Below are 72,089 nucleotides of genomic sequence, written 5' to 3' on the forward strand. Positions count from 1 at the left end.
TGAGTTGAATATGATTTCTTTCATATAAAATTTCAACTTCCACAATTTAACAATCCAAACCTCAAAAATTTATATATATATCTTTATCCATAAGAAAACAAAAGTAAAACTTGATTAAGATTTTTAAAAAAAATGTATATATTATAATATGATAAAACAATACAATCTGATAAACTTAATCTTAATTATCTTTAAGAGACGAAGTCAAATATAAAAAGAATAATTAGTAGTTTTCTTGTAATTTTGGAATGAAATCAATTAAATAAATTTTAAAGATTTCAATTTTAAATAACTAAAGAAAGAATCACTTTTTTTTTCTATCAATAACCTTTTTAAACTATATATTCATTCTTCATTTGTTTTTAAACTCTAAACTTATAAAAATATATCTTAGTTGGTTGAATATGGTACATGAATTAATATGAATTTCTTAACATGTGTTAATTTGTTATATTCTAAAAGTATACCGAGTTCAATTTCTTAAGTCTAAATCCATAAAATAGATTAAGACATAAATACTCTTATAAAATTCGTTAAGTTGTGTAAAACGAAAAAGACATGCATTGCTATCATAATAAATATCCACACGTTTTTTAGGCGATATCATAACAGAATTTTAGAGTTCTTACTACAAAAGATAAAAGTAGCATTTTTCATGCTTTATGCCATATGGTAAAAATAGAGTATTAGTACATAAAATAAAAATAATTTATATATTTTGTTTATAAAATTAAAGAACTGATTTATCACAAAAATAACATTTATTTTTTTATCAATAATTATGTTTTTTTTTCTTGTCACATATTTTTTTTAATCCATTAAATCATATACTAATCTCAATCATAATTTCTTTTTATCGAAAAAAAAAGAAGTCACAATTGATCCAACGAGTTTTCACACATGAAAAAAATAAACAAATATCATATTCTTATCATATATAGTTTCTACAACCTTCAAGAACAATATGTCTAATCAATACATCAATTTATTACATAATTAAATTAATATATTAGTTTTAAAAACCCTAATTTCAATTCAATAAGTTATAATTAATGTTTTTAAAATTATTTGCACTAATTTATAAATTAGAAAGGTATACTAGAATAATTTAAAAAAAAAACACTCAAAACATAAAGAAAAAAGAGACATAAAAGGTGAGAGAAAAGGAGTGAAAGAAAAAAAAAGTTTAGAAGAGAAAAGGGAACATGATGGAGGGAAATGGAAAGTGAAAAAGAAAATATTATTAACATTTATTAATAGAAAAGCACGTTATTAGTGAAGTAAAACAAGGATGGGACTAGTGATAGTGAAGGTCCTATTTGGAAAGATTGTCCTCAAACTAGAGGACATGCTTTTGTGTGAAGGAGGTTCATATGATTTGCTAGGCCACACGTACTTTGATTCATCCAATGCATGCTAAAGATATATCTCTTTGGCAGCTTGTGACCATAACCTAAAGCTTACGTGCAGCTTCTTAAGTATGCCCAGCCACTACTTCTTCATTCATTCCATAGTGAAAATAAATTATCATTATTAGTTAATATATGTGGTTGGGTAGTCACTAGTGAACAGTGAGGGTTTTTTTTTATAAGTGTGGATAACTTTTTTTTCTTTTATTATTTAAATATGATTTTTTTTTTAAAACTCGAAAATTGTATTAAGATGATACTTAAACTGATTAAAAAAAAACTGTATCAAATTGTAATTTTTTTTAAAAAACCTCATTTTGACAATAAAAAGAAAAAATTATTCAAATTTCATCAGAAATTCCAATAGAGATGCTTCATACGTAACTTTGCATTATTAAGAGAATAAAACTATGATAGATAAGAGTCATAGGAGACAAGGTAGTAGTTACATCCATTACCCACCCATATATGTCAAAGAAGGCTAGGTTATTTTCTTCATGTGGTGGGTATAATCTAACAAATCCATATTAAGTTTTCTTGAGTTAAAACATGAAAAAAAGAGTTACGAAAATTTCTATATTTAATGATAAAATTATAATATAAAATTAAATAAAAATTTCACTTTAGATTATTAATTTTGTAAAATTGAATTATACTTTAAATTTATATTTTAAGATTATTTACCATTGAGTTTTATGTATTTCCAAACTCATCTTCTAAAGAGATGTTACAATGTTAGTGGGATATGAGATATGCATGAGTGAGTCTATGTTTATGAAAAAAAAAAAGTAACTATATTGCTACATATTTATAATTGATTATGTATGTAGATGTAATGTAGATAGTTTTTTTCTCACTACTAATTGATATCACTTAATTTAATTTGTAGGCCTTTCTTTTGGTGAACCCAAAATATCTAATAAGAATCAAAACTAATTCTTTTGAAATGCTAATATATTTTTAGAAGAGTTAAAACCAACATTATTTTACTCCTTCCTTTTTTTTTAAATGTATTGGAAGTTATTTTAATTTAAAATTGGCTTGGTTCTAGGGGACAAAAGGCAGGCTTCCTCAGGCCCAACTTGCCTAATGTTTCTCCGAATAGACCAACACCACTCCAACGTAATATGAAAATTATTTCTAGAAATTTAATTTTGAATTTCAGAAAAATTAATTAAAGAGGGAATATTTAATATACTTTGTAAAATTTTCACAGAGGTGTTTAAAAGTTATTTCTAAACTTTAATTTTAAGAATGTATTAAATTCACATTTTAAATTTAAATTTCATAAGAAACAATGACATTCTTATTTAAATAGGTAACTTTCAAATAATAATTAAAAACCCAAGATGGTACAATTACTAAAAAAATGTAAAAGTGAAAGGAAACTATTGAAGAATAAAGAAAAATGTGCTCAAAAGAGTGTATTTCTAATATCATATAAAAAAATATTTCATCTTCTTTAAATGGACTGTCTTTAAGAAACTCAATTACGAATAAATTAGTGTATTAGTGATATTTCTCTAAAAAAATATTCCATCTACTTTAATAAAACTGAGCTAAAGAAACCAAATTACAAATTGACTTATAAATATAAAGAGTCAACTATAATTGAAAAAATAGAAGCTTATTATTTAAATTTTTTAAATAGTTGAAGCAATCTAAATACTAACTTATTCTGAAATTTGTGTTTTCATATTAGTCAAGAAAAAGAAAGTGATTTCATAATTCATTTAATTTTATTTCTCTTTGGTATGCTCTATTGAAAACTGCCCTTGCACAACTATCTCTAGAAGCATTGTGCAAAGGGTCAAAGGAACAAAAGAGGCCCATGTTACATAATTCCAAGTATACTATAGTAGTACTAATCATCTTACATATATCTTCCCTCACCCAAAAACAAGAATGAGAGGTATGTATGCCAAACCTAAACTAAAGCACTCCAAACAGCTCCATCCCCTTCACCACACTTTGAGTGCACATATTTGATCTTCTCCACTGACTTGCAGATTCCACTACAGCTCCAGTCAAAGGATGCAGCACATATGTTACCTGCTTCTGCCTTCCACTCACAGTCTACACAAACCTTTGGTTAGGAATGTCATGGAAAGACACCAAGGTGTCATAGTTCTAAGAATTTTAGTATGCCATACCTGGAGGAGTTCCACAGCACATGCTGCGGTCATCTATGTGCTCAACTTCTAGACCTATGAACCATGCTCCAAGTGACACATCTTCATTGGCATATTTGTGCAATATTGGCCTGCAAGCACAATTAGGATCATCCTTTAAACTTGGACTGATCCATGAACTAGAATAGAAAACTCTTTTAACTAACTCAATATTTTATTTTTTATAAAGTCTAGAATAGATGTTAACTCACATTGGAAAATGTTTGAAGTATATGGTGAATCTAGTGAGAGTGTCAAAGGTGAAAAAAGTTAATCTTAAACACAACCATGCATAAATAGTCATTTTTTGTTAAATCTATCACTGCTTGTCCATGTTGTATAGTCAAGATTAACCCCTAGCTTGGTGTTGCATGAAAAACCGTATCCATACTGGTTAATGGAAATGTAGGTGGCTAGATCCTTAGAGATTGCATATATCTGTCCAGTTGCATGTCGGAAGTATTTGTTACCCTCTTCTCCAAACTTCCAAAACTCAGGTTCATGATACTTCACATCCCTAAAAAAAGAAAACAAGATCAGATAACAGAAAGCCACAATAAGGAGAATTGAAAGGAAATGGCCTCATTCTAAAATATAAGTCCAGTGGAATTACTTTCGTGAAAGAACAGGTCCAGATTTCATACATCCGATGTAGACCCTGGGTTTTGAACGATGATGAGTAAGGGTTGTAGCAAGTACACCTACATGGCAGCAGTTGTTAGTACAACTTGCTTGGAAACACAAGAAAAATTTCAAGAGTATTGAGACAGCATATACCTAAATTGACATGGACATCATCATCCACTTTGACATAGAAATCAGCATCCCATTTTGCAACTGCAGTAGAAAAGAAAACTTTTGTCTTTGCAGACAATTCATGATACCCTTCAACATGTTCCTACAAAATGAATAAACAATATCATAATCCTGATAGATTGTCAGGATTTATCTCACAGAAACAGTTCCAACGATACGAGTTACCAGGCGAAGGAAATCTTTGTGCTGGGCTTCTTCTGAATCAATAGCTCGATCAAGAATGCTGTTTGAAGTTGCACTGCGATAACCATGACAATATCATTCATGTCAGTTCCATTAAGAGTAACTGTGCGTCCCTTTTAAACATGTATCTAATTTCAATCAGAGAAATAATAAGAACATTTCTATGGTAACTTCGGAATTTACTCTCGTGTGTGTATTTTCTATTTTTCTTGCCAAAGTATGCTATAAATAACTCCTTATATCTAGTCGATGCGGCTCCAATAAAATTGAAAACTCTTCTGTCTTTTAAAGAGTTGTCTTGGATTAAACAAAAAGATATTTGTCTCTCCACAATATTAACAACTAAAACCTCATAAGACAAACCATATCACAACTTGCCTTGTATTGTGAAGATTTTTCTAACTTCTAAGATTTCCAAGGAAAACTCTTGACATTGTATTCTAAGTATAAAATTGAGGAAGGATGTGCTCAGAATCAAGATATTAAGATGACAAGGGGCAAAAATGGAAACCCAGATTCAGTTACTTAGCGTGCGGATCATTGTAATAATGCAAAGAATTACACCATTACACTCTGAACCCATTATATACACACAAATATTCCATATACTCTGGCAACGAGATCAACACCGAGGAGAAATTTCATGAAAACTATAGTGCTACAGAGATTCTCAATTCTAGCTTACTTTTGCGAAATGATTTCCAATTAACACAAGATTTTGATATCACGATCCCTAACATTACTGAATGTTAATAGTAATGAAAATGAACATACGCAAAGACAATATGCAATCAAACTTCAAAGGAAAGGTTATCTTCAAAGAGATATGACGTCAAGAATCTTCGATGAGCTTGATCATTTACAATAATGGGATACAAGTAGACATCTCATCTCAACGTGAGCTTGATGATAAAGTAAAGGATTACAGAAGATTCTGCTACAATTTGTAATTGTCAACGGTAGCTCTTTTACAAGGTAAGGGTTAAAAATGAAGTTCTACGTGACAAATTTTGTGGCTCATTTCACGATCTAGCGCCAGATAAGGGTGTAATGGAGATAACTTTGTTACATAAAACAGGAAAAATCCTTCAGTGCTATCAAATCAACAAACAGTAAATAAATGTGTTTCACTGAACAAAGGAAACTTCAAATGACTTCACATTTTATGGAATTATGGATAAAGCCATTAATTCATTTGCTGACCTTAGTTACTTTAGACATTACTGTAACTCTCCCCTTGACTCACACCATACTTTATTTTGATGATAATTTCACCTTACTAGCCAATCAGAATCTTACAAGAAATAACCTGTGACCAATCATGAATCTGATGACAATTCCCTTCTCTTGTTCCAATTGAAGAAGCTGTTCCCCTGATCAAAAGGAGAAACCAAAACCACAACTTGTCAGAAATTAGTGCATCACCATTTAGATTAGATTAAAACAATTTCCATTTAAAACATAAGATACCTTGAGGCATCCAGGTCTCTCTAACCGAATCACGCCGCTTCCTGCTACTGAAAGCAGTGTTTATGCCAATCACTAGAAACACCTTCTTCTTTGGAGAGCCTTCAGTGGAGGATCTTGAGGCCAAGGTTTTACTTGAACCATCCGAGATCTCAGATTCTCTGGTACTCCTTGCTATTGCTTGCTCCATCTGACGTATGGAAACTTGCTTGTCTAGAGATCTGACACCCCTAAAAAAAAAAAGCAAACACCAATCATTCAACAAACACTTCAATTGCAACTTGCAAATGGAAACAAATCTAACAAAAACTAAAAACATGTTTCTCTTAATACTCACTGAATGGCCTCATGGGTTTTGTACACTTCACTCATTACATCCTTATCCTGCACACGTTGCGTGTGGCACATTCAAAACACCCCCACAAATTTAAAAAACATAGAACATAATTAAGAAAAACATGTGCAGATGGAACTGAAGAAATCACTGGAAGTGAAGAAAAAAAAAAAAAAACATGCCTTTTTAGTGGCACAATCCCCTGACACCACCTGCAGTTCTTGCTCGCGTCGATGATTTGACAGAAGCACCCCATTAGACTGAAGTGGCTCCCTCATCCTGCAAAGTTAATAACGTTGTTGTTGTTCAGTTCAGTCATTAACATGCGCTATAAAAAATTGCACATTCAAAACACACAGACCCAAGTTTCGAACTTTAGTTTCCGTACAACAAAATAAAACAAAGGAAGTAAACAGCAGAGAAGAATCGTAAAAAAATTGTGAAAGAGAGAAGTTAAGGAGATCAATATATAGTTACCTGGTTGTTATGAACATTCCAAGAATGAAGGAAAATACAGAGAAAATTGGAACCCATTTTGCAGGGATCCTGGTAGAACCACGAGTCTTCATATTGGTCTTCTGTGTCTCTGTATGTCTGAGTACTACAACTTCGAATGCACTCTTGTTGGTATTTATGAGAATTCATTAGTAACAAACAAATGAGAATAACATTAATCAACTATTTGAAATTTGAATGCAGCAAAATGGTAATACTTTATAAATAAACAATAGTTTAAATAATATTTTATGAAAATGTTAGAACTTCAGAAGAAATAGTTATCATTTTTAAAATCTTTTTTTTTTTCACTCCTCTCTCATTAAAGTTGTCTATTAATTCTATCTTTTTTAATCTCCTCTTGTAGTTTCACCAAATTTACCATAATATGCATAGTTTAAGCCTACAAGGTAATTCTCACTTAGTTTTTTAGTAATCATGTAATTTACTCTTCATCTACAATTCTTTTTATAACCAATGCAGTTTAAGATTATTTTTTTTATACAAAACACGAATAAAAGATATTGTATTACATAATAAAATTAAATTAAATTAAATTTATGAAAAATAAATAAAAAATAGATTTGATTAGTACTTATTATATAAACTCGTTTAAATGAAATGACTTATTTAAATAATAAAATAGAACCTTTAAAAAATTTAATTATTAAAAATATAAAATTATAATCATATAATAATATGCTTTTTGTTTAACAAATAAATTTTATTTGTATAATAAAACTTATATAATTTTTTACATTTACCAAATAGTTTACTAACTAGTTTTATTAAACACTTTAATCCAATAAATTAGTTAACCAAATACTTTAATCCAATAAGTTACTTATTAACTCAAAACTAATAAGTTAAAAGTTAATCTATTTTTTTTTTCTATATAAAAGTTTTCATGTGAGGCATCACTATACAACTTTTTGACATCTCAACTAAACTGACACTTTAAGTAACAACAATCATCTAGCATCACATGAAAAAAATATTATTATTAAAAAAGAAAAAAGAAAAAAAATACAAAATATGAGGGGACTAGATCAAAACTCATATGTTAACAAAAACGATACAAAAGTCGACTATATTATACCTATTCATAAAAATTCTAAGAACAGACTAGATGGAAGCCTATTATAGCAATGAAATTATTCTTTATGAATAAATCTTAAATTAGTCAACTTATCAACACAAACATCCTCTTCACGAAAAATATGAGTAACCCTAAACCTGATTTTCCCACAGTAATTAAGACAGGTATTTCATCAATTACGAAGCATCTACGAAACATTACTTCTAGTAGTAAACGCAGCACAAACCAAGGCAGAATCACATTCAAGTCAGACATTAATAATTCTCATCTTTTGAGCTTCCTCCATAGCATGTATAACTCCATAAAACTCAACAACCATAGCAGTCTGAACTTCAATAAATGCAGAGAAAACACTAATAAACTCCTCATACTCCTACGAAAAATACCTTCACAAGTAGCAAAACCAGGATACCTTAGCAACCCATCAATGTTAATTTTAACCCAACCAGCCTGGTGAAGGAAACTCCTATATTTAAGGAAAATGACGAAAAAAATTACCACTACGAATATTAATACCAAAAAACTTAATAACGTTAAAAAAGTTTATCTATTATTAACTAGCTAACTTATCAAATATTTCTGGCAAATAAACCCTTAAGATTTAATTAAAATACATTAATTCAATATGATCTATCATATATTATTTAGTTAAACGAATTGGTTCACTTAAAAAATAAAACCATTATTTTTACAATAAAAAAGTTATTTTAAATTTTCTATATGTTAAACAAATATAATACATAAAAAATAAATTTAATAATTAAACCTAAAATATTTAATATAATACATATTAAATTAAAGAACTAAAAATATTATGCCAACTCACTCTTTAATTCTCTCATGCTTTAAGTTTCATAAGTTTTAATATGATTTTTATCTATGGAAGTTAAGTTTTCTAAGTTTTCGTATAATATACAGTATATAATGAATTAAAAAATTAAGTATTATCAATGTATTTAGATAGATTTTTTTTTTAAATTTGAGGTGAATTAGTAAATAAATCAAATTTAACACAAGTTCAACCCAGTTGTAGATAGATCGATTTTTTTTACCATTATATAATTTATCATGTTTTAGTATAATTAAATTAAAATTCATCTAATTTAGAATTTAATTCATCTTTCAACTCGGACTTAATCCTCTAGCCCCAAATTTCTCTGCCTTCGCTCTCTAATCTATCTTTGTTTTAAATTAAATACATTTCCATCAAAATTTCAATTTGCATCTATTTTCACATATCTCATCAAAACCAAACAAAGGTTGTTATAAAAAAATAGTGAATTAATCCTTTTTAATGCAAAATCGTTTTTAAAATTAACTTATTATTTAGAAGTTTTTGTAACTCTTAACTCGTCAATAAGTTTAAATATTTGCATGACCTTTTAAAAATAATGAGTTACACATGTTAGAATTGCTTCTTCAATCTAAGAAGGAAAGGAAACAAAAATCAACAATACCAAAACTATTGTGACCTTCTTTCTTGCCTTGCCACTTAACTGTGGTGAAATAAGAATGATAAAAGTAGGCAAATGAAAAATAATAATATTGATAAAAAAATTGAATAAATAATAAGGATAATAATGTTTTTTAAATTGGATAATTTCAAAAGTTAACCTTTACGTTTTTATTGTTTTAATCAAGTATTTTTATTCTACTTCTAATATGTTTTTTTTTTTTTTCCTTTTTCTCAAACCTACCTACTTTTTCTCTTCTATATTTCCTTCATTTTTCTTCTTCTATATTTCCTTATTTTTTTTAAAGAGTAAATGAAATCTATAAAAAGTTATAATGTTAAATAAATTGTATATAAATATATGATAAAAAAAGTGTGTTGTAAATATTTCTAAATTCTTTACACCATTATGTCTAATTAAAAGCTTTTATTTATGTATTTATTTTTCACAAGTTATTTTGTTTGTTTTTTTTTTATTCAGTACAAGAAAAGAATTATTTAGTGATCGCTTTTAGCGATCAAAATTAATTGGTCGCAAATTGTGACTCAATAAACAATCAATTTGATTTTGGTCACTAAATCAGTACAAATTAGACGATTGCTAATTTGTATCAATTTAGCGACCGAAATCATTTAACAATTAATTTGATTTTGGTTGTTAAATAAAATTTATCACTACAAATTAGCGACTGAATTAATTTTAGTCGTTAAATCCTTATAAATCAACGATTAAATTTGGTTTTTATCCTTAATTTACACTGATTTAGCGATCGAAATCATATTGGTTACTAAATAATATCACTACAAAATTAGCGACCGATTTAATTTCAATCACTAAATCCCTACAAATCAATGATCGAATTAGATTTTCATCGTTAAATTACACTGATTTAGTGACCGAAATAAAATTGATCGCTAAATATAAATATATCATTACAAACTAGAGACCGAATTTGGTTTTGATCGTTAATTTGCACTAATTTAGCGACCGAATTTGGTTTTGATAGCTAAATACAAATATATCACCACAAATTAGTGATCAATTTATTTTGTAATTTTCGTAAATTAGGTTGCGTACGAAAGAAAAGTACACTAAATTAGTTTAACATATTTTTTACAATATAAACTTATTTAAAAAAATTGTAAATAAAACTTGTCCTATAATTGTTTATAATAATAAAATTGTTTATTGTTCTTGAGAATTCAATTATTAGAACTTGAAAATAATGTCACTAATGTAAAAAAAATCTAATAAAATTTAAATTTTAAGGAGTTGAATTTTCAAGTATGAATAATAAAAAAGTCATTCAAAAATTGATATTTCATAAATCAAATTTTGCTAATGAATAATATCGTTGAACGTAGAAAATTTACTTGGAATTTAGTCCCAAAATAATTGAATTTTACACTATCTGAATCCATAGATTACTATAGATGAAGAAATGAAGGTGATGAAAGGTGTGACATTCTTCATGTTTGGAACTATGTTTTTGCACGAAAAATATGGAAAATAAAGAGAAGGGAGAGAGGGAGGGACATCTCTCAATCTTGTGAAGAAACAAGAAGAAAGAGAGTTGTCTTTGAGTTGTTACTCATCTACCCCTCTATATAGTATTCACTTGAAAATTGAGGAAGAAGATATTTGTAAGATATAAGTTTCAAAAAAATGAGCGTACAAAAAAAATGGAAGAATTTTTAAAAACTTGTAATTAAGACATAATCGATCATGTCATGACACATCGAGTATGTCTAAAGAGATAATTGTTTAAAAACAAGTGAGTTAGAAGTATGTGAATATGAAAGCAAGCAACTGCATCCTTGATGATGACCTATGGTGGTGATGAATTCGTTTATTCCAACAATGCGTGCTTGGTCAAACAATGCTTATTTAGTTCATAACCAATTATAGACCCTTGAAAAATTGGTTAAAATTGTTATCATAATCGATTATAATTTCAAACACTATTAAAAGAATACAATTTTTTTTTCAACAATAAAACCACATTTTTAATTTAAATGTTAAAATGATTTGTTTGATTTATCACTTATTATAGAAATTATTTCTATTTCATTAAAGAAGTTATGTTCCTGAATTGAATAATGTTAAAATATGAAATGTTTAAAATGATTTCTTAAATTAATTTTTGTTTCATGTATTTTGTATTTCAATGTTAAAATATAAAATTTTAATTATAAAATAATATACAAATTACTTTTGTCTACATTATTAAAAAACTTTTTTAAATTAAATATTAAAATGTACTCTTTATTTATATGCTTTACGATCGTAATATTGACTCTTGAAAAAGAATAATAATTATTTTTAATTATAAATTTCAAACACAAACACATATATAAATAAATGTTTAAATTTTTATATAAAATATTCATCTTTATTTTAATTTAAATATTTAACAATTTCAAAACATGAATATTTTGATAAATGATTAATTATACAATTAACTATTTTACATTTTAATCACGTGAATTATATCATATACAAATTATTATTCAAATTTACTTACTTTTCATACATCTAAACATCCTAATTCTCCACTCTCTTTTCCCATTTTTCTTTCCTTTTTCACTCTCATTCATCAAACAAAGTCTAGTGAGATTTTTCATTTTTTTTTTCTAAAAATTAATAAAAAGGAGATAAAAAAATTCAAAAGAAGAACAGTATTCAACTCCGCGAAATTACTAAACAAGTTTATTTTGAAAATAATGTTACAACAAGTTCACTTGAAGATTATTTTTTAAAAAGGGATTTATTGAAAAAAATATGATATATTTTAAAGTGCATTTGGTGAATTGGAGGAGTGATGACACAAGTTCGTTGAGATAGTTAGGTAAAGTTGACATGCGACTTTAACTCCTAAGAATTAATGTCTCTTGTCTCGTCAATCACGCCTTCACTGCGGTGTCATGCATGCATTTGTTTCAACTTAGGTATAGTTGCGTGTCAACTTTAATTAAGTAAATATTATTTCCTAAACCTCTACTTTCTTTGAATAAGCTATAGAAAAAAGACACAATTTTCTTACAATTTTTATAGAAATAAGTTTTGGTAGGTATTATTCTAGCATCGAATAGAAAAATTCTCTAACATTCAAGTTGGGTAACTTTAAAATATAAAAAAATATAATTTTTTTCATCTATTAAAAGTGACATCTTCCTAATTCAAAATCACACAGGCTTATTTGGATTTTTGTTTTCATAATTTGTAGAAAAAGAAATGGAGGATTATTTGTTCATGGCTATGTGCAAATAAAACGAGTTACAGTAAATTGGGTTTTTCTTCAATCACTACTATCGATTCTATTGTGTCCCTTAATTAAAGTAAAATTATATCGTTATTTTATCTATTTGTTAGATTCAGTTTGAAAATAATAATAATTTAGTTTTTTATATTTAAGTTTGATTCAATTTAATGGTCAATTTAAAATCAAAACTTATTACCATGACCCTCAAAAGCCATCATAAAAAATAATTTCGCTTGATCTGTGTTTATAAATTTGAATTTTAAGTGATGAGTTCTCAATAATAATGCAAGGAAATAATAATAAATTTGAAAAAAAATACTCTATTGATAACAAAAGTATTCCAAAAAAAATTCTCCACATAAGAATGTCTTTACACTTATCACGAGAGCTCTATAGGATTTACTCTATATATAAATCCTATGTAAAAGGACTAACATAAGACTATTCAAAATAAAAATTGTTAAGACAATTATAATAAATATGTATTAGATAATTTAACTTCTCATTCACATTAGATTATCTAACTGTTTCACTATGCTTTTGTACATGATTTACAGTCAATCATCACAATTCTCCACCTTCACTCCTAATCATGGAAGAGCTTCCAATTTCAACTTCCCTTTTCCTTGATTGAAAAATTGACCAACAAACTACAGTACCTATTTAACCTAATTTGCTTGGGCTTAAGTGACTTTTCGCTTAGACGCTAATGGGCTCGCTTGGGCAAATAAAACGTAAAAAGGCTCAACGTTACTGACTCTATCTCACTTAAACGAGATTCTACTCGTTTTAGAGAGATCCACTGGTGGCATCTTGGCTTTTTGCAAATTTGGGTAGCTTTGATGAGTGTTGATGCATTCCAACTTTCTCTTTTTAGCTTTGTATATTTTCCTTCTGCCCAATCATCTCCATTCTCCCCTAGAATCCTGAAATTAACACCAAATTTGGGAATAAATTCTTCCTATTCAAATTAAAATCATAAAATATGTAAAAAGGTATAAATTCATAAATTAGGGATTATTTTATACTTATTTTAGCAATTAATACTCATAAGTGCCTATCTGGTATGCTATAGACCATTACATACATGATGCTACCAACTCCATTAGCCTATGGAGACATGATGTGATTTGATTTTAGGATTGTACCTTTTTATGGGTTTCACTTTTGTTTATGATTTTTGGATTAATAATTATGGTGAGAAAACTATAGAAGATTCCCACTGGACACGAACTTAACCAAGTGGTTAAGTAAGTGTGAAGGTTCACTTCTAGAGGTCAAAGAGAAAACACAATTATATGGTGATGATGATGAAGAAGTGCAAAATTAAAGCATATAATGGAAAGCAACAAGATGGAAAAATCAAAAAGGAAAAGAAGAACACAAGAATATAAGAGGAATGGAAATGGTGCAAGGAAGGAAGAGATGAAGAGATAGAGGAAGCTTATGGATGATGCTTGTGGTCACGCCACTTGGAGTGGTGGGAGACTCCAAGATGAGTGGTGAAGAGTCGCCACTTGAAGTGCACAAACACCCAAGATAAGACCCACAAAAAGAGAGCCCTCAAGACTCACTCTACACTCTGTCAGAGTTTCTTTTATTCAAAATTCAATGTGTAAATTACATGATGCAAGACACCCTTTATGTAGGAGAGAGTGACTTGGGGAGCAATAGTGAGAGGGGTAAATGAGTCATTTGTGAGAAACCTTCTAGAAGGTAGGCCAAAGAAACCATAAACCTAGGTGGACATGTCATGAAAGTTGGGCTTGACAAAAGCCCAAATTACCAAGCACACCCTACTCTATCTTTCTTCTATTTAAACCCCCAAAGTGATCCCAATTTATGCTAAGTACACCCCATATTATGCTATATACACCCTAATCTATTGAAATTAAAGACAAAGAAACTAGTTGGTGCTCAGCTCCCATTACATGGGCTTTGCTCCTGGTGATCCTCTGAGGAGTGATAGGCTCTGAGGCACTGGCTAGTGGATGGTCCTAACCTACCTTTGCATCTTGTGTCATGCCTAGGGTCATCCTTTTGGAAGGTTGGGCTAGTTCAAGGAATGCTCTATCTCTCAGGGCTTCATCAAGTCCTCATCTTCCTCCTTTCCTCCTCAATACTTTGAGCTTAAGCAAATGAGAGCTTCGTGTGGTGTCCCGAAGTTTGAAATTCATTCATCCTAAGCCCCTCAACCACGTTATGCAAGTACCCTTGCTAAGACAAACGCAGTATCCCAATCATCTTATCCCTTTGTATGACCAAGATCCTTCATTTCAAACTCTGGACTTACTCTTCATTTGAGCTCTTCTAATTCATCTTTATACTGGATGGCTATAAGGATGTCATTCACATATAAGAGTAAGAACACCGCATATTCTTCTTCTCTTTTGAGGATGTATACACAACTATTATAAGTACACATCTAGAACCATGTCTATCTTAGAAAGTCACCAAATCTCTTGTATCACTACCTTGGACATTGTTTTAAGCCATACAAAGATTTTCTTTCCAAGAGACAAATCTGTTAGGTTTGATGGCTACAACAAGAGGGGGGGGGGGGGTGAATTGTTTTCAAACTATTTTCACAAATACTTTGCTTAGAATGAAGCTTTAACAAACAATACAGAAAAGCAATTCAAAAAACCAATTCAATAATCAAACAGAAACTGGAATTAGAAATTCAATCGATTAAAGTTGTGATTTAACCGGTTGTTTATGACAACGGAAATTACAAACAATTTAATAAGAGATGAGATAAAGAGAATTACACACATAGATTATACTGGTTCACTCAATCACAAAGCTACATCTAGACCTCAGTCAAACCACTGACTTTTCACTATGCAATCAATCACAGATTACACAAACACCATACACAAAGAGGTGACTTTGAATCCCACAAAGCCTACTCACCCTCCTTGCACACAACAACCACCTCAAGCCAGAATCCCACTGACTTTACAAGATTTTACACAGTTATACAAAATGTTATATGAATAATTACAAGAACTTGAACATGATTAGAAAACACCTGGTAAAAGACAATACACCAACACCCTATTGATCAGTTCTTTGAAAGACAACAAAGCATAAAGCAATCTTGCTAAAACTTGATGAAAAACCTTTTCACAAACAGTTTTGGTAATCTCTCAAATCAATATCAACTCAGAGTATCAAAAGGTTTCTGTTTCATCAACTCTCTAGTTAATCAACTTCAAAATCATCTTTTAAACGTTTGAATTAAAAGCATATTTATAATACTTGAAATGCTAACGTTGGAGCAAATCAGTTAAAAACAGATTTTCAAAAAACTGTTACAAGCACATACATTTAATCGGTTAAAACCACGAATTAACCGGTTGAATGCTCTTGTCAGTTATAAAACAGTTTTAAAACCTTCTTTTCCAGCTAAGTTACAAACAACCGATTATCTCGACATTTTAATCGATTGTTTTTCCCTTTGCATGGAAAAACACTTTAATATTTAAAACTGATTGAAATGAGCTTTGTCTGAGATTCAAAACTGATCTTACAAAGATTCTAAACCTCAACCCAAAACCTAAACCTAAAACATCACTCAGCTTCAGGCTTCACTTGGATTTGGCACATCAAAGCTTCCCATCTTCAACAAAATCTTCCCCTCCTCTTCAACAAAGCCTTTAGGCTGCTACATATAGAGGGTATCCTCCAAATTACCATGTAGAAATGTTATCTTCATGTCTACCTGTTCTAACACCAAATTGCATTGGTTAACAATAGACATTAAAATCCTATGGAACAATTTTTTTTATCACAGGTGAGAATATCTCATTACATTCAGGAATATCTTATTACTAGTCTAGCCTTGAATCTCTAACCCTCCACACTTGGTATTTGCCTCTTCTTCTTGAACACCCACTTTCATCCTACCACCTTTTGGTTTCTTAGTAGATCAATAAATGTCCACACGTGGTTCTTCCTTAAAGACTCAATTTCTTCTTCCATGGCAACTTGCCACTACTGACCTTTTGAACCTGTTAGAATATATGACTTTAAACTAGAGGGGGGTGAATTGTTTAAAGAGGGTTTTCGAAAACTTTTAAGTCAAGAATGAAATTTCTTCGAGAATCAATTGATAAAGAAAATCAGTTTGCCAAACACAAAGCAAAAAGCAACTGCACCAGAAAAACAATCGGTTGTTTCGCAAAAACAATCGGTTGTTTCGCAGAAACAATCGGTTGTTTATACCAGTTTGCAAAAGTTAAAACTGAATTTAAAGAGTTTAAAGATAGAGAGAATGCACACAGATGTTTATACTGGTTCACTCTAAACCCAGAGCTACATCCAGTCTTCTCAGAAACCACTGAGGAATTCCACTAAGCAATCAAACCTAGATCACTTACACCACAACCAAGAAAGTGACCTTAAACATCCTTCAAAGGGTTTTGGATTCTTCAAAGCTTGAACACCACTTGGTTCAACAATCTCCCCCTATTTGATGAAGACAAATCCCTGATGCTTGTGTTGTTCCTGATTGAATCTTAAGCAGTTTCTGCAAAGCATAATTTTAAGCAGAACACAAAACTTCTGATATTTGGTTAGCACAGAGATAAATATAGAAATTTTGAACATAATATCATAGCAACAATCAAACAAAATATAGGAGCAAACACCTGATATGATTCCAATAGCAAGATAGAGATGTTTCATAGACATAATATGGAATCAACTTGAGTTGGAATATGATTAGGCACTTTTCTAGAATTGGATCAATGTTCTTTCATTCAAGAACTCACCAAAACTTAAGTAACCAAGCCAAAACTCATATAGAAATCCATTTCTTGTCAAATGAACCGATTAAATTGAACAAGAAAGTAAATGAACCTATTGAAACTCTATAGAAAGCAATTGAACCGAACAAAAGCATGAAAAGAAGCTAATGAACTGATTAAAACAGTAAGGAATTGAAAAGAACCGAACAAAAGTGCAAGAAAAGGAAGATGAACCGATTAAAAGGAACTAGAATGGTCTAAGACATGTTTTGGAATTCATATGGACATGGCAATGGAGGAATAAGATGGAAAGAGAAGAAGACTTATGTGGCTGGAGTTCTTGGAGATGAGCACGCCACTTGAAGGATGCAAGACTTCAAGATGAGTGTAGATGCCACCACTTGAGGTTCCAAGATGCACTCAAGATGAGACTAGAAGAGGAGAAGACAAATCTCACTCACTCAATCACCAAATTGGGAGAGTTTCGGTAGTTCAATATCAAATTCTGTATTTAGAAGGACCCAAGCCCTCCTTATATAGGAGAAGGACCGGTCAAGAAGCTTACACAAGAAGCTATTCTAAAAGTCCCTTACACTTCTCCCACTTCTAGCGCCTATTAGTGAGGTATGAAGGGTCAAACTACTAGAATGTTCTAAAACTAATATCTAAAGATGCTTTACATAAGAGGTATCTTTAGGTTTCCCTCTTAGCACCTTCTAAAAAAACTATATATTTAAACATTGTTCAAATTATACAAAAGAAACTACAAAAAGAGAAAACATTTGACCATTTCCTAATTCTTTAAATTTGCTCCTTGTAATCCTTTGAGGAAAGGATGATGAGCGAATATCTTCTTTAACATCTTCATCTTCGGCTTCTTTTCCTTCTTGATCTTGATCTCCATCAACACCTATAAGGTTTTACTCATCCAAACTGTTTTTCAGAAACTAAACAAACATTAAACACATCATACATCTCCCCCTATTTGTCTTCACAAATAGACAAACAAAAGAGATAAACAAGATAATTTTTCTCAATACATTAGATATAAAACAGCAAAAGCAGAAAGAATAGAAAACTGATACAGCCACCAAAACCAATCGGTTGTTTCGATACATCAACCGGTTGTTTTTCTTCATTCATCATCATCAACATATTGAAGATCAAAGATTTGGTTCTGTACTGCTTCAATATGTTCATCTAGTGTCATGAAATGTGCATCCATATTGTCAAACCTGTTATCAATCCTCTGGAAGTTGCTGACACAAAGATCATGGAAATTCCTTTGATTCTCCGCAAAGCTATCAAGTCTATTCATCATGAGTTCTTCAAAAGAAGACATGAATTGCATTCTTTCTTCTTGATTTCCAGCACCAACACTAGGTCCAACATCTTGATGTGCTTTAGGTAGATCTTCATGTTGAAAATCTATATCAGCAGGTTCATCTTGTTCATGATCAGCAGCTGCACTAGATGAGGCTCCATAGTCACCATCTTTGCTAATCCATTTGCCACCTAATTTGGTGAAACCCATTTTGCTGAGAGATCCATTGTTCAACTCTTGAGTTGACTTGACCAACTCAGATGTTTCATCCTCTAGGTGTTGAACCAAGTGGTGTTCAAGTTTTGAAGAATCCAAATCCTTTGAAGGATGTTGAAGCCTCTGCTATGCTTGATGTTGTTGTGCTTGTTGAGCTTAGCTCTGGAGTAGTTTATATGTTGTAATCCACCCTTTGATTAAATCTAAAGCATTAGCATTCTCAATCTTTGTTAAAGTAAAATGTTTTCAAACTAAGTTAAAACAACCGATTGTTTTGTCGAAACAACCGATTGTTTATACTTAGGTGTTTTGAGAAAAAGATTGAAAACTGTTTTTAAATTGGTTGAACTGTTAAGTACCAAAACAACCGATTGATTCGAGGAAACAACCGATTCTTTGTTTTGGGACCATAACAGAAAAACTGTTTTCTGTTTGACTGAGCTTTAAATGATTTAACTACTTACGCTCCAGTCATTAAATGCTTTGACCAATCTTTTAATGCAATTTAAGAGTTTGTTAAGATTTGATAACAAACTACATCTTTGAATATATTCAGAAAAACAGATTTAAGATTTAAGTTTTTTTTGACAAGTTTTTTCTTAAGAGTTTTGAGTTTTTCAAAGAGCTGAGATTGCTAAGAGTTTGTGATTGATCAAAGTGTATGGAATAGGATTCTGCTTGTATTGATTTCAGATTATCTTCTGTAACAAGTGTAATCCTTGTACTCTGTTGAACAAGTATTCGTTTCTGTGTTTTTGCTGAGATTGGCTGTGTGTTCTTGAGGGGATCAAGATCAACAATCTTAGTGTTGGTGTGTTGACCAAGGAGAGTGTGTTTCTTGAGGTGTTCAAAGTCATTCTTTTGGTTGTTGTGTAAGTGATCAAGGTGTGATTGCTTAGTGGATTTCCTCAGGGTTTTGAGAAGACTGGATGTAACTCTGGGTTTGGAGTGAACCAGTATAAATAACTGTGTATCTCTCTATCTCTAAGTCTTTAAATTCAGTTTATTTTGTTGTTTGCTGGTATAAACAACCGATTGTTTTTCTGGTACTACAGCTTTTGCTTGCTGTTTTGGCGAACTGAATTTCTGAATCAATTGTTTCCTGAGATAAATTCATTCTAGTTTTGAAAAGTTTGCGAAAACCCTCTTTAAACAATTCACCCCCTATAGTTTAAAGCCATCTTTTCTAACAATTGGCATCAAGAGCTTGGTTCTTGAAAGTTATTCAAGTTGATCCTAAAAATCTTTTTAATGGCTGATAGACTACCTTTTGGGGAAGGTGTTTCAATTAACAGACCACCTTTGTTTTGTGGTTTGAACTACCAGTTTTGGAAAGTAAGAATGAAAATATTTATGGAATCTCTTGACAAAGGAATTTGGGATGCAATTGAAAATGGTCCTTTTATCCCAAAGTTTGAAAAGGATGGATCTGTCATTGAGAAACCATGGTCTTAATGGACTGATGCAGAAAGCAAAATGGCCAAATTCGATTGCATTGCCAAAAATATTATAACCTCTGCTTTAAATTCTGATGAGTTTTTCAGGGTCTCGCAATGCAAATCATCAAAAGAAATGTGGGACACTTTGGAAGTCACTCATGAAGGAACAAATGAGGTGAAAAGAGCTAGAAAGCATGCTTTTATCCAAGAGTATGAGATGTTTAGAATGCTTAAAGGAGAAACAATTGCTGAGGTGCGGAAACGATTTACGCACATCATCAATCACCTTATGAGCCTAGACAAGACCTTTGATAAAGAAGAGCTGAACATCAAGATCTTGAAATGTCTTGATAGAGCATGGCAACCAAAGGTAACTGCTATTTCTGAATCTAAAGATCTAACATCATTAAGTGTTGCTTCTTTGTTTGGAAAGCTTAGGGAACATGAGCTAGAGATGAATAGACTCAATGTTCAAGAGAGTGAAGATAAGCACACAAGGAGCATAGCCCTGAAAGCATCCAAACACAAGGGAAAGCAAGATTCCAATGATGATAGTGATGAGGAAAACCTTAGCTTGCTGTCAAGAAAATTCAGCAAATTCCTAAAGAGAAACCGCAACAAAGACAACAACAAGGATAGGTATGGAAACAAGAAACCCAATGAATTCAATTCAAATAACTATACTTGTTTTGGTTGTGGTGAGCAAGGTCATATAAAGGCAGATTGTCCAAACAAGAGCAAAGAGAAAAAGACTAGTCACAAGGAGAAGAAAGGCAAGACAAAAAGAGCCTACATAGATTGGGATGAAAATGAGGTGTCATCATCAAGTTCTTCATCAAGTGAAGATGAAAAAGAAAACATATGTTTGGTAGCTGAAAATGATGATGAATCTTGCAGCTCAAGTGAGGTAAGTTCATGTGCTTCCTTAAATGAACAAAATTACAGTGAATTGCTTGAAGCTTTTCAAGAAACACATGATGAAGCTAATAGATTGGTTCTTTTAAACAACTGATTGAAAGATCTTAATAGTTGGCTTGAAAAGAGAGTTAAATCACTTAAAGAGGATCTGGAAAAAGCAAAAAGTGATTTTGAAAAATTGGAAAATCATTTCAAAAATGCCTCTTGCAAGTGTGATACTCTCATTTGCGAAAATTGTGAAAATCTTGAGAAAAAGGTTCATTATCTTGTTGAAACTGTGGACAAGCTTTCAAAGGGGAAATCAAACTTTGAGAATGTCTTGGCATCTCAAAGCTGTGTTTTTGGAAAGGCTGGTTTAGGCTTTAATCCACAAAACAAGCAAGATAAGTTTTCAAAAAGTTTTTCAAGAAAATAAAAAAAACAACCGATTGTTAAGACGAAACAACCGGTTGTTACATGCTTTTACTGCATGAAGAAAGGCCACTCTGATAGGTTCTATAAAATAAGGAAATATTCTGTTCCAAGAGGTTTTATGAAATGGATTCTTAAGGGATGTGATGTTTCTAACTGCAAAGAAAAGCCAAACGGACCCAAATTTGTAAGGGGACCAAATCTTGCTACTTGAAATCGTTTATGCAGGAAAACTAAAGAAAAAGAAAGGACTGAGTCATCTGATCAAGCTATTGAAGAAAAAGGCGGTCATTGAAGCTGAATCAATGCTATGCAAAAGACCTCAACAGTGAAAAGAGGCTTCTTGATCATAAAGCACATGGCTCATTGAAGAATCAACATAAGGATAAGACTTTCCTTTATTTGTTCTTAATTTCTGTTTCAAAGTTCTTTCTCATGGTTAAAATATCTTTTTATAATCAATGTCATCTGCTTTGAACTCCTTCTGCTCATGGTTAAAATTCAAAAACAAGTTTTTAACTGCTGTAGAAAAACAACCGATTGTTTCTTCGAAACAACCGATTGTTTTGGGTCTGACAGCACTATTAAGAAATTGTTTTAATTGCTATTTTGAATTTCTATATGTTGCAGATCAATTTAAAAGAGAGAATCTTGGTCAAAGAATCTGTGTTGAAAGCTGATTATGTTCAGAGAGAAGTTACAACAGTAAAAAAGGAATATATTCCAAAATCTTGGAATTTCAAGAGCCTTAATGACTAGTCAAAGATCACATGTGAAGACCATGTGATTTTCAGCTTTTTCTGACATTTTCTGTGCAGAGCAGAGTCAAGTCCTCTCTCTCTAAAAACCAGGTACCCATTGAATGAAATTAAATTCAAATTGATTCTTTTACTGCTATAAAATCTGGTGCAGATTTCTTCCACAAGAACAATCTCTTGCAACATCTCTTGCAAAAATCTGTGAAGTGAGTTCTCCTCTGTTTTCGTCTCTGCCATCATGGAATCAACTCCTCCCACCTCAAAGAGAGTCAAAACAAGGGCTGTAAGGTCTGGAGGAAGGCTAGAAGGCTGGTTTTCTGGAGACAATGATCTCATTGAGAAGTATAGGTATGAAACAAGTATCAAGAAGATAAACAACCCCAAGGTTGTATGCTTTGATTGGCTGAAAAAGTCAAAAGCTTGATAATGTGAGAAGGCTGCTCAAGGATCAATCTCTCAGAAAGTTCCTGGAGATGAAGGGAAACATTTATCCAGATTTGGTGAGGGTGTTCTACAGAAACCTAAAGTTTGAGGGAAACAATCTAGTTTCTCATGTGAAGGGTGTAGAAATGGAGATAACTCATGAAGTATGGACTGCTGTTGCTGGTCTTAAGTTCTCTGGTCTGAGAATCAACAAGGGAAACCTTGGAGTGGTGGAGGACTTTAACAAAATCCAATTCTACAAAAGTTGCTTGAAGAATAAACATGCTCAAGTTAGTACATGCTCGGTTGGAGGTTTGAAGCTTGATGAGAGATTGCTTGCTCTCATTGTAACTTGGATTCTAACTCCAAGGGGGAGTAATCATTATGTGCTAACTGAAGAAGATCTGGTATATATCTTCTGCATCACCAAGAAAATCAAAATCAATTGGATCCATATAATCAAAGAACACATGCAAAAAGCCATGAGGTTAGGAGATTATCATTATCCATATGCTGTTTTGATATCTAAATTTCTACTCTATTTTGAAGTTAATCTTGTAGATGAAACTTCTGAGTTGGTCAAGTCAACTCAAGAGTTGAGCAATGGATCACTCAACAAGATGGGTTTTACAAAAGTAGGTGGAAAATGGATAAGCAAGGATGGTGATCATGGTGCCTCATCTAGTGGTGTTGCTAATCTTGAACAAGATGAACCTGCTGATATGGATGTTCAAAATGAAGATCAACCTGAAGATTATCAAGATGCTGGACCTAGTGCTGGTGCTAGAGATCTGGAAGATGGAATGCCAACCATGTCTTCTTTTGAAAGATACATGATCAATAGGCTTGATACTTTTGGGGAGAATCAAAGAAATCTTCATGATCTGTGTGTTAGCAACTTCCAGAACATTGATAACAGATTCAACAACATGGATGCAAGATTCATGACTCTGGATGAACAAATTGAAGCTGTTCAGAATCAAATCTTTGATCTTCAGTTTGCTGATGAAGAAGAATGAAGGAAAAACAACCGATTGGTTATCAGAGCAATCGATTGTTTTCTTGGTGTTACATGTGGTTTTAAATTTCTTTCTTTCTGCTGTTGCTGCTTTAATTCTGATGTAATCCAAACAATATCTTGTTTTATATCTTATCTTTGTCTATTTGTGAAGAAAAATAAGGGGAGATATATGTTGTGTTTTAAGTTTCTGTTTTCAGTTGTTAAAACAGTTTTGGGTTATGTAATATTTTTTCTGATATTTAGTTCTGAAGGCTATTATCTGTTTATCTGTGCGCGAACAAAATATCAGAAGTTCAATGTTTTGCTCAAAGTTCTATTGCAGGAACTGCTTCAGATTTAATCAGGTACAACACAAGCATCAGGGATTTGTCTTCATCAAATAGGGGGAGATTGTTGAACCAAGTGGTGTTCAAGTTTTGAAGAATCCAAATCCTTTGAAGGATGTTGAAGCCTCTGCTATGCTTGATGTTGCTGTGCTTGTTTAGCTTAGCTCTGGGGTAGTTTATATGTTGTAATCCACCCTTTGATTAAATCTAAAGCATTAGCATTCTCAATCTTTGTTAAAGTAAAATGTTTTCAAACTAAGTTAAAACAACCGATTGTTTATACTTAGGTGTTTTGAGAAAAAGATTGAAAATTGTTTTTAAATTGGTTGAACTGTTAAGTACCAAAACAACCGATTGATTCGAGGAAACAACCGATTCTTTGTTTTGGGACCATAACAGAAAAACTGTTTTCTGTTTGACTGAGCTTTAAATGATAACTGCTTACGCTCCAGTCATTAAATGCTTTGACCAATCTTTTAATGCAATTTAAGAGTTTGTTAAGATTTGATAACAAACTACATCTTTGAATATATTCAGAAAAACAGATTTGAGATTTAAGTTTTTTTTGACAAGTTTTTCTTAAGAGTTTTGAGTTTTTCAAAGAGCTGAGATTGCTAAGAGTTTGTGATTGATCAAAGTTTATGGAATAGGATTTTGCTTGTATTGATTTCAGATTATCTTCTGTATCAAGTGTAATCCTTGTACTCTGTTGAATAAGTATTCGTTTCTGTGTTGTTGCTGAGATTGGATGTGTGTTCTTGAGGGGATCAAGATCAGCAATCTTAGTGTTGGTGTGTTGACCAAGGACAGTGTGTTTCTTGAAGTGTTCAAGGTCATTCTCTTGGTTGTTGTGTAAGTGATCAAGGTGTGATTGCTTAGTGGATTTCCTCAGGGTTCTGAGAAGACTGTTTGTAACTCTGGGTTTGGAGTGAACCAGTATAAACAACTGTGTACAATCTCTCTATCTCTAACTCTTTAAATTCAGTTTATTTTGTTGTTTGCTGGTATAAACAACCGATTGTTTCTGCGAAACAACCGATTGTTTTTCTGGTAATACAGCTTTTGCTTGCTGTTTTGGCGAACTGAATTTCAGAATCAATTGTTTCCTAAGATAAATTCATTCTAGTTTTGAAAAGTTTGCGAAAACCCTCTTTAAACAATTCACCCCCCCTCTAATTTAAAGCCATCTTTTCTAACACTAGGTTCACTTCAAAATAGTGCAGAAATTTAGAAATCAAAACAACGATAGTCACTTAACCTCATTGCCTTTTACATGTGCTCTTTGATGATGTGTATCCAATTAATTTCGATCTTCTTCATAATGCAGAAGATGCACACCAGATCTTCCTCAGTGAGAACAGAATGATTGCTTCCCCTTGGAGTTAGAATCCAAGTCACAATGAGGGCTAGCAACCTTTCATCAAGTTTTAAGCCACCAACCAAACAAGTCCCAACTTGTGCATTTTGGTTCTTCAAGCAACTCTTGTAGTATTGAACTTTGTTGAAGTCCTCCACTACACCAAGGTTCCCTTTGTTAATTCTGAGGCCTGCGTACTTTAGACCAGCTACAGCAGTCCACACTTCATGTGTAATCTCCATATCTACACCTTTTACATGAGAAACAAGGTTGTTTCCCTCAAACTTGAGATTTGTGTAGAAAACTCTTATCAAATCTGGATAGATATTCCCTTTCATCTCCAAGAATTTTCTAAGGGACTGATCTTTGAGGAGCTTTCATACATTGTCCAGCTTTTGACTTTTCAGCCAATCAAAGCAAACAACTTTAAGGTTGTTTATCACTTTGGTGCTACTCTCAAATCTATATCTCTCAATTAGATCATTGTCACCCGAAAACCATCCTTCAAGCCTTCCTCCAGACCTTACAACTCTGGATTTGACTCTTCTTGAGGTGGGAGGAGTTGAATCTATGATGGCAGAGATGAACAACAGAGAAAAGCTCACTCACAGATTTTGCAAGAGATATTGCAATGGGTTGTTCTTGTGGAAGAGATGAGCTGCAACAGTTTTTATAGAAAAAACAGAATCATAGGATATTCAATGACATGAGTGGGTACCAGATTTTCAGAGAGAGAGGACTTGACCATGCCCTGCACAGAAAAAGCGTCAGAAAAAACAGAAAATCACATGGTCTTCACATGTGATCTTTGACTAGTCATTAAGGCTCTTGAATTTCCAAGATATTGGAATATATTCCTTTATGACTGTTGTAACTTCTTTCTGAGCGTGATCAGCTTTCAACTCAGGTTCATTGACCAATAATTTCCTCTTTAATTTGATCTGCAACGGATAGAAAATCAAAATAGAAATTAATTGGTTTCTTCACAGTGTTGTCAGACTCAAAACAATTGGTTGTTTCGAGAAAACAATCGGTTGTTTTTCTGCAGCAGTAAACTCATTTTGACTATTTAAGCATGAGCAGAAATAGATCAAATCAAATGAAATTTAACACTTTAAGAAGATTATTCAAACATGTAAAAGAACTTTAAAAAAACAGAAATTAATAACAAAGATAAGGAATGTCTTATCCTTTGTGTTATTCTTTCAATGAGCCATGTGCTTTGAGATCAAGAAGCCTTAATTTGACTATTGAGGGCTTTTGGACAGATACATAACATTGATTCAGCTTCAATGTTGGTGTTTTCCTTCAAAAGGCTTGATCAGATGACTCAGTCCTTCACACTTCTTTAGATTTCCTGCACAAGCATGAGTTCAAGCAACAAGATTTGACCCCTTTACAAATATGGATCCAATTGATTTCTTTTTCTCATTTGGAACCTCACATTCTTTAAGAATCCATTTCATGTAGCCTCTAGGAACAAAAAACTTTCTTATTTTGCAGAATCTAACCGAATGACCCTTCTTCATGCAATAAAAGCATGTAACAACCGGTTGTTTCGAGACAACAATCGGTTATTTTTCTGGCTTTCTTGAAATTTTTTTGAAAACTTATCTTGTTGGTTTTGTGGATTAAAACCTAAACCTGCCTTTCCAAAAACACAGCTTTGAGATGCCAAGACATTCTCAAAGTTAGATTTCCCTTTTGAAAGCTTGTCCACAGTGTTAACAAGATAATGTACCTTTTTCTCAAGATTTTCACAGTTTTTGCAAATGAAAGTGTCACACTTGCAAGAAGAATTTTTTAAATGTGTTTCCAGATTTTTGAAATCATTTTTTGATTTTTCAATCTCATCTTCAAGTGATTTCACTCTCTTTTCCAACCAGCTATTGAGTTCTTTCAATCGGTTGTTTGAAAGCACCAATCGATTAGCTTCATCGTGAGTTTCTTGAAAAGCTTCAAGAAATTCACTATAATTTTGTTCATTTAAAGAAGCACAAAAACTTACCTCACTTGAGCTACATGATTCATCATCATCTTCTACAATCAAACAAATGTTTGCTTTCTCATCTTCACTTGAAGAATAACTTGATGATGATACCTCATTTTCATCCCAAGCTATGTATGCTCTCTTTGTCTTGCCTTTCTTTTCCTTGTAGTTAGGCTTTTTCTCCTTGCTCTTGTTTGAACAACCTGCCTTTGTTAGAATATATGGCCTTAAACGAGAGGGGGGGGGGGGGGTGAATTGTTTAAGAAAGATTTTAGCAAACTTTTGATCTTAGAATGAAAAATACTTCAAGAAAACCTTGATTAAGAATTAAGTTTTTCAAAACATAAAGCAAAAGCACAATACTGGAAAAACAATCGGTTGTTTTACTGAAACAATCGGTTGTTTATACCAGTTATAAATGACAAAACTGACTTTAAAGAGTTAGAGATAGAGAGATTGTACACAGTTGTTTATACTGGTTCACTCCAAACCAGAGCTACACCCAGTCTTCTCAGAAACCCTGAGGATAACCACTAAGCAATCACCACTTGATCACTTACACCACAACCAAGAGAATGACCTTGAACACCTCAAGAAACACACTGTCCTTGGCCAACACTAAGATTGCTGATCTTGAACACCTCAAGAACACACAGCCAATCTCAGCAAACACAAAAACGAATTGTTCAACAGATTACAAAGATTACACTTGTTACAGATAAATATTTGAAATCAATACAAGTAGAATCCTATTCCAGCACTTTCATCAATCACAAACTCTTAAGCAATCTCAACACTTTGAAAAACTCTATAGAAAAACTTTGTCAAAAGATTCTTAATTCTCAAATCTGTTTTTCTTAATATATTCAAAGATGTAGTTTGTTATCAAATCTTAACAAACTCTTAAATTGCATTAAAAGATTGGTCAAAGCATTTAATGACTGGAGCGTATACAGTTAAAGCATTTAAAGCTCAGTCAAAGAAAACAGTTTTTCTGTTATGGTCCCAAAACAAACAATCGGTTGTTTTCTCGAATCAATCGATTATTTTGGTACTTAACAGTTTCAACCATTCAAAAATAGTTTTCAATCTTTCTCAAAACACCTAAGTATTAACAATCAGTTGTTTCGACAAAACAATCGGTTGTTTCAACTTAGTTTGAAAAACATTTTACTTTCATAAAGATTGAGATGCTAATTGCTTGAGATTTAATCAAAGGGTGGATTACAACATATAAACTACCCCAGAACAAGGCTTAAACTAGCACAACAACAACAAGCAAAGCAGAGGCTTCAACATCCTTCAAAGGATTTGGATTCTTCAAAACATTGAACACGACTTGGTTCAACAATCTCCCCCTATTTGATGAAGACAAATCCCTGGTGCTTGTGTTTGATCTGATTAAATCTGAAGCAGTTCCTGCAAAAATAGCATTTATACTATCCAAAGCTTCTTATAGCAGCTAGTTAGATTTTAACTCATTTAAAGAATAAAACATGATAAACAATCGGTTGTTTACACGAAACAATCGGTTTTTTCTATCAGCAGCAGCAAAAAACACTTTTATATAAGCGTTTTTAACATTTTGTGGAATATCAGACAAAGATATACAAGAACCAATAATACTCCCCCTATTTGTCTTCACAAATAGACTTTAACATGTACCACAAACAGATTTAAGAGATATTATTAAGATCAAGAATACCTAACTCATTTCTTAAGAAGAAAAACCTTTCTTTTGGTAATGGTTTTGTGAAGATGTCAGCTAGCTGCAGTTTGGTCTCCACAAACTTCACTTCACAGTTCCCATTTTGCACATGATCTCTGATGAAATGATGTCTTATTTCAATATGTTTGGTCCTTGGGTGTTGAATCTGATTTTCGGTAAGATTGATTGCACTTGTGTTATCACACATCAAGGGAACTTTGCTGATTTGTAAACCAAAATCTTCAAGTTGTTGCTTGAGCCATAGAATTTTTGCACAGCAGCTACCAACAACTATATATTCAGCCTCAGCAGTAGAGAGAGCAACACATGCTTGCTTCTTGCTATGCCATGAGATTAGGCTTGAGCCAAGAAGGTGACAAGTGCCACTTGTGCTTTTTCTATCTAGCTTGCAACCTGCAAAGTCAGAATCTGAATAACCAATTAAATGTATTGGAGAGTGAGAAGGATACCATAGTCCTACAGATGATGTTCCTTTGAGATATTTCAGAATTCTTTTTTGCAGCTTTGAAGTGTGACTCTTTAGGATTTGCTTGATATCTTGCACATAGACACACCACAAACATGATGGCCGGCCTACTAGCTGTTAGATAAAGCAAGGATCCAATCAAACCTCTGTATTTTGTTTGATCTATACTCTTTCCAGCAGCATCCGCATCCATGTAACAGCTTGATGGCATTGGAGTGCTTGCTTCTTTGCAATTCTCCATTTCAAATTTCTTGAGAATCTCCTTGCAATATTTTGATTGACTTAAGAAGATCCCATCCTTTGTTTGCTTAACCTGTAATCCAAGAAAGAAAGATAGTTCTCCCATCATAGACATTTCAAACTCACCTTTCATTGCAGCCACAAATTCTTCACACAATCTATCTTGTGTAGCACCAAAGATGATGTCATCAACATAGATTTGCACAAGAATTATTTCTGCATTTGACTTCTTGATGAAGAGAGTCTTGTCTACCATTCCTCTTTCATAACCATGAGATAGCAGAAAGTTGCTAAGCCTCTCATACCACTGCCTTGGAGCTTGTTTCAGTGCATACAAAGCTTTCTTCAACTTGAAGACATGGTTAGGATACTTGTGATCTTCAAAACCCGGTGGTTGATCTACATAGACTTCCTCATTGATGTAGCCATTCAAGAAGGCACTCTTTACATCCATTTGGAAGAGTTTAAAACCACTCATACAAGCAAAGGCCAGCAGCAGCCTCACAACCTCCAATCTAGCCACAGGAGCAAAGGTTTCACCATAGTTTATGCCCTCTTCTTGATTGTAGCCTTTAGCAACTAGCCTTGCTTTGTTCCTAGTGATCACTCCATCCTCATCTAGCTTGTTCCTGAAAACCCATTTCGAACCAATAATATTCATTTCATTAGTTTTAGGGACAAGAAACCATACCTCATTCCTTTCAAACTGATTTAGCTCTTCATGCATAGCTTCAACCCACTTCTCATCCTTGAGAGCTTCCTCAATTGACTTTGGTTCAATTTGAGAGACAAAAGTTGTGTGCCTACAGTAGTTTGAGATGGAGCTACGTGTGGAGACACCTTCCTTTATCTGCCCTATGATGTTATCCACTGACAGATCTCTAGGAATCCTCCACTCTTTGGGCAACTCACTCTGTTGCAGAATTTCAATTGGTTGTTTCTGCGAATCAACCGGTTGTTTTTCTGCACAGATTTCCAGCTTCTCCAAACTTATGCTCTGTTTATCTTCCTCAGCCCTGATCTTTGGGATCTGACTGATTCTGCGATCTACCTCATCAAAGACAACGTGAACTGATTCTTCTACAGTCATCAACCTTTTTTTGTAGACTCTATATGCATGGCTTGTGAGTGAATAACCAATGAAAATACCAAGGTCAGCTTTTTCATCAAACTTTCCCAAGCTTTCCTTTCCATTGTTGAGAACAAAACAGCTACAGCCAAAGACTTTGAGGTGACTGATGTTGGGCTTCCTTCCATTGAAAAGTTCATATGGAGTTTTCTTCAAAATGGGCCTTATAAGTACCATATTCATCACATAACAAGAGGTACTCACTGCATCTACCCAAAAATACTTGGGAAGTGATGATTCACTAAGCATTGTTCTTGCAAGCTCTTCAAGAGACCTGTTCTTCCTCTCTACAATTCGATTTTGCTGTGGTGTTCTTGGTGCAGAGAAATTGTGCAGAATCCCCAACTTCTCACAGAACTTGACAAACTTCTCATTCTGAAATTCTCCTCCATGGTCACTCCTTATAGATCCTATGTTACTGCTCTTTGTGTTTTGTAGTCTTCTTGCTAGCTTTTTAAATGCAGCAAAGGCATCACTCTTTGATTCCAAGAACAAGGTCCAAGTGTACCTAGAGAAATCATCAACAATAACAAGAGCATAATAATTTCCACCAAGACTCATAGTTCTAGAGGGTCCAAAGAGATCCATGTGAAGGAGTTCAAGAGGTCTCAAAGAAGAGACAACATTTTTGGTTTTAAAAGAACTTTTCACTTGTTTTCCTTTTTGGCATGCTTCACAAATGTGATCCCTCTCAAACTTGAGTTTTGGCAGCCCAATCACAAGATCTTTTGATATTAGCTTGTTCAAATGATTCATGTGAATATGAGCAATTCTTCTATGCCAAAGCCAAGATTCATCTTGCTTGGATAGAAGACATCCAATTGAACATGGTGAAGAGATATCTAGAACATACACATTATTAACTCTCTTACCTACCAACATTACCTCTTTGGTGTTGGGTAGACAGATTTCACATGTGTTTGTCTTGAACATCACTTGATATCCCTTGTCACAAAGTTGGCTAATGCTCAGCAGATTATGTTTTAGGCCTTCAACAAAGAGCACATCATGGATTACCAAGTTGTCCTCATCTCCTATGGATCCTCTTCTAAGAATTCTTCCTTTGTTATTATCTCCAGAGATGACATGACTCTCTTCCTTGAAGGATATTCTCAAGAACTTTGATTTGTCCCCTGTCATATGCTTGGAGCATCCACTGTCCAAGTACCAAAGTTGCTTGCTCTCCTCCAAGATTTCATACAAAAGAGATTTTCAAGTACAAAGGTTTGGTCCCCTTATGAATGTGGGTCCTTCTGGTTTATACTCATCAATAAAAGCTTTATTTCCCTTGGGAATCCACTTCATAAACCCTTTAGGAACAACATGTTTTTTGATTTTACAGAATCGCACAGAATGGCCTCTTTTCATGCAATAGAAGCATGTAACAATCGGTTGTTTCGATGGTCCAATCGATTGTTTTTCTGGCATTTTTGAAAATGATTTTGAAAATCTATCTTGTTTGTTTTGTGGATTAAAACCCAATCCAGATTTTCCAAAAACACAATTTTGAGATGCTAGCACACTCTCAAAGTTGGATTGGCCTTTAGAAAGCTTATCCACTGTTTTGACAAGATAATGGACCTTCTTTTCAAGATTTTTGCAATTTTCACAAACTAGAGTATCACACTTGCAAGAGGAATTTTTGTAAATGATTTCCAGATTTTCAAAATCTGTTTTTGAATGTTCTAAATCCTCTTCCAGTGCCTTTACTCTGTTTTCAAGCCAACTGTTCTTTTCTTTTAACCGATTGTTCAAGAGAGCCAATCGGTTGGCTTCTTCATGCATTTCTTGAAAGGCTTGAAGTAATTGACCATAATTTTCAGAGTTTGAGGAGTTTGATGAACTTATACTACTTGAGTCATCCTCCCTTCTGGCCATTAAGCACAGATTAAGGCTTTTCTTATTTTGCCTTCTCTTCCTTCTTGCTTGACTCTTTGTCATTGCTTCCTTTGGTTCATGAGCAGCCTTGAGTGTCTCCGACATTTCCTTAGCAGTTTTGCACTTTGATATCCTGAAAAATTCATTAGTATCTAGTGCAGAAGCTATAATGTTTTGAGCAGACCTATCAAGCTGAGCCATCTTACATTCATCATTTGTCCATTTGGACAAAGGTTTTGCAATGAAAGAGTTATCCTTTTTGAACTTTGGAATGTAAGGACCATTTTCAATTGAGTCCCAAATTCTTTTATCAATAGATTCAATAAAGATTTTCATTCTTGCTTCCCAAAACTTATAATTCAATCCACAGAATAAAGGTGGTTTGTAGATTGAAGCACCCTCCTCAAAAGATAGTTTTCCAGCCATAGAAAAAAAAATTTAGATCAAATTGAATAACTTTCAAGAACCAAGCTCTGATACCAATTGTTAGAATATATGGCCTTAAACGAGAGGGGGGGTGAATTGTTTAAGAAAGATTTTAGTAAACTTTTGAGCTTAGAATGAAAAATACTTCAAGAAAACCTTGATTAAGAATTCAGTTTTTCAAAACATAAAGCAAAAACACAATACTGGAAAAACAATCGGTTATTTATACCAGTTATAAATGACAAAACTGAATTTAAAGAGTTAGAGATAGAGAGATTGTACGCAGTTGTTTACACTGGTTCACTCCTAACCAGAGCTACATCCAGTCTTCTCAGAAACCCTGAGGATAACCACTAAGGAATCACCACTTGATCACTTACACCACAACCAAGAGAATGACCTTGAACACCTCAAGAAACACACTCTCCTTGGCCAACACTAAGATTGCTGATCTTGAACACCTCAAGAACACACAGCCAATCTCAGCAAACACAAACGAATTGTTCAACAGATTACAAAGATTACACTTGTTACAGATAAATATCTGAAATCAATACAAGTAGAATCCTATTCCAGCACTTTTATCAATCACAAACTCTTAAGCAATCTCAGCACTTTGAAAAACTCTCTAGAAAAACTTTGTCAAAAGATTCTTAATTCTCAAATATGTTTTTTTTAATATATTCAAAGATGTAGTTTGTTATCAAATCTTAACAAACTCATAAATTGCATTAAAAGATTGGTCAAAGCATTTAATGACTGGAGCGTATACAGTTAAAGCATTTAAATCTCAGTCAAAGAAAACAGTTTTTCTGTTATGGTCCCAAAACAAACAATCAGTTGTTTTCTCGAATCAATCGGTTGTTTTGGTACTTAATAGTTTCAACCATTCAAAAACAGTTTTCAATCTTTCTCAAAACACAATTGGTTGTTTTCTCGAATCAATCGATTATTTTGGTACTTAACAGTTTCAACCATTCAAAAATAGTTTTCAATCTTTCTCAAAACACCTAAGTATTAACAATCGGTTGTTTCGACAAAACAATCGGTTGTTTCAACTTAGTTTGAAAAACATTTTACTTTCATAAAGATTGAGATGCTAATTGCTTGAGATTTAATCCAAGGGTGGATTACAACATATAAACTACCCCATAACAAGGCTTAAACCAGCATAACAACAACAAGCAAAGCAGAGGCTTCAACATCCTTCAAAGGATTTGGATTCTTCAAAACATTGAACACCACTTGGTTCAACATCCTTTATATGACCTTGCTCACCACAGCCAAAACAAGTATAGTTATTGGAATTAAAATCATTTGATTTCTTGTTTCCATACCTATCTTTGTTGTTGTCCTTGTTGCGGTTCCTCTTTAAGAATTTGCTAAACTTTCTTGACAGCAAGCTAAGGTTTTCCTCATCACTATTATCGCTGGATTCTTGTTTGCCTTTATGCTTGGAAGCTTTTAAGGCTATGCTCCTTCCATGCTTGTCTTCGCTTTCTTGAACGTTGAGTCGATTCATCTCTAACTCATGGTCCTTAAGCTTACCAAACAAAGAAGCCATACTCAAGGATGTTAGATCTTTAGATTCGGAAATAACAGTTACCTTGGGTTGCCATGTTCTATCAAGACATTTCAAGATCTTGATGTTTAGCTCTTCCTTTTCAAAGTTCTTGTCAAGGCTCATTAGATGATTGATGATGTGCGTGAATCTTTTCTGCACCTCAGCAATTGTTTCACCTTTGAGCATTCTGAACATCTCATACTCTTCGATTAGAGTATGCTTCCTAGCTCTTTTCACCTCATTTGTACCTTCATGAGTTACCTCCAAGGTGTCCCACATCTCTTTTGATGATTTGCATTGAGAGACCCTGAAAAACGCATCTGAATTTAAAGCAGAGGTTATTATATTTTTGGCAATGCAATCGAATTTGGCCTTCTTTCTTTCTGAATCAGTCCACTGAGACCAAGGCTTTTCAATGGAGGATCCATCTTTTTCAAACTTTGGGATAAAAGGACCATTTTCAATTACATCCCAAATTCCTTTGTCAAGTGATTCCATGAAGATTTTCATTCTCACTTTCCAAAATTGATAATTCAAACCACAAAACAGAGATGGTGTGTTGATTGAAGCACCTTCCCCAAAAGGTAGTCTATCAGCCATAAAAAAAGATTTTTTGGATCAACTTGAATAACTTTCAAGAACCAAGCTCTTGATGCCAATTGTTAGAATATATGGCTTTAAACTAGAGGGGGGTGAATTGTTTAAAGAGGGTTTTCGAAAAATTTTAAGTGAAGAATGAAATTTCTTCGAGAATCAATTGATAAAGAAAATCAGTTTGCTAAACACAAAGCAAAAAGCAACTGCACCATAAAAACAATTGGTTGTTTCGCAGAAACAATCGGTTGTTTATACCAATTTGCAAAAATTAAAACTAAATTTAAAGAGTTTAAGGATAGAGAGAATGCACACAGATGTTTATACTGGTTCACTCTAAACCCAGAGCTACATCCATTCTTCTCATAAACCACTGAGGAATTCCACTAAGCAATCAAACCTAGATCACTTACACCACAACCAAGAAAGTGACCTTGATCCCCTCAAGACACACACTTCTCTTGGCCAACACACCAACACTAAGAATGCTGATCTTGATCCCCTCAAGAACACACAACACTTCTCAGCAAACACACGAAGATTCTTGTTCAACAAAATACAAGGATTACACTTGTTACAGAAGCAAATATGAAATCAATACAAGTAGAAATCCTATCTCACACACTTTGATCAATCTCAATCTCTAAGCAATCTCAACTCCTTGAAAAACTCAAAAACCTGTGTTCAAAGATATTGTTATTACTCAAATCTGTTTTTCTGAATATATTCAAAGATATTGTTTGTTATCAAATCTTAACAAACTTATTCATTGCATTTAAAAGATTGGTCAAAGCATTAAAGACTCGAGTGTAATCAGTTAAAACATTTAAAGCTCAGTCAAAAATAAAAACCACTTTTCTGTTATGGTACCAAAACAAACAATCGGTTGTTTCCTTGAATCAATCGGTTGTTTTGGTTTTAACAGCTCAACCATTTGAAAAACATTTAGTTTGCAAAACACTTTTCTTTTAAAAAATTGAGAATGCCTATGCTTTGGATTCGATCAAGGGTGAATTACAAAACTCAAACTACCCCAAAACCTATCTAAGACAACTCAGCAACAGCAAGCACAACCCTTCAACATCCTTCAAAGGGTTTTGGATTCTTCAAAGCTTGAACACCACTTGGTTCAACAGAACCTTCTACAACCTCTTGGAAGCTTCTAGGTTTTGAACCGTTTATCCTCAATTACTGTCAAAGCATAACTGATAAGATCAACATATCTAAACCCATGTGTAGATTTGATCATCCTCCTCTCTTTATCATGTGTAAGCTTATAGCTGGAGTCAAATTCTACACATAAGGCCTTCACGTGTAAGAGATAGACGGATGACGAACATTGTCTATCGCCACATTGCTTGATGCCTTTAAATGATTTGATCCCATAGCAGAAGGCTCCACCTCAACATGGATTTTCTCCTTCCCCTTTTCCAGATCTCAGTCATTTGAGTCTCACCAAATGTGATGTCTCTGCTCATGAAACACCTTGCCTCACCAAGCTCCAAGCTCAATAGCTTGTACACCTTCACACCTTTTACGTATCCTATGAATATACATTTCTTAGCATGTGCTTCTAATTTGTCTTTCTTGATGAGTGCAAACGTCAAGGCACCAAACTCCCTCAGGTTATCATAATTTGCAGGTCTTCCATTCCATACTTCTATAGGAGTCTTACAATTCAAAGTATGATATTTCTATGTGTTTGCAACTCCCTCCTACAAGGACTTAGGAAATATAAAGTATGATATTTCTATGTTCATATACGGATCAGATGAAGCCTTATGTGAAACATGAGAGAGATTTAAAGTGATGCTGAGAAAATGCCCATATCATGGGTTTAAATATATTGCACAATTGAATATCTTTCATAACTGCCTCAGATCTGATACAAAAATGTTTCGAGACGCTACAACTTGTTGTACAATGATGTACATTGACATCAACAGACTATCAAGCCTATTATGATAGGTAGATTGAGCAAAAGAAAGGGATGTTGGACCTTAATAATTCATATGCGATTTTGGCTCAAAACAAAATTCTGACACAACAAATTGAAGCTTTTACTGAGAAGATGTCTAAGCTGCCACAAAATATACAAGCTGCACATTCTTGTCAGAGTTAACACCAACCAATGAGGTGATATTTTTTTGGAGGTGATCACCCCAAATACTCACTATTTTTACCAGAATAATCCATCTGAAGAGAAAAGTAATTATATATGCAACCAAGGAAGACAAGGTGGTTTCTCCAACAACAATTATCATAATAACATGCATCAAGGTTGAAGAAGAAATCATAATCAAGGTTTTAGATGGAAACAAGATTCTAGTCAATCTTACAAACAACCTCATTTTCAACAACAACCAATTTATCCTTCAGATAAGGAGAGAACAAGTAAATTGGAGGATACCTTGTAAAAATTCATACAAACCTCGTTGTCCAATCAAAAGAATACCGAAGTTGCAATTAGAAATTTAGAAACACAGGTGGGACAGATTGTTAAAAAGTTGGTAGATCGATAGAGTGGTCAGTTTTTAGCTAACACACAAACCAACCCCAAGGAGCATTGTAATTCAATTACCACTAGAATTGGTATAGTAGTAGGAGAGGAGATTGGTGATAATTTAGTTGCCCAGGGGGTGAGAAAAGATGAGAATAAGGAAGAGAAAAATGAGTGTGAGGAGGAAAAAAAATAAAGAAACAAAAAATAAAGTGAAAATAAAGAGAGAGGTGTTCCATTAACGGATTTAACATATCCCCCTCCTCCTTCAAGAAGAGATAAAGAGGAAATTGGCTAAAATTAAACAGATTTGTAAAAATTTGCAGATTAATATTCCATTTGTAGAGAGGCTTCAGAGCAAATGTCAACATTTGCAAAATTCATGAAGGAGTTGACTAAGAAGATGAACTTCATAAATGAAAATACTATAGAGCTGGAGGCTGGTTATAGTGCTATTATTTAGAAAAGCTTGCCCTTAAAATCCAAGGATCCAAGAAGTTTTAATATTCCAATAACCATAGGTGCTTTATTTTCGGACAAGGCTTTATTGGATTTGGGGGCTAGTATCAATTTAATGCCTTTGGCTATGTTGAAAATGTTGATCAAGATTGATCAAAGGCTTTGAAGAATCCAAATCTATGTGTTTGATGCAAGGTTGAAGTTGTTGTTGTGTTTAGGATAGGATCTGGGTAGTTTAAATGTGTAATCCACTCTTTGTTGAATCTAAAGCTAATGTGTTTTAAAACCTTTTTAAGTTTAAAGTGTTTTTCAAACTAAGTGAAACACAACCTGTTGTTTTGTCGAAACAACCGATTGTTTTACTCTTAGGTGTTTTTGAAAAGGTTGAAAACTGTTTTGGTTGGTTGACTTGCTGTCACACCAAAACAATCAATTGTTTCGTGATTTCAATCGATTGTTTCTTTGAAAATCCTAACAAAATTATGTTTTGTTAGTTGAGTGTGCTTTAAATGATTTCCAACTGAATACGCTCCTCTATTAAATGCTTTGACCAATCTTTGAAAGATATAAATAGTTTGTTTATGTTTTATAACAAACAAGAAAAACATATTTGAGTTTTTCAGTTGTGAAAGATTGCTTTCAAGTTTTGAACATTCACATCAAGCTTTGGGTTTTCTCAGGAGAGAGTGGAATAGGATTACATCTGTATTGATTTCAGATTGTTCTGTAAACAAGTGTAATTCGTTCTGAATATTATGTAAATTCTGGTGTTGTTGCCAAGGAGTGTTGTGTGCTCTTGAGGTGGACAAGATCAACATTTTTGGTGTGTGTTGTGCCAAAGAGAGTGTGTTTCTTGAAGGGTTCAAGGTCACTTCTTTGGTGGTTTGTGTGTAATCTGTTTTGATTGCTTAGTGGATTTCCTAGTGGCTTCTAACTGGATGTAGCTCTTGGTTTAAGAGTGAACTAGTATAAACTGTTTGTGTATCTCTTTCTTCCCTTAGACTCATTTAAATTCAGTTGTTATTGTTTTACTGGTATAAACAACCGATTGTTTCAAAGAAACAACCGATTTTTTTCTGGTGCTTTGCTGTTTTGTGCTTAACTTCTTGGCTAACTGAATTTTTGATGGAGTTTCATACAAAGGATTTTGTTCTAGCTGAAAAAGTTTTCAAAAACCCCTCTTAAACAATTCACCCTCCCTCTCGTTTAAGGCCATATATTCTAACAGAAAAGAATAGGTGATTTGGAGGTTAAACCCATCAAGATGACTCTACAGTTAGCTGATAGATCATCCATATGGTGTGGTTGAAGATGTTTTTGTAAGGTGTCATATTTCCTGTGGATTTTGTGGTGATGGACATAGAAGAAGACAAGGAGGTTCCCCTGATACTTGACAGACTTTTCATAAAAACTGCTAGGGATATTATTGATGTTGATGAGGGAAAGCTTAAAGTGAGAGCTCAAGATGATGAGGGAAGTTTTAATGTTTTTGATGGTTTAAAACATTCTATTATAGGGAAAGATTGTTTAAGAACATATGCAACAAATAAGCCTTTTCTGAAATTAAAGAATAGTTGGACCTTTCAAATACTTTAGAAAAAGTTATACATTATTGTACTCCACAAGTAGTTGAAAAGAAGAAAGAGTTTGTACCCGAATTTGTGGAAAAGCAACTCACTAATAATGAGCTATCTACATCATGTGTAAAGGAGGAAGACAAGGTTCATCAGGATGCAATTATAATGCAAGATGAATTTAAACCTTATCAACCAATTATGTTTAGTAGCTTTAAGATAAAATTCCTTCTTAGAAGGAAGACAAAAGGGTGAAGCTCGTGGGTTGTCAAAGAAACCACGACTAATGGAACTACTGAATTTGAAAGTCCATACTTAGAAGAATTAAAGTTGTAACCAGGAAATTATTACAACAAAGGGCTCATCCACCTTATAGAGAAACAAGTGTCAAGCTATATGATGTTAAACAAGCGTTTTATAAGAGACAAACCGAGATATATTTTTATTTCTTTTATTATTATTGTATTTTTTTTCCGCTTTGGTAATAATTGATAAACTCCATGATTATTTTACAAAATTTGAATTTTTGTGTAGAGAAACTCGCTTGGGCAAGATACAACTTGCTTGAGCTAGTTTTGCGTTTCAAAATTCTGTGCTCACATAACCCAACCTCTGTATGCCTCCAGATCAGTTTGGAGTTTATGTTGCATGGCTTAGGGACAAATATTATTTTTTTCAGGTGGTAGGTCCAACAGATGAAGTAGGACCATCTGCAACTATAGATGATGATTTCAACACAGAGGTGGATGAATTGCTAATAAGAGATGATTGAACACAAAATATGGTTTTAACTTTTTAGTTATTTCCTTTTACTTTGTTTAATTTGCTTTTATTTTAGTTTTTTAAATGGCTTATATTTTTAGTTTAGTTTATTTGTTAAGTTATTTTTAGTTTTATTTTATTTATTAAGTTGTTTTTTAATTTTATTTTGTTCTTAAATGTTATTGTAAGAACTAGAATATTAATTTGAATTGTGGGAAAAGTGTACTCAGACTTCTTTTTGTTTAAAGATTAGAACAATGAAATAATATAGACACGGGTTGAAAAAAATGTGTTGAGTCTATATTCAAATTTAGTTGAAATTGCGGTACATGAAAATTAAATAGGATGATTAGTTGGAACAAAGAATGACAAACAGTAAGGAATTAGACTAATTAAGCCTTGTAAGTGTGTGTGAATCTTAAATTGTTGAGAGTTTCACATATGAATTGACAGTTGTGGTTGCTTGATTTTTTATTTTATGTTACATCATAAAAAAAACATAAAATTGATTAAGGCATTTGTATTAATTAGACACTCAAAGCCAAAATGTCAACCTTTATTTAAAATTGATTATATCCTTGTGATAACCCATTTTTTTTTATTATTGCATCATGAACCTTAACTGATACATTTTCCTACATGTTGGCATGGTTAAGGAAGAAAAACATAGATGCAATTTATATATAGAAAAGAGAATTATTGTTTTAGTTGTTTTGAATACTTGAAATTTTAAATAATTCAGTTGGTTGGAAAGAGGAGTAATCTGTTTCTATTATGATTTAAAAAAAGAAGATTTTTTTTTTATATTGAATCATCACTACAAGAAAAATAGTTTTAGTAATATAAATATTCATCACTAAATACTATAAATATGTCACTATTAACATCTTGTGACAACAATTAAATTGTCACTAGTACTATTGTCACTATTACTTGTGACAATAATTTTAAATGTCACTAAAACTAAATGTTATTGTGACAATAATAATTATCACTAGTAATTCTATGTAATAGTGAAAATAATACGATATCACAATTACATAGTATAATTTTAATGTCGTGATAATTAGTTATTAATTATTAATATTGTATCATTATTGTTAGAAATTATGATAGTGTGTAATTGTCACAAATAAATAGATTGTGATAATTAATAGACAAATTATATTTTAAATTTTAAAAAATAATAATTAAAATAAATAAACATAAAATATAAATATAAAATATCCAACAATACTTTCAAATACAAGAACTAAAATATCTAACAATAATTTCAAATAAAATAACTAAAATATCCAACAATAATCTTAATAGGACCTCATTTTACTTGAAAATATTTTAACTACGTGTATTTCAAAAAAATAACAATAAATGATATGTAATATCTTCAAGATTTTGATCCTGCAAAATAAATAAAATAAATCATTAATATCAATAAAAAAAATTAATCATATTTTAGAAATGTAAAGATGAAATTATGGATATATTAATGAAAAATTTAAATAAGAACCAAACCTATTGTATTTGGTAGAACATTTGACGTTTGATCTCTCTCTCTTTTAATATCTTGTTAGTGTAGAGTTTTCATAAAAAATTGTAACTTTCACTTTGAATTACAAGAGTTTTCCACTTGATTGCAACTATTATAATATTATAATAAGCATGAGTATGAATCCATGTTGATAATATAAATCAATCATAAATTAGCTTTTATATGGATCATATAATCTGCAACAAGTTGAACTTTAGCATTCAAACGTATGAAACTTAGTTTTATTTAATGGGACGTTGAGATGAGATATTATGATCCTTAAATGCATCTCAAATGTAATTTTGCTTACACATTAAAGAGAAGTTGTAAAACCAAGAACTAACGAATCCTACTTACAACATGAGGTATATGCTACTTAGGTCTATTGACTTGCGGCATGCCAAAAACTACAATATAAAGGCAATGGCCAGATTGATAATGATAACAAGGTCATGGTACATTTCATGAAAAATCCAAGAAATAGGGTTCTAAATAATAAATTGTGTGAATGAAGTTTTTTCTACTCATAGGATATTTCCGAAGAATAAAAAATTAATTAATAATATTTTAGAAATGTAAAATGTACTTATAGACATAGTAATGGAACAACTTAACAGAACTTACTGTATTTGAAGGAACATTTGAATTGTTAAATGATAAAGCTCCTAGTAGAGTAGCCATTTGACGTTTCCTCTCCATTTTAATTTCTTGCTTCATTTGGTCATGTTGAGTTTTCATAGAAAGTTTTTGATCTTCAATTAATTGACGTAGAGATTGCAATTCACTTTGAAATTGATTGTTAGCCTTTTCCTGTTGTTGGATTATGCTAGTCAAAATTTTGCACTTCTAACTCTATATCATTTGCTCTTTTTTGTTCATTCTCCATTTTACTTTGATAACTTGTCTCTCTGCATTTCTTTTTGTCATTGATACACTTCCTATACCTTGTGAGTGATTTGGTTTCGTTCCTAGTACATATGCAAAATGTTTAACCAATGGCACAGGTGCTTTTGAAATTTCTTCTCCATACACTTCACTCACATTTTTGAAAATTTTCTACATAATGTTAACACACAATAATTAACATTGGCAACTAGCATTGAATTAAATCATTACACTACTTTTTTTTACTTACCGTAATTTCTTCTCCATTAGGATTACACCAAGTGCCATCAGATCTCATACGTGTAGCCTTCCATACTTCCATTGCATTTGGCCATTCCTCACTTTTTAATTCTTCTTTCTATTGAAAACAAATAAATAAGGTAATAAAATGATACATTAAATAAAAGAATAAAACAAACTTTTATATGTGAAACATAAAGAAATCATAGAAAACAACATTACCATTTCAAATGCCTTTTGGACAATTGATTTAGTGCCAATAATTGATTTAATTCCTTGTTTACTTCAACTAGCTTTATTTTTCAAGCTCCTTTCCTATAAATTTAGAAATAATTTAATATTATAATACATAAAAAATAAAATTCAAATTTAAGATATAGATATACAAAGAAAGTAACCTTACCTTAAACTTAGAATCATTTCATTTGTTATGTATTAACCAAGTCCAATATTCGGGTACTACATCATGTGGCACGCCTTTGTTTTGGATATATGTTTGATACAAATGGTGATGTCTATTTCTATATTGCTTTTGCAATTGTTTCATTGCATGTTCTTTATCCTTTTCCATCAAACATAATGCATCCTAAAGTCATGAAGTTAAAAGGAGTACCAAATAATCAAAATAGATTAAATATATAAATAAAAATTAATTAAGTACACTTACATGAATAGAGTAATACTAACCTTCATATGTTTCCACATTAGAGTTAAATCATCTTCAGATATCTCCTTCCAAGTTTTAACTTGTAAAGGAGCCTTTTGACATATACACATAGTTGCTTCAGCCTTGAAATATTTTGCATGTTTTCCACAAAGTTTAAAATAAGGAGGGCGAAATTGGATGTCAAAAGTATTTCCCATTACAATTAATTTATCTCTTTTCTTTGGAAGTTTTACATTAATGGTATGTCCATGTTGCTTCTTAACAACATGTTGACCTAAATTAAATTAGGGAAATAAATCAATACCAATTTCACTAATTATTTATTCAATCTAGAAAAACATGTGATACAAATACCTGTACTTGTTTCATGTTGCTCAACATTAACCAACTCAGATGCATTGACCCTTTTAGAATTTAATCTTAATGATCTTGTTATCTACAAAATATAAAGTAAATAATCACAAAACTTTAGGAATGAGTTACACTATCAACCTAAATTAGATACATGTTACTTGTGTAATTAAACTAAACACGAACATTTATACATTTTAAGAATCTCATTACATACCTTTTTTTATTGTATTTTTCATCTTCACTTGAATATTGAAACTCTTCTAATTCTTTGGGTCTATACTCTTCATCGTTCTCTTCATTGTTAGAATATATGGCCTTAAACAAGAGGAGGGTGAATTGTTTATGAAAGATTTTCGCAAACTTTGAAGGTACAATGAAAGCCAATGAAGAATCACAGAGAAGGCAACTATGGAAAACAATGCACGAAGTTGTTTTAGTTGATTTCCAGAAAATCAACCGGTTGTTTTTGCGATTCAACCGGTTATTTTTATCAGAAATTAATAAAAACAACTTAAAACAGATATATGTGAGATCAGGGAAGAGAGAATCACATAAACAAATTTATACTAGTTCACTCTTACACCAAGAGCTACATCCAGTCCCCAGAAACCAATAGGTATCTACTATGCAATCAAAATCCATATTACAAACACACCACCAAAGAAGTGACCTTGAACAGCTCAAGTCACACACTTCCTTTGGCACACAAACACCACAAAAATCAGAACACCCTCTAATTCTACACTTACACATCAGTATTTAGAAATACAAGAGATACAAAAAGGATTACACCTGATGAAGATAAAATCAAAAGATTACAACAATCCTATTCCACTTCTTTGAGAAAACCCAAAAGCTTGAATGCAAATCTTGAAAACTCAAATCTGTTTTCACACTTTCACAAATGTCTCAAACTGTTATCAAACTTTAAGAGAGTATAACAACTTCTTTAAATACTCCAAAAGTTGTTAAAAACATTTAAAGCAGGAGCCTATTCAGTTAGAAAACATTTAAAGCTGATTTGCAAACATAACAGAAATTCTTCTATGGATTTTCAACAAACAATCGGTTGAATTCACGAAACAATCGATTGAATTGGTTTGACAGTAAAGTCAACCAAGTCAAACAGCTTCAAACCCTTTTCAAAAACCTCTAAGTCTCAAACAACCGATTGAAACGATAAAACAACTGGTTGTTTTTCCACTTCTTTAGAAAACAATCTTTTCCAAAAAGGTTTTGACTCCAAACTGTTTTAGATTCAAACAAAGAGTGGATTACACATCATTCTACTCAGATGCCACCCACACAAGCAACAACTCCAACCTTCCATCAAACACCATGGATTTGGAGACATCAAAGCGTCAAGATCATCTTTGATCAACAATCTCCCTCTATTTGATGAAAACAAATCCTTGGTTGCTTGTGTTGATCTGTTTGAATCTGAACCAGCACCTGCAAAACATAAATTATGCAAACACAGAGCATATATACCAGCAGGTTACCAAGGCACACAAACCAGTTTTCTGCTTTACCAAAGGAGCATAAAACAGGCAAAAAAAAATGTCAAACCAGTGAGTGTAGCAGCAACATAAACAGTTTTAAGCATAATTAAAACTTTAAATAAGAGTTTGCAATAGAAACATACACAACACAAAAACAAACACCTTCTCCCCCTATTTGTCTTCACAAATAAAATGAAGAAAGGGATAAAAACAGAATTAAGAAAAAACATAATACTAGTGTGTGTAGCAGCACTATTGCTGCAACAAACCTGTGATACCATATCAGAATTGTAGCAAAAATCTGTAGTGTATCAGAGTTATGGCAGCATCAGAATAAACTATAAAACCAATGTGTGTAACAGCAGAACTATGGTGAACCAAAGCTATGGCAGCAGCAGTCCAGAGCAGTTTTCAACACCCCATAAGAGTGTAGAATTACAACATCAAACCACCAATTTGATTGCCTTTCATAAAAAGTTTTGAATTTCAAAGAAAACAAAGAATACATCTCTTTATTATCTGATTCAGAGGCATAGTAAATGCATTTTTGACCCACAATGGTTTTTGAAAGAAAAGAAAAAGTTGTAATCATGCATAAGAATTCATAACAACTTTATTCAAATGTGTCAGAGGTAAAACAATCGGTTGTTTTTCTAAGACAGCAAGAAAATGTTATTTTTCAAAGCATATCATCTTTCAAAGTGATGAGAAATGCATAATGAAATACATTCATACTTTTGCATTACCTCAACATGTTTAGAAGTTCATTTGGTCTTATGAAGCCAAAAGCATAGGATGAACATGTACAACTTACTTTACATAGGTCATGAATTTTGACTTCTCAAGAATTTGAGAAAGGTGTATGCTTTTAAACCATAAGCATCACTTTGACTATTCTTCATCATAACACCTGTACTTGAAAGGTCCTGCAACACAGAATTGATGCATATACAAAACAAGTATAGAAGCAAGATAACAAGACACACACAACTAGTTTTCTGCATATACAACATTAGTAAAACAAAACAAAAAAAGTGAAGTGTTCAAGTGCTTTCAAGTGTAGAATAGCAACAACATAATGCACAGTTTCAAAGCTATCTGTACAACCAAATCAAGCATAAACTTCTCCCCCTATTTGTTCTCACAGATAGACAATGAGAAGGGATTGTACAAAATAGAAATCAAAATGATAATATAGTAGTCCAACAGTACAAACAATGTTGACATTTCAAGAATAGAAAATGATATAGAGCTTTCAAGAAAACAAGTGAATATAATCTTTTATTATCAGATTCTGAGGCACACTTAATGTATATTTGTCCAAAAGCAAGATTTGAAAAAGAGAAATAGGTTTAATTACGCCTAAGCAAACTTGACGGCATTATAGAGGTGCCAGAGGAAAAACAATCGGTTGTTTTACTATGACAGCAAAGAAAACATTTTTCATAACCAAAAATTACCTTTTAAATTGATTAAAAATGCAGTATGCAATTTGTTCATACCTTTGCACAGAGAACCCCAATAGATTCACCCAAAAAGAAGACTTTGAGATGTTTATATAGTCACAAGGCATACTTACTATACCGTCCCGTATCCGGGCGTTGACTAAGTCAAGGTCAAAGTCAACGGCTGGAGAGTCAAAGTCAACGGCTGGAGAGTCAAAGTCAACACCAGGCGTCGCCTAGGTGGAGAGACTCCAAGAGGAAGCGTCGCCAAGGCAAGGCGTCGCCCAGGTGAAGGCGTCGCCCAACTAGGGCGTCGCCTGATCAAACAGTGCTAAAGCAAGGCAATCACGGTGTGGTTCCCCGATACCCATGGGTAGGAAAGACCATGGAGGGAGTGACACCGTGGGAAGGCCTCAGGTCCCGATAGCACGGGGCAACGATAAAGAGAAGGAAAAGGTGGCTTCAAGGCCATAGTAATAGTACCAGTGTAGGGCAGCCTGACTCGTGAAGTGCTCCTGCCGCCCCAGAGACGCCTGTGGGGCAGATACGACTCAAGAGGAAGGTCACGCCCAGGGCAGCCGGGTGCAGGGTACAAGAGGAAGGCAGATACGCTCTCAAAGTAAGTGACTAGATAATTGGGGGCATGAGTTGGCACCCAAAAAGTCACCCCTAGCGCAGTAGCACTCCCAGGCAGGAGGACTCACACGTAGAAACGTCCCCAGATGGGCAGAAGCGCCCCCAGATGGGGTCACGGCGTCGTGAGGACCTCCACGTGTACGACAGCCATGCCAGAATAGAAACACCCTTTAGTCAGGTGCCAGGTAATTAAAGTCATTCAATACAGTTTTCCTTTCGAGCATTCAGGTACTATAATGGCTCCCAAGCGTTTCAACGTCTTAAATGCGCTACGTTTTCTAATTAAACGCTTTAATGAGTGCGTTACGTTTGTGATTAAAAGCGCTTTAAGGCGCTTTAAATGCTTGGGTAGTTTAAATAGCGCAGAGAATGTATGAAAAAGGGTTCGAACTTTCTGCAAATTTACGAGAGCTCTCTAGTTGCTTGCTCGTGCTTCAACAGTTACGAACAAGGGACTGGGGAATATTTTTGCCTGAGAGAGAGAACACAGACACACAATACACAGTTATTTTTACCACCTTCAGAGTGCCATACGCGGTGCTCAGAGACGGAGGTGAACAATTTTGGTGTTTCTTGCTGGTTGACTTGAGCGTCGGAGTGCAAACGGCCGCTAGGGCGCCTCTTTGTCCTCTTTTTTGCAGGAATACACAGGCAATCAGTGGGAAGGAGTCCCTAGCAGACGGTTGAAGTCGCGCACGAAGACGTCCCGGTCAACCGGACGGAACACTTACAAAAGTTGAGAAATGAAAACACACATACAATCTTTATTCTTGAAGTTTCTCTTTTCAGCACCCACTATGCATGTGCCAAGGATGTCTCTTGACATTCAAAGAACCCTGCAAGACATATACAATTGAAAAGTGTAGGTACAAAGATTTACTTTGCTCTTGATGTTCTTCCCTTTAGCAGTCCTTCTTCAAGCCCAAAAGTGATTATTGGCTTCCAAGGATACCTACATGAAAGGATTAAGAAGCAAGATTTGGTCTCCTTATGAATTTGGGTCCAATGATGTTAGTAGGAGCCTTAGGAACCCATCTCATTACACCTTTAGGAACAAAAAACTTCCTAATATTGCAGAATCTAACTAAGTGGCCTCTTTTCATGCAATAAAAACATGTAACAACCGGTTGTTTCGATTTTTCAATCGGTTGTTTTTCTGGAAGTTTTGAAAAAGACTTTGAAAACTCATTTTTTCTTGCTCTGTGGATTAAAACCTAAACCTGCTTTTCCAAAAACACAATTTTGATATGCCAAGACATTCTCAAAGTTGGAATTACCCTCTGAAAGCCAATCCACAGTTTTCACAAGGTAGTAAACCTTCTTTTTCAAGAGATTCACAATTTTCACAAACAAGTGAGTCACACTTGCAAGAAGAGTTCTTGTAAAGCATTTCTAGATTTTAAAAATCAGTTTTTGAATTCTCCAACTCTTTTTCCAGTGCCTTGACTCTGTTTTCAAGCCAGTTATTCAACCCTTTCAATCGGTTGTTTAAGAGTGTCAATCGATTAGCTTCCTCATGTGTTTCTTTAAAAGCTTGAAGAAGTTTACTATAATTTTCAGCATTTAAAGAACTACAAGAACTTACACTACTGGCATCATCCTCTTCCTTGGCCATCAAACACAGATTAGCTTCTTCATCTTCACTTGATGAGGAGCTTCATGGAGAGACATCATTTTCGTCCCAAGCAATGTAGGCTCTTTTTTATTTTGCCTTCCTTTCCATCTTGCTTGACTTTTTCTCTTTATGTGCCCCTGTTCTCCACAACCATAACAAGTATAATTGTTAGCATTAAAATCACTGGTTTTCTTTTTGCCATACCTTTCTTTATTGGAGTCTTTGTTGCGATTTGTTGAACATTTTGGACAGCAAACTAAGAGTTTCTCATTCAGTCTCATCACTTGAAACTTGGTTGTTCTTGTGCTTTTGGCAATTTTCAAGGCAATGTTTCTCACATGCTTATCTTCATTCTCTTGAATGTTGAGTCTATTCATCTCCAACTCATGCTCCCTAAGTTTTCCAAACAAGGAGGTTGTAGTCAAAGATGTCAAGTCCGTTGATTCTGGGATAGCCGTGACTTTAGGTTGCCAAGATCTATCAAGACATTTGAGAATCTTGATATTCAATTCTTCTTTGTCAAAGAACTTTCCAAGACTCATAAGGTGATTAACAATATGAGTGAACTGCTTTTGCACATCCGCAATTGATTCTCCTTTGAGCATTCTGAACATCTCATACTCTTGGATTAGAGTATGTTTCCTTGCACTCTTTACATCGTTTGTTCCTTCATGAGTTATCTCTAGTGTATCTCACATCTCCTTAGAAGATCCGCATTGAGAGACCCTGAAAAACTCATCAGAATTTAAGGCAGAGGTGATAATATTTTTTGCAATGCAATCAAACTTCGCTCTTTTGTTTCCTGCATCAGTCCATTCAGACCAAGGCTTTTCAATAGAAACACCATCATTTTCAAGCTTAGGAATAAAATGGTCATTTTCAATTGCATCCCATAATCCTTTATCAAGAGATTCAACAAAGATCTTCATACGTACCTTCCAAAATTGGTAATTCAAACCACAGAACAAAGGTGGTATGTTTATTTATGCACCCTCCCCAAAGGGTAATTTTTCATCCATAAGAAAAAGATTTTTAGGATCAAACTTGAATATTTTTCAAGTACCAAGCTCTTGATGCCAATTGTTAGAATATATGGCCTTAAACAAGAGGGGGATGAATTGTTCATGAAATATTTTTGCAAACTTTGAAGGTACAATGAAAGCCAATGAAGAACCACAGAGAAGGAAACTATGGAAAACAATGCACAAAGTTGTTTTAGTTGATTTCCAGAAAATCAACCGGTTGTTTTTGCGATTCAACCGATTGTTTTTTTTCAGCATTTAATAAAAACAACTTAAAACAGATATATGTGAGATTAGGGAAGAGAGAATCATACAAACATATTTATATTGGTTCACTCTTACACCAAGAGCTACATCCAGTTCCCCAAAAACCCAAAAGCTTGAATGCAAATCTTGAAAACTCAAATATGTTTTCACACTTTCACAAATGTCTCAAAAATGTTATCAAACTTTAAGAGAGTATAACTACCTCTTTAAATACTCCAAAAGTTGTTAAAAACATTTAAAGCAAAAGCCTATTCAGTTAGAAAACATTTAAAGCTTATTTGCAAACATAACAGAAATTCTGTTATGGATTTTCAACAAACAATCGGTTGAATTCACCAAACAACCGATTGAATTGGTTTGACAGCAAAGTCAACCAAGTCAAACAACTTCAAACCCTTTTAAAAAACCTTTGAGTGTCAAACAACCGATTGAAACGATAAAACAACTGGTTGTTTTTCCACTTCTTTAGAAAACAATCTTTTTCAAAAAGGTTTTGATTCCAAACTATTTTAGATTCAAACAAAGAGTGGACTACACATCATTCTACCCAGATCCCACCCACACAAGCAGCAACTCTAGCCTTCCATCAAACACCATGGATTTGGAGACATCAAAGCTTCAAGATCATCTTTGATCAACATTCATCTCTTTCTTTTCCCTTCTTGTTCTTGGTATTTTGAGTTGGGACTTTCAAAGAATAAGCTAAATGTGATAATGCCAAAGCCTCTAGTTTTTCTTTGTTTTCTGAAATTCTTTGTAGCCTTTGGTCTTCATATTTAGACATGTCTCTTGTGAAAAAAAGTTAAGATGTAATATATATGGTTCCTCCATCTTTTCCTGTTAAAAGCTCAAGCTTTGAGCTCAACTAAGGTGAATAATTGAAAACCAAGCACAGGGAAATGGGATAATCCCAAATCTCCACCAATGCTACTTATAGCATTCTCCATTCTCGAAGAAAAACCGTGCAAATGTGATACTCCCAAATCTCCTCCAATACTACTCCACGCATTCTCCACTGCCAAAGAAAAATCATGCAAAGGAAATGCTCCCAAATCTCCCTAATACTTCTAATTTAATAGGTAGTGCAAAATTTATTCTTTTTGTAATTATGTTGGGGAGGAAGCAGATGGCATCTCGATCTTACCATTCTTACGAATCCGTTTGTTAAGATCCTATTGATATATTAACAATTTATTGACTCTTAGGCCAACCAATTTAAGTAAACTAAAAATCATACAATGTGTAACATGTTCATTAAATTAACTTGAGTTTTATATTAAAACAAAAATGAAAAGGAAAAGATGGGACAAATGAACATTAAAATCTCCAAAAAAATCTAGATAGCAACATAATCCTTAATTCATCTCCACTTGACCCCACCATCTCTCACATTATTTCCTTTTAAGTGGCTAATCTAAACCCTTTAATAAGTAGTTTTAGAGATTCATTCTCTCTCTTGCTAATCTCTAAAACTGCAAGGTATAGATTGGGTTTAGGTGCAATGTTGTAAACCTGTTTTTTAATGATTTTAGGTTTCATTACCTTATTGGTCCCAACATTTTGGGTCAATATTCAATTAAGCACAATGGTTTTTAAAAAAATCAATTTGGTCTTTATGTTTTTTAAAATGTATTCAAAATGGTGATTTATGTTAAGTCGCACCAAACGGCGTTAAGGGATGCTTATGTGGCAGAGACGTGTCAACTGACGTGGATGGTTACATTAGTTTAGCCCAAAATGAATTGGGGGTTTAGGGTTTAGTAATTTGATTTGGGGATTACACATTTTTAATTGTAAGGTTAGGGTTTCTGAGAAACAAGGTGCGATTGTGAACAACGATCTTGAAGTGCGATCTCGTGGTTCAATTATGTGGTGCGATTGTGAGGTGCAATTGAGTGTTGCGATCCATAGCTCGTGAAGGGGCAGCGATTGAGGAACTCAAAGGCATTGTCGAGCATGGTGCCATTTCATGGTTCGTCGTTTATAAGGTTAGGACATTTGGTTCAGTTTGTGATTACTTTTAGAGAACATATACATAGTAGTTTATGATGTAGGGTCCACCATGTGCAAGATTTTTCTATGTGTGGTCCAACATTTGGTCTCTGACATAATTAAGTGAAGGATTACTTTGTAAGTTGTTTGTTATTTGTTGTCATTTGTATATTTATATTTCACAGGAATACCTTTTATAAAGTTCATATCATGGAAGAAAGTTATTTTCAGCTTGTGGTCCACCATAGTGGGACATTTTGTGATGCGAGATATGTTGGTGGTGATACATCAACATGGTCATGTGACGATGATAAATGAAGTTACTTTGAAATAGTTGGCATCCTAAAGGACATGGGGTTTTTAACAGTACAGGAGATGTGGTATTCACGTGGAGGTTGTGAAGAGTTGGAAAATAGATTGGAGGTACTGGTTGATGATGGTGGTGCAATAAAAATGTTGAAAATTGCAAATACACATGGTGAAGTTCATTTATTTTTAGTGCATGTTGTATCAGAGGCAGAAGTGATGTTGGTTTTAGGTGATGGTGTACATGGTTGTGGTGTGGAACCCACAGGTGTTGAAGTTGATGTTGAGGATGGTGGTGGTGTTGAACCCACAGGTGTTGAAACTGATGTTGAGGATGACGGTGGTGTGGAACCCACAAGTGTTGAAATTGATGTTGAGGATGGTGGTGGTGTGGAACCCGAGGGTGTTGAAGGTGATGTTGAGGAGGAAGGTGTGGGTGAGGAGGACGAAAGTCACGGTGGTCAGGATATTGGTACGCCTATTCATGAAGATATGGAATGTGATGATGATGATGTTGGGCATGTGTCAGAAGATTCTTCCTGGTTAAGGGAAGTTGAATTTATTGAAGGTGAAATTAAAGTTCAGAGTTAGGGTCCTAGAGATAAGGGTCATGGTGATGGTAAGGGTCAGGGTTTAGGGTTTAATCCTGAGGTTAGGCATAGGCACAGAAGTAAAAGGCAAGCCAGTAATCCTATAGAAGGTTTAGAACCAAATTGTACAAATGATTTGCAGGATTTGGGTGGTGATGATGATGAAAGTGGAGGAACATTTGTGCATGATAGAGGGTTGTCATATACAGAGTGGGAATCAGAAGAGTTAGATAGCATGGAAGAATTTGAAGATGGTGAGAAGGATATTTGTACAGGTGGTAAATTTCCATCATTTGAAATGCCAAAAAACATGGTAGATTTTTCTTGGGATTTGGGTACCTATTTTACAGACAAGGAAGCATTTAAAGATGTCATTAGAACTTATGTTGTCCATTCAAGGAGGAACTTGAAATTAGTAAAAAATGATAATTCGAGAGTTCGTGTGTGTTGTATTGGAGCACAAGGACAATGTAAATGGTTTGCATATTGTGGGTTCTTACTCTCAACAAGTTGTTGGTAGTTAAGAAAACTAAATGATGTACATACTTGTGCTAGGCAGTTTAAGGTTGATTTGTTGAGGATTAAATGGTTGAGTGGGAGGTTGGAGACTTCTTTAAGTCATAATCCAAATTTGAGAAGTAATGATGTAAGGAATAAAGCTGTTAAAAAATGGAACACAAGTATAAGTAAGTCAAAAGCTCAACGGGCAATGGCCATGGTGTTGAAGACTGTCCAGGGTTCATTTCAAGATCAGTACAAACGAATTTATGACTATGAACATGAGGTCATGCGTGAAAATCTGGGGTCTACAGTTAAAATGAAAGTTAAAGACATGAATGGGTTAAAAGTTTTTAACATATTTTATGTGTGCTTAAAAGGCTACAAGGATAGCTTTATATCTTGTAGGCCCATAATTGCTTTGGATGGGTGCTTCTTAAAAGACTTTTATGGTGGTGAACTGTTGACAGCAGTTGGGAGGGACCCAAATGATTAGATGTTACCACTAGCATATGTTGTGGTTGAGGTTGAATGCAAAGATTCTTGGACCTGGGTTTTGCACCTTTTAATTAAAGATGTTGGGGGTGTAGATGTATGTGAAGGCATCACTTTCATGTCTGACCAACAAAAGTGCCTCTTTGCATTGAAAAATCATTTGAACAATGTCCAAGTGCAACACGACCATCTCACCCAAGGCCATCCCACACAAGCTCATCTCACCCACAACCATCTCACTCAGGCCCATCTGACCAAGGTCCAAGTCAGGCAGCTCCAACTGCACTCCCTCCACCATCTCCCCCTACTCAACCAAAAGTTTCACAACCATCTCAGTCAGCTCGAAGGACAACAAGATCAAGTGCAAAATTTTCAAGACCCAACACTAAGCTTAAGTTAAAGTCCATGAGAGATCGCTTTTGGAAGCCATGAATGCTTTTGGAACTCACTCATTTCTACACCTATGTATTTTGAAAAACAATTATTATAGGCTCATGCTAATGTATTTTGGAATCATAATTTGGTAATTTGTTAATGTATCATGTACGGAATGTATTTGGTAATTTTTGGAGTACATTAATGTTATCAGGTTCTATGATAATTAAGTTTGCTTCATTCCAAATCTATGATAATTAAGTTTGTGTTTATGCTTGTTACATTTATATTCCTATTGGTATAGCTTAGCCTATGAATAGTGGACTTTTGATTTACTCTAAGAAGGGAAAAGCTGGATTGAACATGTATTGTTCTCTTTCCTGCTCAACTAATGTCAAACTTAGTAATGACTTTTGCTAGTTGTCTTCAAGATGGGAAAATTTGCACTCAATTATTTTATTGTTAAACTACTGTTCAAATATTGAATTACTCTTGCATCACCTAGCAGTGTAAAATTTGAGTGTTTGTTTGGAACTCTACATAAAAACAAGAAAATAGTACATAATTTCTATGCCAACCACTTGTTAAATGATGAACTCGTTCATTAAAATTCATTTTGTATTGATATAAATTTCGGGATACATATTACATACTGGACATAATGAACTCAACACACTAATACATATTACATTAACTAATTCAATTATAATCCCAACCAAAATATACATTGATACATCACTCATGGGAATTTTAAGAAAATAGTCAACATACAATGTTTATTACAACAACAACACACAACCCTACTAATAACATCTTAATCCACTTTCTTGACATCTTCAGACGTTTTTCCAAGCTACAAATTTTGTTTCTTTGTCTAGCAATCATTCCATATTTGTCATCCCAGTGTCTTCAATGCACCATCTGAAAAAATTGCATCCCGTGCTTACGACACTTTTACTTTGTATTAGACAAAACGATAACCAAAAAATCAATACCAATGCATTTTTTTTTCATAAACCACAGTTTCATAAATCTCACCTTGTACTTTGGACACCCCAAAAATTGCCTCCCACCATTTTTTACAGTTGTTGATATTCTCAAAACCCCAAATTCCCCACAATCGCAAATGGGAGCAACAAAAGTCGTCCTGCTCCCACCTCCATGGCTATAATTAGATCGTTGTTTCACTTCCATTTGATTACAGCTGCATGATGATACAGATGCAGACCTATAGGCACACATTTCCACCACAAAAGGACCTACACCCACGAACGAACCACAAACGGACCTACACCCAACAAACGAATCATCGGACTCCACCACAAACGGCCACCCTCTTATACGTCAACTCACTCATTTCTGTGAACAAGCCAGCAACCCTAAACGTTTACGCATGGAAACCCTAAAGACTATAACTTATTCAATCCAATCGCATGCCCCCAAACCCTAATTACCTAAAATGACACATCACCTCTTTCACAATCCACATAATCACACGTCTCTGCCACATAAGCACCCCTTAACATCGTTTGATGCGACTTAACGGAAATGACCATTTTGAATACATTTTAAAAAACATAGGGAACAAATTGATTTTTTTAAAAACCACTGTATTTAATTGAATATTGGCCCAAAATCTTGGGACCAATAAGGTAATTAAACCATGATTTTAACTTCGTACAGATACTTTGATTTAAAAACATAAAAAACATATGTAAATATTCTTAAAGTAGCATTATGATATGAAATTAGGAAGATTTTTTTTTCAATGCATGAGCAACTAGTTTTTTCACCACATAACAACAAAATATTGTATAGCAAAATCATAATTTTGGGGATAAAATTAATTCTTTGCCTATTTTAGATATGTTGGCACATTAATTAAATTTGTTTGCACTTATTAGATGTGCCAAATACTTTGATTTAAAAACATAAAAAAAACATATGTAAATATCCTTAAAGTAGCATTATGATATGAAATTAGGAAGATTTTTTTTTAATGCATGAACAACTAGTTTTTTCACCACATAACAACAAAATACTGTATAGCAAAATCATAATTTTGGGATAAAATTAATTCTTTTCCTATTTATAGTTATGTTGGCACATTAATTAAACTTGTTTTCACTCATTAGATGTGCCATTATCCACTAAATTAGTTTTTCAAACTCGATGACTTTTCCATTCTGGCTTCAGCAAAGTTCAACGGGTTGATGCGCATATCAAAACAAAACAGGAAAGTTGACAATGAATCTCCTTATATCCTCACCTTTCAACAAGATTGGTTATATGACAAAATAAAATAAGAAAAAACTATAAATTTGTTACCTGTATCCCAAATAGTGATGGCACAACAAATTACTCTGCAAAACCTGTACAAAAATAAAACAAATAGAAATAATAAATAGTAACTGAAAGCTAAAATTGTAATAAAAAAAATAGGAATTAGAAAAAATTCTAATTCATTTGAAACCTAACAACCTCCATAATGCTATTGCACTGATTAAACAGAATCAAAAGAAGTCCACCCCTAAATCCTAAATGGATTTAAATCCCAAATTTCATAATAAAAACCCTAATCTATGAGAAATTCAAAAAATGGAAGATGACTTACACCTTATTTTTATTATAAAAAAGAAAAAACCTTCAAAGTTAAATGTGTTTCTGGTTCAGAAGCACCTACACCCAAAAACTGTAAATTTTGAAGATCGCCAAATAAATGCTCGTAAATTTTTTTTTTATAGGTAGGCAAAGACTGTACTTTAACAATTGTTGTTGCAGTTTTTTAATTTATTTATAAATAGGTTGATTATATATTAAATTAAATATGATTATGTTTCTTTTATTTTTTATTGTTTTATGGTGTACATAATAATAATTATTGATAGAACACAACCTTTATATGAAAAATGAGTTCTTGATTTTATTGAATTTGCATTTACTAATCTTGAGGAAGGAAGGCTAAGACGTTGTCCGTGCAAAAAGTGCAACAATAATCTCTTTTAGTCTAAAAGAATCATATATGAGCACTTGATCATAAATGGGATACGAAGAGACTATGTTATATGGGATCTTCATGGAGAAAGAGCGAAGGAAGATTATGAAGGTGATAACAAGAAAAATTATAATGATGGGATTCAAAGTATGTTACATGATATTGGGAGTTCTATTAATGTTGAAGACACCATAGAAAGCAAGGAAACAAGATATACGACAAGTCCAAAAGTATAATACAATGAATGAAAAAACATCTAACTTTTATAAACTACTAGAGGACGTTAAACAAGAATTATATCATGGTTGTGGAAACTTCTCCAAGTTATCATTTATCGTTCAACTATTTAATATCAAATGTATTTTTGGTTTGAGCGCAAAAGTAATCGATGTCATACTTATTTTATTAACAAAAGCATTTCCACAAGGAAATAAAGTTCCAAAGTCATACTTTGAGGCTCGAAAAATTATTCGTGAACTTGGGGCATGATTACACAAAAGTATATGCTTGTGTGAATGATTGCATTCTTCATCGGGGTGACTATTTGAAATCAACTTCTTGTCCAACCTGTAAATTTTCTCGATATAAAGATCCACACAAAAAGTTACCTCATAAAGTTATGCGTTATTTTCCTTTAGCTCCAAGGTTACAACAATTGTATGTGACATCTAATACTACTAAAGAAATGAGGTGGCACAAAGATAGGCCTTTTAGGGAAGATGGGAAAATGAGACAACCGGCTGATTCTATAGCTTGGAAGAATTTTGACTCACAATATCCATCTTTTGCGACAGATTCACATAATGTTAGACTTGGTCTATCAAGTGATGGTTTCTATCCATTTGGAAATATGAGTACTATATATAATGTGTGGCCAGTAGTTTTAATTCCTTACAATTTGCCAACTTGGATGTGCATGAAACATCCTTATTTCATAATGTCAACACTTATTCCATGTCCTACAGCTCCAATGACATTTATGTCTATTTACAAGCTTTGATTGATGAATTGAAAGAACTATGGGAGAACAGTGTAGAGACATATGATGCATCAATGAAAGAAACATTTCAATTATATGCATCTATTTTATGGACCATTAATGATTTTCCCGCATATGGAAATCTATCAAGATGAAGTATTAAAGGAAAATTAACATGTCCTTGTTGTAATGAGGATACATTGTCCTTGTTTACCAAATGGAAAAAAAAAATTGTTATATGGGAAGTCGTCGATTTTTGCCACTTGATCATTCTTGGAGAAATAATGCAAAAGCCTTTGATGGTACTAAAGAAAATTTTCTGGCTCCTAAATAATTATCTGGAGGTGATATAGTGCAACAATATCAACAATTTGATCAGGTTAGTGGTATTATTTGTTTATCCTTTAAACATTGATTTATAGGTTTAAATATGAGCATTATTATTTTTATCTTATTTATTTTAAATTTAAACATTAACAATGTAGTTGTCTTGTAATCTTTCTTCATACATTAACTAATTATTTCCTTTACATATTTTTTTACTAGTATCTATATATTCATATTTTTATTAATGATAAGTATATGCAGGTGACATTTGGTAAGTTTGTTAGGAAAAGAAGGGGAGGAAAAATTCAAGTATCTAAGAATTGGAAGACAAAAATCATTTTCTTTGTGTTGCCTTACTAGAGATGTCTAAAATTACGTCACAATCTAGATGTTATGCATATTGAAATAAAAATGTTTGTGACAACATATTAGAAACATTGTTGGATATTGAAAAAAGGACAAAAGGCAACATCAACTCCCGATTTGATCTTGCCCATATGGGTATATGTTCAGAGCTGCATTTGACCATGATCGAAGAAGGAAAATACACATTTCCATATACATGTTATACCATGTCATCTCAAGAAAAACATGTATTTTGTGAATTTCTATTTCATTTAAAGGTTCCAGACGGTTATTCATAAAATATTTTTCGATGTATAGATGTCCAAGGGGGAAAATATATGGGATGAAAAGTCATGATTGTCATGTATTTCTACATCATTTTCTCCCTCTTTCAATTTGTGGTGTTCTTCGAAAGGAAGTTTGTGAGGCCCTAATTGAACTTAGTTATTTTTTTAGAGAGTTATGCTCTAAAACATTAAGTCTAGACACTTTACATTTGCTAGAAAAAAGTATAGTTTTGACCTTGTGTAAGTTGAAGAAAATATTCCCTCCTTTCTTTTTTAACATAATGGTCCATTTACCCATTCAGTTGGTAGATGAGACAAAGAATGGTGCTCCCGTGCAATATCATTGGATGTATCCAATTGAAAGGTACATTCGTAGACTCAAATCATATGTAAGAAATAAGGTTCGCCCAAAAGGATGTATTGTTGAAGCTTATATTGCACAAGAATGCGTGCACTTTTGTTCAAGATATTTGGATGGAGTTGAGACAAGATTAAATAGATATAGAAGAAATTATGAAGGTGATGTACAACAGTTAAATAAATCAAAGTTTAAAATTTTTCTACAAGTCGAAAAATCAATGCATGCAAAAAAATATGTTGAGTTAAATAGTTAGAGGTGATGAGAATACAAGTAATTTAGATTACTTTGGTGTCTTGACAAATATTATTGAATTAAGTTACTCTGGTGGAAATAATGTTGTTTTATTTAAATGTGATTGGTGGGAAGTGTATTCCAAGGGGAGAGGATACAAAGAAGACAAATATGGATTTATTCTTATTAATACTAAATGTAAATTGAAGACTAATGAGTCATATGTCTTAGCTAGTCAAGCTCAACGAGTGTATTATGTTAAAGACACCAAAGATCTTAATTGCCTAGTGGTAGTGAAAACAAAGCCTCGAGATTGGTATGATATGCCAAATGAAGCTATAAATGAGGTGTGTCAAGAAAATGAAGACATTGGCTCAGTTTCATTTACATCTAACGTGTCAGATAATGAGCATGAGTTTTCATTGAATAGAAATGACTTAAGCCAATCCACAAGTACTGGAAATCCAATAGAAAGTGATGATGCAAGTATTTATGTAACAGATGATGAAGAAAAAAATGTTATTGATGAAGATGATAGTGGTGATAATTGATTTTTTATATCATTTTGTAAAATAAATTTTGTTACTAGTTATGTTTGTTCTTTTTAATATAAATATTTAAATAATTATATATAAAGAGAGAGAGAATAATTTAGACGATTTAAATTTTATATGCTGAATTGAAATTTGAAGTGAATATCATAATAAAAAGTATAAATGTATAAAAGTATGAATATATGAATAAAAGTATCAAAAATAAGTATTACAATTGAAAAGTGAAAAAATGGAAGTTGTTTCTTCAATAAAAGATCATGTTCAAATTTCAAGTAGAAAAAAAAATAATGTTTTTTCTTTAACAATCACTAGTGATGTAATCATAATAATAATAATAAAAATTAATATTATATGATCTTTATTACTTTATAAGCATTAAAAAAATATTAATTATATTTTTATATAAAAAAATAAATTTATCATAGGATATTTTATATTAATGAATAATTATTTGTGACATGCATATTTTGTCATTTTTAATAAAACAACTGTGAGAAATAGTGACAAATTTTATATATATCACTATTATTTACATTATCACAAAATAAAAATAATGTTTACTTATAAAAAGTAATATCATAAATTCAAATATAAAATAATATAAATTTAATAATTTAATAAATATATATATATATATGTCTAAATTTTCTATTATACACTTAAGAAGGAATATATGACATATTATTATTGACACAAATTTCATAGTAATTTTAAAGTGGTATAGTGGGAGTGTTAAAGTTACTATTTTACCTCATTAAAGAGTCATGAGTTCAAACCTAAAGTAATTGTGCTTATCTCGTAAGAGTTGATTTTCTGCCTTTAATTTCAACACGTTTAATTTTTTGTTTTTACCTTCAAGCAATTTTAATTCTGCCTTTAAATTTTTGTCATGTACAATTCTATTTTTTTTATTCATTAAGCACTTTAATTCTGCTTTTGAACTTTTTTTTGTCAATTTTTTTTTCCTTACCTCTTTTGCTTGAGTCTTATGTTCTTAGTGTTCTAGGAGTCTTATTTCCTTTCTACTTATTTTGATTTTAAATGTGAAGAGCTAAAAACAAATTAAAATTTGTTTGAGTAGTGGTTGATTTAATTTCAAACATAGAATGCAAGTGTTCATATGATTTGAATCCAAACACAACATCTTTTTATTTTTCGAAAAGTGAAAAGTGAAATGACAACAAAAAATATGCATGCAAAAAGGATAAGGAACTTTTGAATCCATAAAAATAAAAGACAAAAGAGTTTGAGAAGCATTCACATTTCAACTTTCACTTTGCAAATTACTAAAGTAGATTCTAAGTATATGGAAAATTGTGTTCATACATGTGGAATTTAATTCTTCTTATTTTCACAATTTCTAAAGACATTCAAACCTTCGTAATTTAAGTTTAAGTAAGTTTCTTTGAGTCTTTTTTTGAAGTGCTTTTCTTTTTTGTTTTCTCTAAAGTTTTGTCACTATCTTTTTCCCATTTGGTTTAACTTTTTTTCTTTTAAGTTTTTCTTGCTTGTCTTTCAAATTTTTCTTGAGTTTTGTTGTGGGGATCTTTGGTGAGCAAGTGTAAGAGCTTTGTCATCTTTCACTTGAAGTTTTTACTACCAAGTGTAGACCTTTGTGTTTAGAGTGCCAATCTTTCTTGAGTGCATTAAAATTCTTCCCTCCTTTACTAAAATAGCCGAGTCAAATGAGAAGTGGATTGTTATTTTTCACTAATTGTGTGTTTCCTTTTTGTGCAAGTTATGGCTCATTTGTCTTCAGGAGAATCTTCAAAGCCACAATCTCCTCAAAAGGCATTTCTTTTGGGAGAGTTTGCGGAAACCAAAAGGACTTTGACCCAAAAGGAAAAGGAGATGAGGCAAGTAGTGGAAAGGTTACAAAGAATAAAAGAGGCTCAAGGGAGACAACCTAGAGAAAGGAGATGGGAACCGAGAAGAGCTACTAGAAGCTACACGCACTATAGGAGTCAAGAAGAATACCAAGATTGGAGAGTGCATAACTTTGAAGAGAGGCGCAATCAACACCCACCACCTTAGCCTTCTTTCCCTTTTATTAAACTACCTAGTTTTAGTGGGGAAAGTGATCCCAATTTGTATCTAGGATGGGAAGCTAAAGTATAACAAATCTTTAATATGTATGAGGTCTAAGAGGACCAAAAGGTTAAGTTAGCTTCCCTTGAGTTTTTAGATTATGCCATGCAGTGGTAGCATCAAACTATGAATTTTGAAATAGAAAGGAAACTCTGCAAGAGTGATTAGTGAGCTTAGTCTTCTAATACTTTGGGTCTTATCTTGAGTTGTGTGAGCACTTTAAGTGATGGCTTTTCCTCACTTATCTTGGGGTTTTCCCACCCTCCATGTGGTGTGATTCTCTCCATTCTCCATAAACTTCCTTCACCTTTTCTCCTTTCCTTCCTTTCATTTACGCAATTTACATTCCTTCTTTATGTCTTCTCCATTCGGTCTTCTTCATTCATTCTTTGTTTCATTTGTTCTTTAATTTTCGCCTCAGTCATCATAATCACCATATATCTGTGTTTTCCTTTTGCCTTATAGAAGTGAACTTTCACACTTACTTAACCACTTGGTTAAAATCGTGTCCAATGGGGATCTTCTTTGGGTGCTCACCTTACATTGCTAAAAATAAAAAATCATAAACAAAGTGCAATCTTGAAATGTGTCAATCTAAAATCAACTCACATCACATAGAATGAACTTTGACAAATAGAAGTATCTCAATATTTGGTCAACAATTCATTAATCAATTCATAGTTGAATTACAAGAGGCCTAACCCACTTATTTTTAGTGTTAAGGGAAACTAAGGTTCAAATTTTAACCCTAAAAACTCTTCACTCCCATGGTGACAAATAAATTCTTCTCATTGGAGCAAATTCTCTCAAATTAGAGGTTGACAATTAACCTTTCTTCATTGGAGGAAAATTCTCTCCATTGAGGAAATGACATGTGAACCCCATGCTTTCCTTGCCTATGCTTAAGTGGACTCCTCACGCTTCCCATGCCATGCTTAAGACGTCTTGCCATTCCACCTAGTCGCTTCATGCTTAGGGTTGCATTGGGCCTAAGGAGACTCAAGTGTAACCCTAACTAGACTCTATTTTCTTATTTGACTCATACTTTACTAGGCCCAATATATAACCATAAAAATTAGTCTAATAATAAGTCGAAATAAAACCTACATCACTTTGTACAAAACTTACCAAGCTAAGAAGAAGATAAAGTATCTTCAATTTTGAGTGCTCACCTCCAATAAAACATCATCTTCTTCTATCTTCTTAGTTAATGATTTTGAGACTAGATGTTTTTCATCATTCACTCTCCCTGACAATATATATTGAAAGACCTCAAATATCAAATTCAATACTTTAAATAACAACAAAACCCTAAATGAGCATGAAAGAAAAAGAAAAAAAATAAAGGAAACAATTTTCATAAATATTCAGAACTTTGTTGATTTCTCCTAAAGGTGACCACATGTATGAATCAACATTGTAGGTCAAGAGATTAGAAAGGAAAACGAATTTTCATGCAATATTTCCTCTCTAACCTCTTGAACATTAATTTGTTGATAGTGAGAAGATTGATAGTTTCAATATGTTGTATTCAATAACTCTTCTCTCATTTTTTTTCCAAAACCACAAATACTTTGTTGGTTGTTATGTAAAGTTTGTGCGTCTTTTTATTCTCTTTTCAAAGCTTTCAAAATTTGGTTAAAAACTACTTTATCCACTGTCCAAGCCAAAAAGTGAGCATAAGTTTGGGATTAAAGAATGCTTCTCGCTTCTTTTAAAAAGTTGTGAAATCAAGCCTAAATATTTTTACTCCCACTCAGAAAGTTTTGCTTACTGAATTATCTCATAGATTTTCTTTTTCCAAAATCATGAATTGTATTTTTTACAATTTAGGTAAAAAGTTGTTTTACCCACTCTCCGAAGTAAAAGTGGACAACTTTTATAATAAATTGACCCAAATGTTATAATAAAAACGTTTTGTTATTAAATTTATTTGGTGAAATAATTTCAAAATTCATATTTGTATAATGTTTCTTGTTTTATCCACTCTCCAAAGTAAAAGTGGACAACTTGAGAAGAAGAATAAGTTATTATAAGAAATTACTAGAACAATATTCCAAAATTTCGTACATACATACCTTTGGATGTCATTGTTTCATCTTCAAAACTAAGGATAACTTGAGAAAGGTTTATATTGGAACATTCCTTTGATAGTCAGAAACGTTCAAGGCATATATAGTTCTTTTACTCTAGTATCTTCCAATGATGCACCTCAACCAAAATTTTTAGAACTGAACTAGTCAAAATCTAAAAAAAAAAAATCTAATATCTTGGGGTCATTAGAGACCTTGAAGAAAATATGCATAGAAGATCATCCTTAAAACAATAATGATATGTCCTCTTATTAGAAATAAAACCCAAAAAAATATCTAAGATGTACAAATAAACGAAAATCAGGTCAATGTCATGCAAGAGGAGAATTCTAAAACAATGGTGTCTAAAAAGCTTATAGAGCTACCTAGGGAAAAGAAGGTTGTGGAAACCAAAATGTACAAAAATAAATTTAACGAAAATGATAACAAAATAATATTACTCATTAAAACTTATTTAGAACAAAAAGGTTTAAATTATATTGAATTTTATGTTCATGTTGTACCCCTAGAAACAATAAAAATTTTACTATCATTTTCTTACATATAAGTAATAAAAAATATTAAATAAAATAAAATTTAATTTAATTTAAAAGTAGAAAAAATGAAGAAAAATAAAAATACTAAAATTTTAATAAAAGGAAGTGAGAGTAAAAAATATATATCGTTTTATCTAAAAATAATTTTTTAATTTTTAATTTTAATAAAATCTAAACTTAAGTATTTCCGTTTCTTTTATCTTATTTAACAGTTTTGTAAAAGGAAAATAGTATAGGAGAGTAAAATATTTTTATCGTTAGCTTATATGTATAATCATTATTATTAAATAAAATAAAAGAATAAATATTTATTTTGGTTATTTGGTTTTTCTAAGTTTTTTTCTCTCTATTATTAACATTAACCACACAAAATGACAAATAAAAAGGATTTTCTCACTTTATGGGCTACGTGTAAAGCCTCACTCTAACTTTTTTTAAGATTATTGATGTAGTAAATATCTAAACTTATAATTTTTTATCACTCCTTTTTAAATTTTAATTTTTTTAAGATTATTGATGTTATTTGTATATAAACTTATAAATTCTTACCCATTTGTCTCTTCTCTTAAAATTTTAACTTTTTTAAGGTGATGAACTGGTTAAGAAATTCTAACTGCATACTCTTTTGAAAATGATACTTTGTTTTTAATCAATAATAGAATGCGCATTAAAAGAATATATTACAAAATGTGTTACTAATATGGTTCTTCATTGATTATACATCTTTTAACATTATACAGAACAACCCATGAATGGGCTAAAGTCCAACTATAGACTTAACTAAATACAACTTCAACTAATTTACTTTAATCTTCTACAAAACACCAATCTCACCACCTTTTAAACATAGTATAACTTCAAGTAATTATAAATAAATTTGGGCTTACGTAGTGTTTTAAGATAGGGAATTTCTCCCTGATCCATATAATTTTTTATGTGTAACCAATACAACTTTTTAAATCCAATTTTGCTTTTGTCTTTTTTTTGAAAAAAACTGCATAGGATCTTTGTGTCCGTTTTAGTTGTAGAGGAGCTAGTGTTAGTATGATGGTGGAGGAAGGTTTACTCTTAGTTGTAGTTGAGGTGCACATTGTTCTAAGATAAGAAAACACATTGCATTTTCGGATGACGATATCCAGAAGCCTAGATATAGGTTTACGGATGCGTGAATCCGGAAGGCAATGTCAATACCTTACTTTTGGATATAAAATCCGTAAGAGAATTAGATTTCTAATTTAAGGTTCTAATGCACATGTTCGAAAGTGAAATAAGCGTTTTGGATACCTATATCCAAAATGAGTTTTTGAGTTCTGGATATGAATATCCGGAATGGTTTTTTGGGTTCTGGATTGTTATATCCGAAAGTTTTTTTTTTTTTTTTTTCTGCTAGGTGGACTTAAATGTAACCTAGTTTCTACTTTATTAAAAGCATTATAGTAATTTCATATGAATATATTAGGTGCCAAGAAATGATATGGTGTAGGGAGAATTAGCCTTTAAGACATGATTAAGCCTCATCTCAAATTATTAGTTGGGCCATTTCTTTTTACACTCCATAATTTCATTCTGTAACCCCATAAATATGAAATTCTCACCTTAGAATAAAAAATGTCTTTCCAATTGTGTATTCTGGAAGTCAAATATGACTTTTACATTATGCAATCCAGATGTTTTTTTACTCATGAATTGTGTAATTTAAAAGTTTTTTGTGAGTTTTAAAATTGTAATTCAGAAATCGTTTTTTTATAAAAAAACTTTTGGATTAATTTAGAGTTATTTTTTACTTCTAGATGGTATAATTTAGAAGTATTTTTTTATTTCTAAACTGTACAATCCATTTCAAATTGAAGAATCTATAAATAACTTTTTACATAAAAAGAACTTTCAAATTGTAAAATTTAAAAAAGTTTTTTTTGTATTACACAGTGTGAAACAATTTCTTCCTTCATTCTATGATACAACATATAAATAAGGATGACACGATACAACGTAAGCGACACGCTGATAGCAGCAAGAGAGCAATTTAGTCTTTTAATTACTTTATGAAGTGCTTATGAAAAATTATGGAGGTTCAGAAAGAAATAACCATGGTTGTGTTCCATATCCATTAAATTATAGCCTAGTCTATAAGGCCCGAAATTATTAAAAAGCAAATTGTCAAAATCCCCCTAATACGCTATTTTTTTTTTTCTTCTTCTTTTATTCTAAACTAAACATTTGTTTTAATCTGTATATAATTTATAGAATTCTTTATATTTGATTTTTTTAATTTTTTTAATAAGGTTTAGTTAAAAAGGTTAAAGAATTCAATATAAAATAGAAGCATCGTCTAATGGATAGGAGAGAGATTTCTAAGTCTTAGATATAAGTTCAAATCCTATTGGACTTAAGTTGTTTGCCTATCTATATGTGATTTCTACTTTGTTTTTTTTTATTACATTTTATTCTAATTTATTATATATAATATAAAATTGAAATAAAAAGATATTAAAAGATCTAATTTTAAATTATTGGAAAATTAGATTGCAAAACTATTGAATGATTCATCAATTTTTTTTCTATTTGATATAATTACTTTCTGCACTCTCATAATTACTTGCAGTACTTTCATAGACCGCGGTTAAAATATAAAAATTAACAATGTGCTAAGCTATTTCCGCACACCCATTTTTCGACATAATATTGAGTGTTTTTTTTGCATCCATAAAAGTTTTTACTCTGATTCTTGTTTTGGATTGTAATTTTGATTAATGTGGTCTAAGTTTTGTTGGATGCGTGCAAAGAAACTAAATTTGTTTTGTGTATAAGAGTTAGAATACTCCTGAAATATTTTATTTTATTTTTTTATTTTTTATTGTAAAAAAAATAGAAAAAAAAAATCAAATATCTCATCTAATTCATCTTTATTTTATAAGTTCTTTATGGAACACACTTCCAATACATTTTATGAATTTCAGAAAATATATTTTGGAAAATAATTCTAAAAGAGATAATCTTGAAATCATTAAAAACAAAGAATAAAACAATTTTTTTAAAGATTGATGAAGTGCGGGAGAATTTTGATAGGTTGCAGCAAAAAAACATTTTGTAGGTCGCTTTCGTTGTCCCTCCTATGAAACAAAATATTGTTCCTATTTCCATTGTTATTTGTTAAGTTGCTCTTATTTTCACATTGGTTTCATAGTTCTTAGATTTATATTACATTGGTTCATTAATAACTTTTCTAGATGCTATAATTCTAGATGTTATTTTGTAATATTTTAAATATTGAGCATGTTTTAGATTGTGGAATTTAAAATATATTTCTAAATATGAAATATATTTTGAATTATGAAATATATAATATAAATTTTATATTTTAGATTGATTAATCTAAAAGTAAAACTTGTGTTCTAGATTTTATAAATCACAATAAATTTTTTACTTTAAAATCAATAATACATCAATTTACTTTTCAATTATACAATTTTTTATTATAAATTAATAAAAAAAGTGTCAAATCTTACTATATGAAAAATACTTAAAAACCAATTACAGATTCATTGTTGCTCAAAATTGTTAAAAAAAATATTCCTTAATAAACGAGCTATTTGTTGAATGATAAAATAGTTTGGAGAGGTTTGAAACTATGAGGCTCAAACACTCTTCTTAAATAGTATATTTGTGTCGGACACACATATCGGATACTGACACTCGTATGATACTCAGAGGATACATATTAGTGAAGTGTCAAATTCAAAAAATATTTATAGATTTATGACAATTTTAGCATGATTCTAACACCATTTTAAAAAGAAGAAATACATTAATTTTCTAAAAACTCAAACTTATTGTATACATTTTTTTAGTATGATTATAAAAATAAGGAACAAATTCTTTTGAACCAGTCATGAAAAACATCTTTCTGCTAAAAAAACTGAAACATACTTGTGCACATAAATCTTTATTATCAATTTATATAATTCATAATTATATAATATATAAATCTCTGTTCTTGTATCCTAAATTTTAGAAATTATATGTATTTCCATATTCGTGTCTGTGTCATATCATTGCTACATAGGTTCGAAGACATAAATCACAAAAGACAAAAAGTATTTTAAAAGAATTAGGGTGTAAAAAGAAATTATGGATTGTAGAAATTAAATGTCACACTACATTGTTCATTGTTTACCAAACAAGAACACATTGTCGACAGCTTCTTCCTGCACCTCCATGGCTTCTTCTGGCACCCCATACTAAAACCACATTTACTATTATACCCTTCAGTAAAAAATATTAAAAAAATAGAATATAACTTTGATCTAATTTAATTTAACCTACTTTCACACTCTCTCTCTTTCTCCTTCACTCCCAGCGTCGCACACCCTCATCCATCTCCCACCTCCTTCAACAAATCTCCTCTCAAATTCTCATTCTATCAAAGTTCTCCATCTTTCAAAGCTTCCATTCCTTCTAAAGCTCTCATTTTTCACTATCATCTTCATTTACAACATTTACATGTTAGTAATTTCATTGATTCTAATTTTGAAGTGAAAAGTGGCAGAAGGCACAGTGTAGTCCGGTAACCATTCGCACAAATAGGTACCAGATTAAGTAATCCGGTGGATTTTAAGTTAGGTTTCGGATTACATAATCCAGTTGGTTTTTAGTTAAGTTCCGAATTATATAATTCATTGGGTTTTTAGTTAGGTTCCGGATTACGTAATCTGGTAGATGTTAGGTTTTCAACCAGTTTTAGATTACGTAATCCGGTAAAGTTTAGTGTTTAATAAGTTTCAGATTACTTAATCCGGTATTAGCAGTATTTTAGTTAGGGTTTATCTAATTAAGTTTCGTATTGTGTAATCCAGAAGTTGCATTTTTTGTATTTTGGATTGAATAATCCATAGCGTTGGTTTTGATTTTTGTATTTTTATATTTTATATTATGTATGATAGTTACCAACACCATAATGCACCACCTCAAACACGATCTCAAGCACCACAACCGTGATATTGCACTCCGCCACATTAAGCACCTTTTTCATTCGTGGACAAAATGTAAAACAAAAATTTATTTTTATCTTTTTTTTACTAAAGAAAATTTTTAATATTTTAAAAGTTTATGAAGATGGCAGAAGAAATCATAAGGTGCATGATGCAGCTGTCCACATTGTCTAGCAAATCCATTATTTCTGTATGGCCTGTTAAATACTAAGAAGATTAAGTTTATAATTTGAAATTTTTATAAATAATAAAAATAATTTATTTTAACTTTATAGAAAACTTAATCCAATCAGAATATATTTATTATACGCATGCTATTCATAATCAAATGATAAAATTAAAATTTATTTGAGATTTAATGGATTAAGTGGTTAATCTTTTCAGAATATAAACATAAAAATTTTAAATACTATAAATAAATATACTAATAGTGTTTTTTTAAAAATAAAAATGTATTTGCATATTGTTTAGGAAATAATCAATATAATAATGTTACGTGATATATATTGACGTAATAAAACTTTGTTTTTATAATATATAATTTATTTTATTTTTTTCTTACAGCACATATTGCATATAGTTTTTATTTTTGGTGTAAATTAGGTTGCGATTTTAATTGAACCAAAGTAAATATGATTTATATTAGTAATTCTAAGAATTTTAATTTATATGATGATAAAAAGTAATAATATTTTACATCAATTCATTTCAGTAAAAAAATTCTACGAGAAAGATTAAACTTAATTTTTATAATTACTAAAGCATATTTTTCAGTGAGCAAACTAAAATACTAAACTTGTACACTTTTATGGATTTAATGTATGACGTATGTGTTTAGAAAATAATATCCGGAAAATGGACATTAATTAGTAAGTATCAATATGAAAAATAATGAATTAAAATGAAAAGCATAAAATGTTAAAAAAGTTGTAAAATA

The 72,089-nt window shown here is 32.2% G+C and overlaps 3 protein-coding genes and 1 pseudogene across 5 annotated transcripts; 1 reads left to right on the forward strand and 3 right to left on the reverse strand.

Annotated features, from left to right (window-relative positions):
* Positions 1-3,126: 3,126 nt before the first annotated feature.
* On the reverse strand, positions 3,127-7,000 carry LOC137826557 (beta-1,3-galactosyltransferase 7-like). Of its 3 annotated transcripts, none has more exons than XR_011083534.1 (11): positions 6,858-7,000; positions 6,563-6,659; positions 6,384-6,430; positions 6,050-6,276; positions 5,889-5,952; positions 4,562-4,634; positions 4,358-4,478; positions 4,194-4,281; positions 3,793-4,097; positions 3,563-3,672; positions 3,127-3,485 (listed from the first exon to the last, which is right to left on the reverse strand). XR_011083534.1 is itself a non-coding variant. In XM_068632559.1 (11 exons), the coding sequence occupies exons 1-11, from the start codon at positions 6,947-6,949 to the stop codon at positions 3,337-3,339; spliced, it is 1,185 nt and encodes a 394-aa protein (XP_068488660.1). In that variant the 5' UTR covers positions 6,950-7,000; the 3' UTR covers positions 3,127-3,336. The 3 variants fall into 3 exon arrangements, 2 of the variants coding, with proteins under 2 accessions (XP_068488660.1, XP_068488659.1); XM_068632559.1 differs by having other exon boundaries at positions 3,972-4,097; positions 6,050-6,267; XM_068632558.1 differs by having other exon boundaries at positions 3,972-4,097.
* Positions 7,001-25,549: 18,549 nt separating this feature from the next.
* LOC137825250 (uncharacterized) lies at positions 25,550-50,752 on the reverse strand. The gene is made up of 14 exons (XM_068630923.1): positions 50,520-50,752; positions 50,028-50,429; positions 49,794-49,863; positions 44,626-44,707; positions 44,292-44,545; positions 43,615-43,722; positions 43,371-43,535; positions 43,104-43,289; positions 42,837-42,886; positions 31,366-31,699; positions 27,646-27,816; positions 26,504-26,578; positions 26,356-26,388; positions 25,550-26,011 (listed from the first exon to the last, which is right to left on the reverse strand). The coding sequence occupies exons 1-14, from the start codon at positions 50,750-50,752 to the stop codon at positions 25,550-25,552; spliced, it is 2,625 nt and encodes an 874-aa protein (XP_068487024.1).
* On the reverse strand, positions 37,385-37,491 carry LOC137827379 (small nucleolar RNA R71; annotated as a pseudogene).
* A 3,268-nt stretch (positions 50,753-54,020) lies between the features above and the next one.
* LOC137825251 (uncharacterized) lies at positions 54,021-54,994 on the forward strand. Its single transcript, XM_068630924.1, has 3 exons — positions 54,021-54,029; positions 54,143-54,477; positions 54,556-54,994. Exons 1-3 carry the CDS (start codon positions 54,021-54,023, stop codon positions 54,992-54,994), a joined length of 783 nt encoding a protein of 260 aa, XP_068487025.1.
* The last annotated feature ends 17,095 nt before the right edge of the window (positions 54,995-72,089 follow it).

This window comes from Phaseolus vulgaris, chromosome 8 (genome assembly GCF_000499845.2).
Source record: "Phaseolus vulgaris cultivar G19833 chromosome 8, P. vulgaris v2.0, whole genome shotgun sequence".
Classification (NCBI taxonomy): domain Eukaryota; kingdom Viridiplantae; phylum Streptophyta; class Magnoliopsida; order Fabales; family Fabaceae; genus Phaseolus; species Phaseolus vulgaris.

Excerpts from the sequence above, each read along its gene's own strand:
- LOC137826557 (XM_068632558.1), bottom strand. The coding sequence starts at position 6,949 with ATGAAGACTCGTGGTTCTACCAGGATCCCTGCAAAATGGGTTCCAATT. Across the intron at positions 4,635-5,888 it reads AGATTCATGATTGGTCACAG|TGCAACTTCAAACAGCATTC; the intron begins GTTATTTCTTGT and ends TGGTTATCGCAG. Across the intron at positions 3,673-3,971 it reads ACCTACATTTCCATTAACCA|GCCAATATTGCACAAATATG; the intron begins GTATGGATACGG and ends TTGTGCTTGCAG.
- LOC137825250 (XM_068630923.1), bottom strand. The coding sequence starts at position 50,752 with ATGAAGATCTTTGTTGAATCTCTTGATAAAGGATTATGGGATGCAATT. Across the intron at positions 43,290-43,370 it reads CAGAGAGACAAGTTATCAAA|GAAAAGGCTAACAATCAATT; the intron begins GTAAAATGGAGA and ends ATCCAACAACAG. Across the intron at positions 26,579-27,645 it reads AATCATGTAGCTCAAGTGAG|ATCAAATTAAAGAGGAAATT; the intron begins GTAAGTTTTTGT and ends TATCCGTTGCAG.
- LOC137825251 (XM_068630924.1), top strand. Across the intron at positions 54,478-54,555 it reads GCACAAGGACAATGTAAATG|GCAGTTTAAGGTTGATTTGT; the intron begins GTTTGCATATTG and ends TACTTGTGCTAG.